At 45.3% G+C, this 53,599-nt stretch overlaps 5 non-coding genes across 5 annotated transcripts; 2 read left to right on the top strand and 3 right to left on the bottom strand.

Annotated features, from left to right (window-relative positions):
• The first annotated feature begins 24,747 nt into the window (after nt 1-24,747).
• On the top strand, nt 24,748-24,821 carry trnan-guu (transfer RNA asparagine (anticodon GUU)). The gene has a single exon. It is a non-coding gene; the product is annotated as a tRNA-Asn (tRNA).
• Nucleotides 24,822-27,527: 2,706 nt separating this feature from the next.
• Nucleotides 27,528-27,600, bottom strand: trnak-cuu (transfer RNA lysine (anticodon CUU)). The gene has a single exon. It is a non-coding gene; the product is annotated as a tRNA-Lys (tRNA).
• A 1,920-nt stretch (nt 27,601-29,520) lies between these two features.
• Nucleotides 29,521-29,593, bottom strand: trnaw-cca (transfer RNA tryptophan (anticodon CCA)). Its single transcript has one exon. It is a non-coding gene; the product is annotated as a tRNA-Trp (tRNA).
• Nucleotides 29,594-34,428: 4,835 nt separating this feature from the next.
• trnal-cag (transfer RNA leucine (anticodon CAG)) lies at nt 34,429-34,511 on the bottom strand. The gene has a single exon. It is a non-coding gene; the product is annotated as a tRNA-Leu (tRNA).
• Nucleotides 34,512-34,775: 264 nt separating this feature from the next.
• On the top strand, nt 34,776-34,847 carry trnae-uuc (transfer RNA glutamic acid (anticodon UUC)). The gene has a single exon. It is a non-coding gene; the product is annotated as a tRNA-Glu (tRNA).
• Nucleotides 34,848-53,599: the final 18,752 nt, after the last annotated feature.

Raw genomic sequence — 53,599 nt, 5'->3', positions numbered from 1 at the left:
TTCTTGAATAATGGTATTACATTAGCGGTTCTCCAGTCCTCTGGCACATCCCCTGTGGCCAGAGAGGTTCTGAATATATGTGTCAGAGCCCCCGCAATCTCCTCCTTTGCCTCACACAGTAGCCTGGGATACATTCCGTCCGGGCCTGGGGATTTATCCATTTTTAGGCCTGCTAAAACCGCCAATACCTCCTCCCGCTCGATGTTAATATGTTCGAGTATATCACAGTCCCCCTGCTGTATTTCTATGTCTACATCGTCCTTCTCCATAGTGAAAACAGATGCAAAAAAAACATTTAGAACCCCTCCTACATCTGCCGGCTCCACACACAGATTGCCATTTTCGTCCCTAATGGGCCCTATTTTTTCCCTTGTCATCCTCTTACCCTTAATATACTTATAAAACATCTTAGGATTTTCTTTTATTTTGCTCTCCAGTGTTATTTCATGGCCCCTCCTTGATCTCCTAATTTCTTTTTTAAGTATCCCCCTGCACTTTTTGTACTCCTCTAGGGCTTCCTCCGTCTTTAGCCTTTTGTATCTGCCAAAAGCCCTCCTTTTTTTCCTAATCCATTCTCGTATATCCCCTGACATCCAAGGTTCCCTGGAGTTCTTGGAACCACCCTTGACCTTTACGGGAACATGTTGCCATTGTATGGTCTCAATCTCCCTTCTGAAAGACTCCCATTGCTCCGATGCGGATTTTCCTACAAGCAGCTGATCCCAGTCCATTTTGGCCAGATCCTGCCTTATCTTATTAAAATCGGCCTTCCACCAATTTAGAACCTTTATTTCCGGCCCCTCCCTGTCCTTTTCCATGACCACCTTAAATCTCACCGAATTATGGTCACTGTCACCAAAGTGCTCACCAACGAGCACTTCTTCCACTTGGCCGGCCACATTCCCTAGAATTAGGTCCAGTACCGCCCCCTCTCTTGTAGGACTTTCTACATGCTGGCTCAAAAAGCTCTCCTGGATGCACGTTAAGAATTTTGTACCCTCTAAGCCTTTTACACTCTGAGTATCCCAGTTAATATTGGGGAAGTTGAAATCCCCCACTATTATTACCCTATTATTTGCACAATTTTCTGAGATTTGCCTACATATCTGTTCCTCTATCTCCTCCTGACTGTTTGGGGGCCTATAGTACACTCCCATCAAAGTGCTTGCCCCCTTTTTGTTTTTAAGCTCCACCCATATGGCCTCATTAGAGGAACCTGCTAATATATCATCCCTCCTTATGGCAGTAATTGATTCTTTAATTAATATTGCGACCCCCCCCCTCCTCTTATACCTCCCCCTCTGTCTCGCCTGAAGATTCTGTACCCCGGAATATTGAGCTGCCAGTCTTGCCCCTCCCTCAACCATGTCTCTGTGACAGCAACAATATCATACTCCCATGTGTTTATCAACACCTTCAGTTCATCCACCTTATTCGCAAGACTCCTTGCATTGAAATAGATGCCATCCAGCCTTGCCCTCACATATTTGCCCTGCCTTCCAAGCTGACTTGTTTTTTTCTTGAAGGGAAAAACTTTGCAGGGCTACGGGATCGAGCGGGGGATTGGGACCAACTGGATTGCTCTTACAAAGAGCTGGTACGGGCTCGATTGGCCGAATGGCCTCCTCCTGTGCTGTAACCATTCTATAATTCTCTGATTTTGAAGTGTGGTCACTGTGGTAATGTTGGAAATGCTGCAGCCAATTTATAAACAGCAAGATCCCACATACTGCAATGAGATGAATGACCAGAAAATCGGTTTTAGTGATGTTTGTTGAGGGATTAAATATTGCCCAGGACACCGGGGAGAACTCGCCTGCACTTTTTCGAATAATACCGTGGGATCTTTGACATCCACCTGGGAAGGCAGATGGAGCTTCGGTTTAACGTCTCGTCTGCAAGGCGGCATCCACAACAGTGCAGCACTTCCTCAATACCACCCCTTCGACAGTACAGCCCTTACTCACTACTGACCCTCCGACAGTGCAGAACTTCCTCGATACTGCCCCTTCGACAGCACAGCGCTCCCTCAGTACTGACCATCTGACAGTGCTGCGTTGCCTCAGTACTGCCCCTCCGACAGTGCAGCGCAATCTCCGTACTGATCCTCCGACAGAACAGTACTCCATCAGTACTGACCCTCTGACAGTGTAGCGTTGCCTAAGTCCTGCCCCTCCGGCAATGCAGCACTCCCTCACTACTTATCGTATGACAATGTAGCACTCCTGCAGTACTGACTCTCTGACAGTGCAGCACTCCGTCCATACAGGCCCTCCGACAATGCAGCCATCCCTTAGTACTGACCCTGGGACAGTGCAACACTCACTCAGTACTGACCCTCCGACAGTACTGCGCTCCCTCATTTCTGATCTTCCATCATTACTGTGTTCCCTCAGTCCAGCACTCCATCAGAACTGCCCCTTCGACAGTGCAGCACTCCCTCATTACTGACCCACCGAGAGTGCTGCACTCCCTCAGTACTGTCCGTCCGACAGTACAGTGCTCCCTCAGAATGGCACCGTGGTGTCTGCCCGGATTATCTGTTCAAGACTCTGGAGTTGGACTTGAATTCACAACCTTCTAACTCAGAGGCGAGACTGCTACCACTGAGCCACGTCTGACACCTGAAAAGGGGAGAGAGAGATGGACGGGCTCAGGTTGGGCTTTCTGGAACGTGGATATGGCTGGAGGCACGGCTGTCAAGGGTATGGCAAATGGACTGCGGATGCACAAGTGACCGCAGGTGGAGGAGAAGAGTGTTTGGGAAGGGGTGTCGGACTGGAGGAGGTTACAGAGATAGGGAGGGGTGAGGCCCTGATGGATTTAAATGTAAGAATGAATAAAAATAAACGACAGGACTGGGAGACTGGAATCCAATGCAGGTCAGTAAGGGCTTTGGTGGTTGGTGAGCCGCTCACCAATCAAAAAGCCTGGGGTAGGGATGGAATCTGTGGCTAGGATGTGGAGATTTTGGGGCCAAAGACCATGACTTCCCAATTTTTACCTGGAGGAAATTGTGGCTCATCTAAATCAGAAAGTGGGTCTGACAACACAAATACATTGGAAGGGTCAAGGGAGGCGGTGGTTTTGTTAGCGTCCATTTGAAAGCTGCTCCATGTCTGTGGACTATTTCACCAAAGGGCAGCATGTAGATGAGGAAGAGGAGGGAGTCAAGGATTGAACCTTTAGAAACATCAGAGATAACGGTGATAGGGTGGGAAGAGAAGCTTCTTCTGGCTCTGATCAGATAGGTGAGTGGAACCAAGTGAGGGGAGTCCCAGCAAAAGAGACCAGTGTCCGATGAATGAGATGGTGACGGGTGGGTTGTCTGTAGGTATGGAAATGGGGAGGGTTTTAAACCAAGGATGACAATTTTAAATTTAAGGAATATGTAACGGGTACCCAGTGAGGGTCAGTGAGGCCGAGCAGGACCTGATGCTGGTTGGACACGGACAACAGAGTTTTGGACGCGCTCACGTTTATGGAAGGTGGAGGTTGGGTGGCCGACCATGAGTGCATTGGAGGAATGGAGTTGAGAGGGGACAGAGGCATTGATGAAGGTTTCAGTGGCAATGGGCTGAGGAAGGAATGGAGGCGGGTGAGGGAATCACAGGGCCTTTGTCATGGAGGTCAAAACGGTTCATTATGGATATAATGCAGCCATTTCTAGGCTCCAATCCTCAACCTGCCCTTTAACTGTCCTCGTATCAGAGACTCAAAATTCATATTTTCACTGGGAAACTGCAGGAACAGAGTGAAACGGGTCTGCTCCTGTTCCTGGATTCAGTCTACACTGCGGAGAAATCTGTCTAAATTATAAATGAAGCACCAGGAGTGAACATGGTCAATATAATTATATAAAAACTGTAAATGAACCCGTTTATTATTGTTGGATCAGTCCTGTATGAGAACAGATTTAAACTTTATTCCTGGGAGAGGTCTGATTAAGTAATATCGTGGACTTTGAGATGTTTGTGTTTTATTCACCACATTATTTACAGCGGAGTCAAAGCTGCAGATGTAATGTGTTTGTTAAACTGACTGTAACTGATAGTAATGGTCAGGAGTATAACCGTGTCAGTGGAGACGTATCCCCTGTATAAATCAGTGCTTGTTGGAATGGATGAGCTCAGAGTGCCTGCCGGAGTTGTGGTTTCCAGGCCAACAGAAGTCACTGCTTCTCACAGAAATGGGATATCCAGTAATAATTCATGTACAACGGATGTATTATCCTGTTCTTGCAGCCGTTGGAGTTCCAGGTAAGCCATTATCCCAGCTGTCAATGGTTTAAATCAGTGTTAAGTCTAATGCTGTACTTGGCAAATTACTTTTTCTCCCTGCACATATTACACAGTCACCTGTTCTGTTCTATCGGTTGAATGATGGAATGTCTCTGCTCTTTCGGTCTTGTACGAGGTGCATTATATCCGGAATGAGCTTTGTATATCCAACCCTGGCATTGTTACTGGATTATTCCCTGTATTAATATATTGTTGAATAATGCTATCACCTTAACTTCTGAACGCTCGAACTTGTAGGAGTTATATTATATCTGTAGTGACCTTTGTATATCCAAACCTGGCATTATTACTGGATTGGTCCCTGTACTGAATGTATTGGAATCAGACGCTGTCAGGAATAAGAGCTGGTATCAGACCACCAGGAGCTGTTAATATTTCCATCGTGTGGAACTAACCTATTCTGGAATATGTTTTCATCAATGTGTTTTCAGTGATTGATAATGAGACAGCTCACGGTCTCAGTGTTACAAGGAGGCAGTGCAGTATCCTCCCTCCCCAATAGCATGCTTCAGTTTAACTGGGATTTCAATGTATTTATTGGTGATCACTGTTATGAAATATTATTTCATTATGTGTGCATCTGACGCCGCTTCAGATGTCTGGCTACTGAACTGAGTTTGCTGATGACTCTTTCACATCTCCTCCTCTGCTTCACTGTGGATGAATTCACTGACTTTCACTGGACTTCACTGTAAAATGAAATGTTTTGATGTTTTGTTGTCTCAATGTGCACCGCATCGATTGGAAGCAGGAGCCCTTCTATTTATCTGCAGATTATAAGTGTGATTCTGGCGTTTTGTTAATTGAACAATCCCGCCATCTGTCACTACTTTATAATTACAGGAGAAGGAATCCCAATTATTGTGAAATCTGTCTGGGAGAGGCATTCGATTCTGTTCATTCCATGATTTGTCGATGAAATGAACAGTGTAGGTGAATAGGTGGAGAATCGGATGATCTGTAGAAACATTGAACTATTCCACTGAGGCTTCACTATTTAAACAAACTGACACTGAGAATAGGATCGGTGGAACACGGGGCTGGTGAACAGAATGCAGACACAGGATGAAAGTATTTAATCGGACATGAAAATGGACTTGAGAAAGAGAGTAGAGTGAGTGATAGAGAGGGCGACTGAGAGGGAAAGCGAGAGGCTGTGGTGTGAATAATTCATCAGAATGAACTGCTGAAACGTTCAGTACAATTAAAGATAGAAAATGTGACTTATGATATGGTCAGATTGGGTGAGTTTTTATTGTGGGACTCGCTCCACATGTTTATATCCCTGTCAGGTCCTCAGTCTGTTTTTGTGAATGTTCTTTGTTTTCCAACGTAACACGAAACTTAATGAAAATTTACTTCAAGAATAGAATCAGTAATTTCTTGATCGAAAGGAATTATTCAGATACTGTACTTTTAAAGCTAGGCTGAATTCAATAAACAACGAGGTTTATTTAATTAATACAGAACAATTTAATTTTAATTGAATGTACAAAGTAAATTTAATGAACATATTTTAAACGCAACACAGGTTCCCTGAAATCAATAACCACAGAAATGAACTGTTGAATGTATTAGTTGGATTGTGTTCGTGGGACCGATAGATTTGATTTCCTCAAACACTCTGCTGCATTCTCTCCCTGTGAATCCCAGCCTCTCCTCTCACTGCATTGAATCCTCTGTCTCCTCATCCGTTCCTTCAGTTTGTCCACTTTCCAAAATCTTCTGCTCCTGACTCCCCTCCAGCTCCGACATATTCTTTTCCTTGTCTCCCTCCCAATCTCACTCAATGGCTCGGACTCCAGCTGCCTTTCCCGTTCAGTGCCAGCCCCTGTCGGCTCTCTTAACCCAGAGCAACAAAGAGGCTGCACGTCCCCCTGTCCCCTCACCTTCCCGACACTTCCCTGTCTTTCCCATCAGTCTGGAACCCAAATCCTGCTTTAATCCGCTGGATTCCCATTGTGTGAAACGTCTTCTCATTTCCGCACCGGCACTGCGCCCTCACTCACCCCTCCCAGTGGATCCGGTGCTCACTTTATTCACTTTCTGTATCCATCTCCAAATTCATTATTGATCGTTGTGTTTAAAAACATCTCTCTGCCCGAAAGCGCTGCCCGGGTCAATCAATCACTTCCCACCCATCGATGCTGCAACAAAGCTGGAAATTTCACCCCAGATCCTCTCAAACTGCTGCTTTGTCTCCAGGCCTGATCAGTAATTTCTCTGCTTCCTTTTCTCTCTCTTACAGTTAACTTGGTGGCGATTGTGATCCTGTCCCGAGGAAAGTGCGGTCTCTCCAAATGTATCAGTCGCTACCTGGTGGGAATGGCAATGGCCGATCTCATGGTCGTTATCGCGGATCCGATATTGAGAGAGATTCCTAGGATGTATCGCCCATTTTCATTCCTGGACATTACTCCCGTGTGTAGTTTTATTACCTTCTTGGGTTCTGCAGCCACGAATGTTTCTGTCTGGTTCACAGTCGCTTTCACCTTTGATCGATTTGTGGCCATTTGTTGTGAGAAGCTGAAAACTAAATATTGCACCGAGAAAACAGCGATAGTGGTTCTGGGGACAGTGAGTGTGCTGGGCTGTTTGGTGAATGTCCCCTGGTACTTTACAAATGAACCTGGCTTTATAATTGACAATGTTCCCTGGTTTTGTGAGACTAAATTGATCTTCCGTACTTCCCCCGCATGGGCCGCATTTGAGATGTTTCACCTCATTTTAACCCCATGTGTCCCGTTCTGTCTGATTTTGCTGTTCAATGTTCTGACGGTCAGGCGTATTTTAGTGTCCAGTCGAGTCCGCAGGGGACTCCGGGGCCGCAGCAATGGAGAGAATCAGAGTGATCCAGAGATGGAGAACCGAAAGAAATCCATCATTTTACTCTTCAGTATATCGGGCAGTTTTATACTGTTGTGGCTGACACAGGTTGAATTTTACATTTATGTGCGAATTGCAGACATTCGGTCTTATTACTCCTTCACTGACCCTGTTTATCTCACAGAACACGCAGCAAAGATGCTGCAGCTTCTCAGTTCCTGCACAAACACGTGTATTTATGTCCTGACCCAGACTAAATTCAGAGAGGAGCTTAAGAACGCAGCGAAATATCCATTCAATCTAATTGTTAAATTAGTGAAATCATAGAAAGAGCTGAAGGGCTTCAAGCACTAGAATTAAATCGCATTTCATTCTCCATCCCGTACACTTCCCAGGGCATGGAAAGTACATTTTATATTAGCAGCACAGAGTCCTGAAATGATCTGAAATCTGATTCTGATATATTTTATTGACAATCTTTCCTATTGAGGCAGGGCTTACTCTGCAGACGACACATGAATTGTTGCTCGAAATGGCGGCTCTGAAGAGCTCAGCTGGACTTCAACCAATTGGCCACCGGGCAAATTTTGAAAAGCTGGTAATAAAAGTAGCTGCTGTGGGCCTGATCAGAATGGATGCAGTCCACATCAATGGAAAAGGACAGAGCGAGGGAGAGAGAGGGAGAGAGAGAGAAAAAAAATGACAGAGAGTTAGAGAAAGAGGGAGAAAGAGACAGAGATAGGGGGAGAGGAAGAGAGGGAGAGGGAGAGCGAGACAGGGGAGGGAGAGAGAGACACACAAACAGCGGGAGAGAGAAACAGAGAGAAGGGGAAAAAGAGAGAGATTTAGACAGATGGGGAGAGAATACAGGGACAAAAGAAATATAATGATTAAAAAAGCGCAGAAAAATTTCAGACAGATTCACATAAAAGCGAGGGTGTGTGTGTGTGTGAGAGAGAGTGAGACACAGAGAGAGAGAGAAACAAAGAGGGAGAAAGACACAGCTACTCGGAAGAGGAGAGATATAAATACAGTTTGTAAGAAAGGAGAGAAAAATAAAGAGAGAAAGAAAGAGTGAAAGAAATCATCGATATAATGAAAGAGAGCAAGCAGGCATGGATGGAACGACAGAGAGAGACTGACAAAAAGTTACAAAGTGATGGAAGTAGAAGTGGAAATAATAAGATAGAAAAACAGGCAGAAAATAAAAAGAGACAAACGATATAAACAGAGAACAGACACAATGAAAGACGGACAAACATATATAGTGACAGGAGGGTAGAGACAGGAGTGAGAATAGAACACAGAAAGCATTAAATAACCAAACAAACTGTGTAATCAGCCTGGAGTGTGTCAGAGTGCTGACCAGCAGAACAACAGTAGATGAAGCAGGACAGACAGTTCATGTTTGTTCTGGGGTAACACTCTTGTGGATTAAATTTTGACATTTCTAAAGGTGATGCCTGTAGGCTGCACAATAAAGTCACTCAGTCTCGTGTACCTGACCCTGACCATCACTTACTGCAGGAGTTTCCCAGCTGCTCTGTGCAGTGAAAGATCATCGGATAAACGAAAGCCTGAGAATAAATCAGCTTCAGCATGTCTGAAGGAAAAGGATTGTTAAAAGGTGGAAGGACTGTTAGAAGGACTGTTAATGACACATTATGAAAGATCACACAGCAGAGGATAGATCACTATAGCAACAAGAACGATTCCAGGAGGGCTAGAGGTGGTTTGAAAATGTACGGAATTAAATTGCTTACGTTGTGGACACTGAGAGAAAACAAGTGAAGTTTCAATCAATCATGGGTTTTATTTGTAGGAACCTTTTGTTGATAAGCCATCGTCCCAGAGATGTGATTCTCTGTTGAAAAGGTCTTTAAAAGCTGGGCAGAAGTTGAGTGGGGAGAGACACAGATCCACCACTCGGGCTCCAACCTCACCTTTCGCTTCCTGTCAGCACCACCTCACCTCGAATTTTCCTGACTGCTCGCTACCTCCCAGGTTGAATCCTCGATGCAGGTTTACCGATTGCCTGTGAAGCAAATGACCTGGATACAAGAGAAAGCCACGCTACACGACAACATTATCCATCAAAATACCTGGAAACTTGCCCCAAGTTTGAGCCAACCACGAGGATATAAATTTCGTTACGGACTTAGCCTAAGATCGACATTGGATTTCCAAACGGTTACGTGTTTTTGGAATTCAGAATGTGTTGTTTTATTGGTGTTAAAGCAATTTTAATTCGGGCATAAACCCAAGATGATGTTTAAATTCTAATCTCAATTTTTCTAGTTCATTAATATTAATATATTATTGTTTTCTTCATAAAACCATAGTTTGTGCCTGAAGTTTCTTTAGGATAAAGAGCCCGTTATTTAAATATGAAACTAAACCTTGTGGAGATAAACAGTCATTGCCGCAAATTAAAGTGTAAAATCACTTTGCACCTTTTTGCTCCTCCATCTGTACCATGTGTAACTTTCCCAGTGAGCTGCTGGATTCTGTAATAAATCACAATGTACGCTTACCCCTTCTGCTGTGTTACTAAAGTGCTCTGTTACTGTTACAAATACTGTTCTTGTTTCAGATTAAAGAAAAATATGAATAATGGAGAAATTAACCAAATCCCAGATCAGAACGACATTCAGATTGAGTCCAATTTTACTCTGATTTATTTAGTAGAAGCTACAATTGCAAACTCTATTCAAAATGGCTCATTTGACCTTTCCTCTGAATGTCTGGTCTCTCCTTCTCTGTAAGAATTAAGTCCAAATAACGAAATGTTAATCCATTTTTTTGCAGAAGTTCACATTTTGGTCTTTATTTCCCTCACTGCACCGCTGTCTTTGTGTTAAACACCAGCTAGTGCCAGTTTCACTCAGTTTGTATCTTTAACTATAGTGCAACAATGATTTAACAGGAACACCAAATGAACCCTCTCCGTGTCTCTCATCGTAACAAGCTGCTCCTCAGTGAGATGGATGCCTTATTAACGGCCATTATGTTTCAAGATCAGGACAGCCATTTTGTTTAAGCTTCATTGCGGTCAATTTGTTCATGATCACCATATTGCCCCCATTAAGTTCGCCACCTTGCGCCTCAGTTAAATGGCAGCCTTGCCCCTCAGTAAGATGTCCAGCTTGCCCCTCAGTAAGATGGCTGCCTCACTGGTGTCCATTTTGTTTCAGTTTCATGGCATTGAAGTTGTTGTTCATTGATTCATGGTTTCAGGGTGACTATGGCAGAAGAGGAGGCCATTCGGCCCACTGTGCGTGTGCCGACTCTTCAAAAGGGCTGTCGAATTTGTCCAATTTCCCCCTCTGCTCTTTCCCCACATGCTTTATGGAGGCTTTATCATAGTAGTTGTATAATCGAAATACATGTGTATGTATAGATGCAAATTGATGTTGTAATAGTTGCTGTAATATAGAAATAAAAGTTGTTGTTGTCGATAAAGATTGTCTCTCAATCTTTTACTCTTTAGATTCTTCTCCTTTATAAACTGGGCTTTGTTTCTGTGTCAATGAATGTTGCTGAGAGATTGTCCCTGTAACTGAGTGAGGGATCATGCTGTTTATTAGGTTTCTAAAAAAACTTTTTTGCTTTCGCTGTTTTAAACGTCATGAATTTGTTGGAACTCTTTGGCTAATTGGAAAAATCAACGAACTGTAAGTTGCCCACAAACTGCAGGCTTTTTGTCCACTGCTAATTAAAGTAAGAGAAAAGAGCAAAGGCAAAGTTCGTTCACCTTTGCAAACTACAACAAAACGGGTGAAGCAGCAAAAAATGCCCGGGCTTTTTTCGGCTGCTCCAGGAACAGAAGATCAAATGAGCACAGGGGTAATTTGGACCCTGCAGCAAACACTAACCAGGACAGACAGACAGACCAGCACCTTTCAGGGGACGGTTGGGGGATGGTGAGTGAGTGAGTGAGGGAATGAGTGGTAAAGCAGGAGAGAACACGCAGCAAACTTGTATTAGAGAGAGAGAGAAGCAACTTGTGCTCTTCACTCTGCCCTGAGTGTCTTTCTCTCTCTCTCTCTCTCTCTCCCAGCTTTTCTCTCTTTTCTTTAGAATCTCTGCTTTGTAACTGGGGATTTTGTTTGTCAGTGGTGTTTGCTGAGAGATTGCCTGCCTGTGTAATGGGATGAGTGAATGACTGAGTGTGAATATGTGTGAGTGAGTGAGTGTGGGGGAGCTCTGGGCTCTTGCTGTGCCTTTTTAATCACTTGCTTTGTTTACAATCAATAACTTTTCACAATCTCTCTCTCCAGAGGAATTTGTTTGTGGAAATGCTGTAACATAAAGATGTGGAATGAGAATGTTTTGGAGGAGGAGTATTCCTTGTACAAGAACCCTATCACCGTTATCGCTGATGTTTCTAAAGGTTCAATCCTTGGCTCCCTCCTCTTCCTCATCCACATGCTGCCCCTTGGTGACACAGTCCGCAGACATGGACCAGCTTTCAGATGGGCGCTGACCAAACCACCGCCTCGCTTGACCCTTCCAATCTCTTTGTGTTGTCAGACCCACATTCTGTTTTAGATGAGCCACAATTCCCTCCAGTTAAAAATTGTGCAGTCATGACCTTTGCCCCCACAATCTCCACATCCTGGCCACAGAATCCATCCCCACCGCTGTTTTTTTATTGGTGAGTTGCTCACCAATCACCAAAGCCCTTTCTGACCTGCACTTGATTCCAGTACCCTAAGCCTGTAGTTTATTTTTGTTCTTTCTTACACTTCAATCAATCAGGGCCTCACCCCTCCCTATCTCTGTAACCTCCTCCATTCTGACACCCCCTCCCAAACACTTTGCTCCTCCACCTGTGGTCGCTTGTGTATCCGTAGTCCATTTGCCCTACTTTTGACAGCCGTGTCTTCAGCCATATCCACGTTCCAGAAAGCACAACCTGAGCCCCTCCATCTCCCTCTCCCACTTTGAGGTTTCAGACGTGGCTCAATGATAGCAGTCTCGCCTCTGAGTGAGAAGGTTGTGAATTCAAGTCTAACTCCAGAGACTGAACACATAATCCGGGCAGATAACACAGTGCAATTCTGAGGGAGCTCTGTACTGTCGGAGGGTCAGTTCTGAGGGAGTGCTGCACTGTCGGAGGGGCAGTACTGATGGAGTGCTGGACTGAGGGAACACAGTACCGATGGAGGATCAGTACTGAGGGAGCGCAGTGCTGTCGGAGGCTCAGTACTGAGTGAGTGTTGCACTGTTGCAGGGTGAGTACAAAGGGAGGGCTGCATTGTCGGAGGGGCTGTATGGACGGAGTGCTGCACTGTCAGAGTGGCAGTACTGCAGGAGTGCGACACTGTCATAGGGTGAGTAGTGAGGGAGTGCTGCACTGCCGCAGGGGCAGTACTTAGGCAACGCTGCACTGTCAGAGGGTCAGTGCTGAGGGAGCACTGCACTGTCCGAGGATCAGTACGCAAGGATCGCTGTACTGTCGAAGGGGCAGGATTGAGGGTGTGCTGCACTGTCGGACGGACAGTACTGAGGGAGTGCTGCACTGTCGGTGGGGCAGTACTGAGGCAAAGCAGCACTGTCAGATGGTCAGTACTGAGGGAGCGCTGCACTGTCGAAGGGACAGTATCGAGGAAGTGCTTCACTGTCGGAGGATCAGTAGTGAAGGAACGCTGTACTGTCGAAGGGGTAACATTGAGGAAGTGCTGCACTGTTGGAGGGTCAGTCGTGAAGGAGCGCTGCACTGTCGAAGGGGTAACATTGAGGAAGTGCTGCACTGTTGTGGATGCCGCCTTGCAGACGAGACGTTAAACCGAAGCCCCATCTGCCTTCCCAGGTAGATGTAAAAGATCCCACGGCATTATTCGAGAAAGTGCAAGCGAGTTCTCCCCGGTGTCCTGGGCAATATTTATCCCTCAACGAACATCACTAAGACCGACTTTCTGGTCATTCATCTCATTGCAGTATGTGGGGCCTTGCTGTGTACAAATTGGCTGCAGCATTTACTACATTACCACAGTGACTACACTTCAAAATCAGAGAATCATAGAATGGTTACAGCACAGGAGGAGGCCATTCGGCCTATCGAGCAAGTGCTGGCTTTATGTAAGAGCAATCCAGTTAGTCCCAATCCACCGCTCTACCCCGTAGCCCTGCAAAATTTTTCACTTCAAGTATTTCTCCAATTCCTTTTTGAAGGCCATGATTGAATCTGCTTCCACCAACCTTTCAGGCAGCGCATTCCAGATTATAAAAAATTGCTGCGTAAAAAAAATTTTTCCTCATGTCGCCGTTTGTTATTTTGCCAATCACTGAAATGATTTTGAACGCTTTTATCAAATCACCTCTTAACCTTCTCTGCTCTAAGGAGAACAATCTCAGCTACTCCAGACTCTCCACGCAACTGAAGCCCCTCATCCCTGGTACCATTGTAGTAAATCTTTTCTACACCCTCTCTATCTACTTCACATCCTTCCTAAAGTGTGGTGCCCAGAATTGGACACAATACTCCAGTTGTGGTCGAACCAGTGATTTATAAAGGTTCCACATAACTTCCTTGCTTTTGTACTCCATGTCTGTATTTGTAAAGCCCTTGACGCCACATGCTTTTTTAACCGATTTCTCAAACTATCCTGCCACCTTCAAAGATTGGTGCACATATACCCCCAGGTCTCAGTGTTCCTGCATCCCCTTTAGAATTGTACCATTTAGTTTGTATTGCTTTTCCTCTTTCTTCCTACCACAATCGATCACTTCACACTTCTCTGCGTTAAATTTCATCTGCCACGTGTCCGCCCATTCCACCAGCCTGTCGATGTCTTCTTGAAATCTATCACTGTCCTCATCACTGTTCACTACATTTCCTATTTTTGAGCCATCTGCAAATTTTGAAATTGTGCACTGTACACCAATTCTAATTCATTAATCTATACCAAGAAAAACAGTGGTCCCAGCACCGACCCCCGGGGAACACTTCCTCCAGTCAGAAAAACAGCCGCTCACTACTACTCTCTGTTTACTGTCACTTAGCCAATTTTAAATCGATGCTCCCACTGCACCTTTAATTCCATGGGCTTCAATTCTGCTGACAAGCCGATTATGTGGAACATTATAAAGCAACTTCTAAAAGTATATATACACATCAACTGCATTGCCCTCATCAACCCTCTGTTATCTCATCAAAAAACTCAATCTAGTTAGTTAAACACGATTTGCCTTTACAAATTCATGCTGGCTTTCCTTCATTAATCAACACTTGTCCAAGTGTCTGTTAATGTTTTCCCGGATTATCGTTTCTAAAAGCTTCCCCAACACCGAGGTTAAACTGACTGGCCTGTGGTTGCCGGGTTTATCCTTACACCCTTTTTTAGAATAAGAGTGTAACATTTGCAATTCTCCGGACCTCGGGCACTACCCCCATATCTAAGGATGATTGGAAGATTATGGCCAGAACCTCTGAAATTTCCACCCTTACTTCCCTCAGCAATCTTGGATGCATCCCAGCCGGACCGGGTGACTTATTTATTTAAATACAGCCAGCCTTTCCAGTAGTTCCTCTATCAATTTTTAACCTATCCAGTATCTCAACTACCTCCATTTTTCTGTGACTTGGCAGCATCTTCTTCCTTGGTAGCGACAGATGCAAGGAACTCATTTAATACCTCAGCTAGGATGCGGGGACATAGCCTAACAATGAGAGCCAGGACTTGCAGGATTGAAGTTAAGAAATGCTTCTACGCACAAATGGTGGGTTAAGTTTGGAACGCTCTTCTGCAAATGGCAGTTGATGTTAGCTCAATCGAGAATTCTAAATCTGAGATTGATGGATTTCTGTGAACCAAGGGTATTACGGGATATGGGGCTAAGGCGGATATATGGAGTTAGGTCACAGGTCCACCCTGATCTGATCGAATGGTGGAAAAGGCTCGAGGGGCAAAATGCCACCGCCACTTGCTGCCTCCTGATATGTTCCAGCTTCTCCTGCAAGAAAGCGCCATGTTTGTCTGGGTGATGTTCCTATCATGTTTGAATAGCTGCCAGTGTGTGTGGCCTGTGAGTTGTGGGTGGGCGGCTTGCAACGGTGGTAGTGGGTAAGGGTGAGAAGGTTGAGTACTGATGGAAATAGTTTGTTGGTATGTGGGTGATGGGGTGTGTCGTGCGTGGAGCAATGGGTGCAGCTATATGTTTAGTTGGTAGGAGACGCCACTTGACAGTTGACCTCACTCATCTTGACCACTCATGTCAAAGCATTTAACTTCTTCCTGTACTGCATCCATGCTCATGATGCTGTGCGCCTGACATTGACCTCATCCCCTACTGCCTCCCACTACCTTTTGGATGTATGTCTGGAGGATATCTTGCCCTCCGCTGATATAGGATGTCCCTCCTTCAGTCCACCTCTTGCACCAAGGCCTCTGGTGAATCAGCAGAGAACCTTGGTGCACGGACTCTCAGACCGGCGGATTGGTGAGGTCTGGCCTGCAGATTTGGAGGATGTGGGATTTAGTGGTGCACAACCTTTATTCAACATTTTAAATTAACTCATCAGTATGTAAAAATAGGGATGGGACCTGCATCTGTGCTTTACATGTGCGATGTCTGATCTCTGTTCAGACTCTGTGCAGATATATTTGGCATAAGCTGCACAGAGAGACCTCTGGTGATCAGCAGCCTGAAGGAGGAAGAGGTCTCGGTGCTGTCTTCACAGACCGACATACTGAGGATCAGCAAGTCCTTTCATGCTGGGCTGTATGACGCGAAGCCCAGAGACAACACGGCCTCCCAATCCTTCCTGTCCTCTCTCTCTTGGAGGAGAGCGAGCGGGAGAGCCTAGATTGGTCACTTACCTTGGACGAGCTGACAAAGGCCGTCTGGTCCTTCGAGAAGATTAGATCTCCCAGGAGCGATTGTTTACCGGTTGACTTGTACTCGGCTCTGTGGAACTGGATAGACTCACACCTACTGGAAGTGTACGGGGGTATACTTCTGGCAGGCAGAATGTCAGAATCCACGAGGAAAGGCATCATCACCCTCATCTACAAGCGGAAGGGGGAGAGGAAATAAATCAGAAATTGGCGACCCATTTCCTTGCTAAATGCTGACTACAAGATTCTGTCGAAGGCCATCGCCAACAGACTCGAATCTGTTCTGGAGCGGGTGATCCACCCGGATCAGACCTGTAACTGTACCCGGCAGGAAGATCTCTGATAGCCTTGCGCTGCCCAGGATTACGATCGCCTACGTGCAGGACAGAGGGGTGAACACCTGCCTCTTCACCCTGGACCAGGAGAAGGCCTTCGACAGAATATCCCACGCATACATGATTGACGTGCTATCCAAAATGTCGTTTGGTTCAGCGATTGGATCCGGCTGCTCGACATGGACATCCATTGCACAGTCCTAATCAATGGGCGGGAGTCGGAGAGTTTTCCGATCAGATCTGGAGTCAGACTGGGTTGTCCTCTCTCTCCGGTCTTGTTTATGTGTTGTGTCGAGCTATTTGCTGCGTCCATCAGAAAGGACACAGTAATTAGGTAGGGTGAAGATCCCGGGCAACGGAGGCTCTCAGGTTCAGGCCTCCCTGTAAATGGATGACGTCACAGTCTTTTGCTCCGATCAGCAGTCGATCCACAGACTGATGGACATCTGCCATCGTTTCAAGCTGGCCTCGGGGTCCAGAGTGAACTGCAATAAGAGTGAGGACATGTTCTATGGCAGGTGGGAAACCCGATCCTTTGATCCCTTCACCGTCAGGTCCGACGACCTGATGGTGTTGGGGATCGGGTTCGGGGGCCCCAGGACTCCACCAATAAATGGGAAGAGCGCATCGCCATGGCTAAACAGAAGCTTGGTATGGTGGGGAGACGATCCCTCTCCGTAACCAACAGGAACCAGGTGATAAAGTGTGAGGTACTCGGGGTCTTGTTGTCGGTGGCCCAGTTCTGGCCCATTCCCCACAGCTCCGTCACCACAGTCACCCGAGCTTTCTTCCACTTTTTCTGGAGGTGGTAAGCAGAATGCGTCCACAGGGACACCATGTACAATACACTGAGAAAACTGGGTCCAGACAACCGAGCAGACGCAGGAGGTCCCGTTCAGCTGGACTGTCCCCCACCACCTGTCCCAGGTGTATAAATTCCTGAGTTGGAACCACTTCGACCACAAGGCCGTCAGACAGTGGAACGTTCAGGGGGCTCTGCATGAAAAGGAGAGGGTGGATCCGATCGACCAGATCCCCGACCAGATGGTTGATACCATTTGGCAGAACGTCTTGTCACCAGAACTGACCAACAGGCACCAGAATGTGGCCTGGATGGTGGTGAGAAGGGCCCTCCCAGTGCGGTCCTTCCAACACGCATGGAATCTCAGCATCACCTCGAGCTGCCTTCAAGGCTGCGGGAATGGGACCGTCGTCCGTCTCCTGGTGGACTGGACCTTCATGCAGAATGTGTGTGGAGAGATGCGTTGGCAGCTGTCCCAGTTCATCCCCAACACCTCGGTAACACAGGACGCTGTGCTCTACGGACTGATCCCCGGGAGGCACACCGAGACAGATATCAGCTGCTGCTGGAAGACCATCAACTCGGTGAAGGAGGCCCTTTGGTCCGCCCGAAACCTGCTGGTCTTCCAGCTGAAGGAGCTGTCCACGACCGAGTGTTGCCGATTGGCACACTCCAAGGTCCAGCAGAACGTGCTGCGGGACGCACTGAGGTGCGTTGCGGCCTATGAAAGGGCTCTATGGGGAAAGAGCACCGTGTAAAGCCATCCCACCTTTTATTATACAAAATGTATCATAAGACATGTACTGTGTATTGTATTGAAATAATGGGATCATAGTGTGTGCGATATGTTTTGTATTGTTTTGAATTGAAATTGCAAACTTTAACCCTGAACTGTATGTATCATTAAATTTTATGAAATAAAGTATATTTTGAAAATTAAAAAAAATTGCTGCTCAACGGCGCTCGTTTGAGCAGCGAGAGACCTGTCCGAAAAATTGACAGAAGTCTTTTTTACCTGAAAGTGAGTGCGGTTTGACGTGTTGTTGCTCAAAGGCACTCCCTGCTGGTGAGCAGAGGCAAATGCTCGAACAAAACAGCTTCAAGGTTTGAGAAAGGAAAAGCTCCAACATTTTAAGCAAGAAGCAGTCTGTAAAGTGAAGAAAGCGGCCTTGAGCTCAATACCGCTTACTCCGAAAGCACGTTCGTTATTTTGAGCTAGAATTAAACCAACGATTTAAGAGTGATTTTGCTTTCAAGTTTTAACCTCGACAAGTTTTCCACACTACCAGCTGAGCTATTGATTGTTCACCGTGCGCCTTTTGACACTCCCCGACTCGTGGAGTCGCGTGGGCATGACCGAGACTGACTCGGTACCTGCTCATACCGCGGCGCTGTGAGCGTATGAGCTCCGACTTACTCTCCACACCCTGGGACAGTGGAGCAATGGAGAACGTGTCTGACCAGAATTCAGAAGTTTGTTGGTTCGATTTCCACCTGGATGGAGAGTTTTTGCAAACAGCCGATTACTTTATGATTTTATACCTTGAAAACTGGCCTATTTGGTAGTGCTGCCTGGAAAGTTATGCATCAAGTGCCTTCTTAGCGCAGCAGGCAGCGCGTCAGTCTCATAATCTGAAGGTCCTGAATTTAATCCTCAGAGAAGGTATCATTGTGCTTTTTATTTCCATCTTTGCTCAAGACCAAAATCAAGAATTTTTGCTTCCTGCAGCACATAAAAAGATTTGCTGCTCCTTGACCTTTCTGTACCGTAGCACGCAGTGAAGCTTAAGAAGTACTGGAACATGGGCTCGCTGAAAACTGACACCACTTCTGTTTCTGGACAATTGACCCAAGTCAAAAGGTGAGTGGAGAATGCAACAATCGATCCTGCTATCTCTCACATGCTCAGCGAGCACTCGACTTGAATCGTTGAAAGATTACAGCATGGAAGGAGGCCATTCGGCCCATCAAGACCATACCAGCTCTCTGCAAGAGCAAGCTGAGCTATCAAAAGGAAGCAGCGTCTTTCTCTCTCTTTGGTGATTGTTCACCGTGCACCATTTGACTCGCCCGGACTCGTGGAATCGCGTGGGCATGAACGAGACTGACTCGGTAACTGTTCATTCTCCAGCACTGTGGGACTGTGAGTTACTGTATGCTTTTTGAAAACTGGGCCAGTGGAGCAATGGATCACGAGTGGAGGTTCGATTCCCTTTTGATTCGAAAGTTTCTGCGAATTTGTTTTATTACAAAACATACATTACTGCATAAAATTTAAGAATACACAGAGTTAAAATTAAATTTCACAATTTCGAAGCAATAAAGTACAATACAGATCGTATCTCACGGTATGAACCGTCCAGTTAAAGGGGCCTCATGCTGTGATCTCACGGTGTGAACCGTACTGTTCAGGGAGCCTCATCCTGTGATCTCATGCTGTGAACCGTCCAGTTAAAAGGGCCTCACCTTGTGATCTCACGTTGCGATCCATCCAGTTAAAGGGGCCTCAAAGATTATCTTTCGCTCCAGAGTCCGCTCCGTGGAGCAGGACGAGAAGTGCTCGCGTTTCTTCTTCCAGAAGCTGCTCAGGGAGACTTCTGTGATCAGCAGCCTGAAGGAGGAAGAGGGCTCGGTGACGTCTTCACAGACCAACATACTGAGTCCACTCCACCTTGTAATTTGCTAATTTACCTCATGCTCATGCTTTAATATTGCATTTTTTTGAGAAAGATTAGAAAGTTATTTGATAAAATTGAGTAACGAAGGAGGAGAGTCAGAAAGCGATATAGAAAAAAACAACAGAGGAATAAACAGGTGGAGGGAGAAACAGATATATAGAGATCGGGAGATAAAGGTAAATAGATAGATAGTTATATAGATAGGTAGATGGATAGATAGAGATAGATCGATCGGTAGATAGATATATAGAGAGATGGATCGAGAGATATATAGATAGATCAATGGATGGATAGAGAGATAGATGGTGAGATAGATAGATGGATAGATAGATGGATAGAGAGATATATAGATAGATAGATAGTTAAACAGATGGATGGATAGATAGATGGATAGAGAGATATATAGATAGAAAGATGGATAGAGAGATATATGGATAGAGAGATAGATAGATAGTGAGATAGAGGAATAGATAGATAGATGGAGAGATAGATGGATAGAAAGATAGATAGATAGATAGATAGATAGATAGATAGATAGATAGATAGATACATTTAAAGCAGTGGAGAGACAACGATACATACGAATCGGTCGAAGCAGATTTATACTGATTTTTAAACGGTGAAAATAACAATGGATATAGTTGAAAGAGATAAAGAAACATAAAATTAGTAGAAAGAGAGCACGATAGGTAGAATTATAATTGGAGACAGAGTGAGAGATTGGCAGAAATAGCGATGGAGAAGTGGAGTCAGTTGGAACATTGGTGGTGGGGGGGATGGGGAGTGGATGCAGGAATTGTCCGTCTTTTTGTGATAGTTTAATTGAAATGTATTGAGTCAATTGAAGATCAATTAGCAATGGGCAGCGACAAATTGCAGGGTCAAACTCATTACCCCTCGCCCCAATAAAGCTATGCTGGTAAAGAAACAACTCTATTTAAACCCAAACTGAACTGCAACAAATCAGCAAAGGTTACTTGAAAGGCATCTGGTGATGAGCTTGAGACTAAATGGACTGGGGATGTTGTACTGAATTAGGCCGACCATGGAAGGCCCTGCGCTGATATTACGTACCACGTGTTTCTCTGCTCTCATGATGAGAAAAGACTCGAAATTAATTGAATACAACTGCAGTTCCTGAACGGGACTTTCTCCTGCACCTTAATATCCTCTTAACAGATCCGCCGCCTGTCAAGGTCAACCTGCTTGTCCTGTTCGGACGTTGACATTTCAGTTAATGATTAGTTTTGGGGTACTGGATTAGTTTGAGGTGATGGATTAGTTTGAGGAACACTATTCGTTTGAGGTGCTGTATTTGTTTGAGGTACTTTATTAATTCGAGGTACGGTATCAGCTTGAGGTACTGTATTAGTTTGAGGTACTGTCTTTTTTGAGGTACCGTATTAGTTTGAGGTGCTGTATTTATTTGAGGTGTTGCGTTAGTTGGAGGTGCTGGATTAGTTTAAGATGCTGTACTAATTTGAGGTATTATATTAGTTTGAGGTGCTGTATCAGTTTGAGGTGCTGTATTAGTTTGAGGTGTTGTATTAGCTTGAGGTGCTCTATTAGTTTGAGGTGCTCTATTAGTTTGTGGTGCTGTATTAGTTTGAAGTACTTTATTAGTTTGAGATACTGTATTAGATTGAGATGCTGTATTAGTTTGAGGTATTATATTAGTTTCAGGTTCTGTATCGGTTTGAGGTACTGCATTCGTTCAAGGTGTTGTATTTGTTTGAGGCACTGTATTAGTTTGAGGTACTGTATTAGTTTGAGGTACTTTATTAGTTTCAGATGATGTATTAGCTTGAGGTATGATAGTAGTTTCAGATTATCTATCCGTTTGAGGTACTGTATTAGTTTGAGATACTGTTTTAGTTTGAGAAGCTCTATCAGTTTCAGGTGTTATATTAGTTTGGTGTATCTGTATTATAAGGAAAGAGTTAGTTTTTATTGTGAAGTAATGTTAACCTTTAGCGTTTACCTCTTAAGTAAGGAAGTATAAATCTCTGTTGGAGAATGAAACTACAACCATAAGACAGATTTGCTTCATTTTATATGCATGCAAATGTTTAATATAGAGACTAATAGATTCTGAAGTCCAGAAACTCTTGGATTGTAGCAGATATCATTATACTCATAAGTTTATTGATCCTTTTGATATAAACAATTCTCTGACAATCCTAACAAGGCCTTTAAATCATTCCGAGCTGGTGTGTATGTGTGACAGACGGCATTGTGTGCTATTCGTCTTACCAGCTTCAAAGGGAAGCAGGAGAGGTGTGAGATCTCTATGATTGCAACGTATCATTCCAAGCTGACGCAGCGGGAAAGGGCTGTACTGGGGAGAGATAAACACCATTCTGCTTTCTGGTCAATGGGCAAGGCCATATGTTTTAACTCACAAGTTCAAAAGTTATGGTTATAATTAATGCCTAAAGCAGAACACCTGGCTGTGCGGAAGGAGCCTGTTTGCACCACAAGGCGACATCTAGTGGAGGAGTGTAGTTAGGTGATGAGGGAAGTGATACTCTGATAACATGGACAATGCTGGAAACCCTCAGCAGGTCAGGCAGCATCTGTGGAGAGAGAAACAGAGTGAATGTTTCAGGTCAATGACCTTTCATCAGAACCAAGTTGGGCAGTTGTGTTCGGTAATTTTCGCTGAAATGGAGAATTTCTCCGCCACCTTTTTCTTGATATCACAATTGCTGGCGTGCGAGAGAAAACGGCCCTCCTCTTCACTGTGAGTGCAAGAGAAAAGTCTGCAGGTGCCGCATGGCGTCCATTGAATGTCAAAAGTTTAAAAGAAGAGTTAGCGATTCAGGTACACAAACCTCGCTGGTGAGCAAGAGATTTTTTTGTCAGAGGTTCCAGCCTTGCCTTCATCTCTTGCCCTTTGCGAGGCACTTGTTCCGGTTTACATTTACAAACTGGGTGAGTTGGTGATCGGGGGGACTGCAGGAGACTCAGCGGCCCCGGGTGAGACACAGAAAAATCCGCCCAAGCCCTGTCCCAATGTAAGTTTGTGGAAGTAAACAAGGGAGGGGACCGGGTGACGCTCCAGTCAAACCCCATGTCCGGGAACGCCTCGACTTTAAAATTCTCATTCTTGCTTTCAAATCCCAGCATGGCCCTCGCCCCCTCCCTATGTCTGTAACCTCCTCCAGCCCTACAACCATCCCAGATCATGTGGCTACAAGAGCAGGTCAAAGGCTGGGTATTCCGCGGCGAGTGACTCACCTCCTGACTCCCCAAAGCCTTTCCACCATCTGCAAGGCACAAGTCAGGAATGTGATTGAACACTCTGTGCTTGCCTTGTTGAGTGCAGCTCCAACAACACTCAAGAAGCTCGACACCATCCAGGACAAAGCAGCCCGCTTGATTGGCAGCCCATCCACCACCCTGAACATTCATTCCCTTCACCACCGGCGCACTGTGGCTGCAGTGTGTACCATCCACAGGATGCACTGCAGCTGCAGCAACTCGCCAAGGCTTCTTCGACAGCACCTCCCAAACCCCCGACCTCCAGCTCCTAGAAGGACAAGGGCAGCAGGCACATGAGAACAACACCACCTGCACGATTCCGTCAAAGACACACACCATCCCGACTTGGAAATATATCGCCGTTCCTTCATCGTCGCTGGGTCAAAATTCTGGAAATCCCTTCGTAACGGCACTGTGGGAGAAGCTTCAACACACGGACTGCAGCGGTTCAAGAAGGCGGCTCACCACCACCTTCTCAAAGTCAATTTGGGATGGGCAATAAATGCCGGCCTCGCCAGCGACACCGACATCCCGTGAACGAAAAAAAAATCTCTGCGCTCCTCCAATTCTAGCCTCTTGCGCATCCCCGATTTTAATTGCTCCACCATTGGCGGCTGTGCCTTCAGCTGCCTAGGCCCGAAGCTCTGGAATTCTCCCCCGAAACCTCTCCGCCTCTCTCTCCTTTAACACATACCTTAAAACCTACCTCTTCGACTAAGCTTTTGGTCACCTGTCCCAATATCTCCTTATGTGGCTTCGTGTCAAGTTTTGTATAATAAAGCTCCTGTGAAGCACCTTGTGACGTTTTACTACCTTAAAGGCGCAAGACAAATGCATGTTGTGTCCTCTGGTTATCGACCCTCCTGCCAATCGAAACAGCTTCTCCCCATCCATTCTATCTAAATCCGCTCATAATTTTGAACACCTCCATTAAATCTCCTCACAACATTTTTTTGCTCGAAGGAGAACAATCCCAGCTTCTCCAGTCTCTCCACATAACCCATCCCTGGACACGATGCAAGGTGGAGGTTTGCAACCAGATTTGCAAATTATTGCCAGTCGGGAGCTGGACAAATCGAACGGAACCGAAATGACAAACAGCTTTGTGAATCTGTAGAAACGCTTTGGGAAACGGAATTGGAGGCGATTAAAGGACTGACCAGACAGGCGGCCAAGACGCAGTTGAGTCGGCATGTCCCCCTGGAACAGTTACTCTGATGTTGTGGGTGAAATTAAGAGTTCGGAGCCATTTAAAGCGCTCCCAGTTACTGCAGATCAGGGATCAAAACCTGATATCAGCGTCAGGACGCTCAGAATACTTTTTTTATTCGTTCATGGGATGTGGGCGTCTCTGGTGAGGCCAGCATTTATTGCCCATCCCGAATTGCCCTTGAGATGGTAGTGGTGAGCCGCCTTCTTGAATCGCTTCAGTCCGTGTGGCGAAGGTTCTCCCACAGTGTGACTGAGTGACAGACAAAGCACCGGTGGGCGCGCAGGTTGCAGGAGAGCTGGTTGGCGGTGATAGTGATGCTGTGAGCGAGACCAGACCGTTTCCATGTTTCCACAAACAATGTCCCATCCTTTATTAATGGAAAAGTAAAACTGATCGTGGACAATTGCATTTCTGTGGCTGCAACATATAACTTTGTGTAGGTGACACGCTGCTTTAGTGCATCTTGCAAGAAAAAAAAACAGATGGTCTCTGTGGCGCAATCGGTTAGCGCGTTCGGCTGTTAACCGAAAGGTTGGTGGTTCGAGACCACCCAGGGACGAAAATTGCACTTTTTTCTTCCCACTTTCGGATTCATTGCCTCATTCTGATAGCCCTGAAGCCGGTGCCAGGTTTTAATTCCTGATCTGCAGTAACTGGGAGCACTTGAAATGGCTCCGATCTCTTCATCTCATTTCAAGTTTTCCAATGTGTGATTTGGCTGCAAGAAAACACTCTGTGAACAATGTCATCTGAGCATGCCTGATTCGCCATAATTTACACTGCGGTCGGATATCAGGCACATGAAAAAAACAGTGAAATGTTTGTGTGGGCGCGATGCTCTGGGATTCCCTGCCTGACCATCACCACCGATCCTTCTCTGCAGCCTTCCGAAATACAGCGCAGTAAATGTAACCCTGTGAAATCAGCTCCTGGACAGTAATACGGAAATTAGTTTGGCTGAGGGATTATATCCCTAACACGAGGTTACAGATGTCAGGTTTTCGTAGTGTAGTGGTTATCATGTTCGCCCAACACGCGAAAAGTCCCCGCTTCGAAACCGGGTGGAAATATTTTGTAACCTTGTCCCCATTAAAAATGATTAAATATTTAACGATTCACATTGCTAATTAAATGTGAACAAAGTCCATATCTCCCAGCCCTGTTAATGCAGTCCGCTGAGAGCAGGCGATGAATGCCAGCGTGATATTGGGGGTGAAGGCTGCTTCCAATGCTGTCTCATTACCGATGGGATCTGGCGGAGATTTGACAAGACTCATCCATTCAACCAAGATATGAAACGGTGTTTAAGAAACATTCAAAAATATAATAACATCCAGGATCCTGTCTTCAGAGTGCGTGGCGCAAAGGTCTGACTCCGGATTAAAAGGCTGGTTCACTTGCTTCTGCTTTCTGAAATGTACTTGCCCATCCTTCAGAGGTCATCGGAAATATGTTTTATGCCTTTCAAAAAAAGGCGCGAAAGTTAGTTACATGTTCTGTTTTCAACACGGCTGGTGAAATGGCCGGACTATCATAAATTCGGATTCGCCTTTGAAACATTTAAAGGCGACTACCTGAAAATCACTTTGTGCAAATTTAAAATCACGGTTCCTATTTATTTCGGTCTGAAAGAAATAACGATAAACGTGTCAGTCAGTGCCCGCGGTGAGACGGTGATGAACTTGTTTGCTGCGAAGTTCACCGCTGGGCAAAAGTTGACGCCGTTTCAAGGACGCGAACCCACTCAATGCAAAGGATGAGCTCATAACCAACAGGTCCCGTCAACGTCAAACACCTCCTTTCTTGTTCAATGGAGGGAGCAGAGGCGTGTCCATCATCAGACGCCAGCAACTTTAAGAAATGGAACAGATAAAGGCACAGATGCAAGTTCCAAATCCTTTCAATGCAAAGTTATTTCACTTTATTTAAAGTGCCGTGAGGCTAAAAACGGGTCCCAGATGATTTGCGTTCACTCGTGACTTGTTTTCCAGTGTTTGTCCGTCAGGTTTGCAATTCAATTTGTATTGGATATTGAAGATATTTCAGGATGATTGCACAACATACCATGTGTAAAGCAACCATCTTGATAACTTCAATCATCACACACTCTACATCGACGCTGCAGAGACCCCAGCACCCCTTTCAATATTGTTTTTCTTAACTCACAGTTTTCAAAAGGGAATTGGATAAACGCTCGGATGGAAACATTTTCAGGGTTATGGGGAAACAGCAGGCGAGTGGGACTAACTGGACAGCACTTTCAGAGAGCTGGCACAGGCACGATGGGCCGAATGGCGCTATCTTATTCTATGATTCTATTAATAGATCAATTTCCGCCTTTCACTGAGCCTCCCTAAATGGAGCGCAGTAATCGTGTCCCTGTGAAATGAGCTCCTGAACAGTAATACGGAAATTAGCGTGGCTGAGCGGTTTGAAACTCTGGTTAGGCTTCTAACTGGAAATTTCCTCTCTAAGATTGATTAGTTTATCAATTATCTCCCCCTTTCGATCTTAAATGTCTTCACATATCTTTTTGATCTCTTCTTCTACTGTCACGCCCACAATACCAGTCTCCCTGGTCAATACTGAAGCAAAGTGATTATTTAATATTTCTGCCATTTCGCTGTCATTGTCTGTGAGTTTGTCGTGTGTATCCCTGAGTGGCCCTATTCCTATCCGAAACTTTCTTTGGCTGTTGATGTGTCTCGAATAGTTTGTTTTTTTTTATATTCCTTTTTGCCTTTCTAATAGTTCTTTAGACTTCTTTCCCAGTCTTTTCACATTCCCCTCTCTCCTTTATTGTCCAGTGTGGGCCTTTTTCTTTAGTTTCAATTTTGCCCTTGTTTCTTTATTCATCCCTGGTGTTTCATTTCTGGCTGGTTTGTTCTTGCTTTTTAGTGGGATATATTTCTCCTGGACTCTATTGATCACCGTTTTTATTGTTTCCCACTGCTGTTCTATTTCTTTGTCCAGGTCATTAATTTGTCAAACATTTCACCGTTTGAAACTTCTCAAGTCACATTTCCATCACAAAGCCAGTTGCTTTTGTGGGAGGAGCAAATCAACTTGGTCGAAAAATCAGCTGCAGCCCAATCCACAAATAAAATATTTTCAGGTCATCGCAAAAATAAGCAATGTCAGAAGTGCGACCTGAACGCAGCGCCTTAGACCGCTCGGCCATCCTGACTACAAAGCTGACATTTCATTCTGCATCAATTCTGCACCGTTGGCCAGTGAACGCAACATAAAAGTTTAAAATGGTACTCGCCCAACGTGGGGCTCGAACCCACGACCCTGAGATTAAGAGTCTCATGCTCTACCGACTGAGCTAGCCGGGCTTGCGTACTCAGAACCATCTTATCTGTTATTGCAGCAAGCAGGAGAAAGACTCCATTTCAAATTATTGGAATCAATTCTGAGGTACAGGATGAACTGTCACTTCGAAAGGCACGGACGAATCAAGGACAGTCAGCATGGATTTGTTGTGGGGAGGTCGTGTCTGACTAACCTGATTGAATTTTTCGAGGAGGTGATAAGAAGGATGGATGAGGGTAGCGCAATTGATGTGGTCTACATGGATTTTAGCAAGGCATTTGAAAAGTTCCTCCATGGCAGATTGGTCAAAAAAGGAAAGGACCATGGGATCCAAGGGAATGTGGCTTGTTGGATCCAAAATTAGCTCAGTGGCAGGAAGGAAAGTGTAATGGTCGACGGGTGTTTTTGTGGCTGGAAGGCTGTTTCCAGTGGGGTGCCGCAGGGCTCGGTACTTGGTCCTTTGCTTTTTATGCTCTACATTAACGATTTGGACCGAAACTTCGGGGGCATGATTAAGAAATTTGCGGGTGACACAAAAATAGGCCGTGTGGTTGACAGCGAGGAGGAAAGCTGTCGACTGTGGGGGTTGAGGCAATTTTCTGATAACAAGGCACTCAATCCATCTCTGAACGAATTTTGAACGAATACGTTTGTTTGACCCGGCACAGGCACGATGGGCCGAATGATCTCCTCTTGTGGACCAACATAATACGATGATACTAATTGTTGTCAGACGGAAAAGCAACATTCCAAATAAGAGCAGAGAGAGGAAACTCGTCTAACAGCATAACAGCACGGTGAGATATTGTATTTGAGAAGGATGAGGAGGGATAGTTTATCATGGTGGTAGTCACATGGAGTATCATTTGTGACTTTGATAAGGACCATTTCATGCTGCGACAGGGGAGGAAAGCTGATTGGAGAGATTCAGCCCGGGCGCGGCCCCATCATGCACGGTGAGAAGGAGGGGGGCGGAGGGAAGTGTCAGAGCGCGGGCTCACCGGTGGAAGCAGCATAAAAGTTTCAAACGGTACTCGCCCAACGTGGGGCTCAAACCCACCACCCTGAGAGTTTTTAATGAAAAGGGGGAGCAGCCACTGTCTGCATCTCTTGCTGTTCTTGAAACAACACATTCCAAGTACAAGCAGAGAGAGGACACCATTCAGTTGCCCATTGTGTTAATAAAGTGCCATCTGTTTCCGTAGTATAGCTGTTATCACGTTCGATTTATACGCGAAAGGTTCCTGGTTCGATCGGTTCCCAGGTAGAAACATTATGTTGGAACTTGGTCTCCATAAACATCCACATCGATTTTCTTCTCCTGCCAAAAAGGGAGACAGTGTCTGCTCCCTTATTCTTTGTCAGCTGCATCTTTTACTTCATTGCACAGATAACTTTGAGTGAGAGAAAACTGATCCACAGTGACGCTCATTTCAAGTTTTATTCCCTTTTAATTTGGAAGGATGTATTTGCTTTGGACAGAGTGGCTTTTGAAAGGAGTTCGGAGAGTGGGATCAACAAAACTTTTCCGCTGGTGGGGACAAGGGAGCGGAACCAACCATCTACCAAGTTCTCCTGAATTCTCCGGTTCAATGCGAAACCGACCAACAAAAGCCCTTTCATTGACCGTGGAGGTTCAGACAATTTTCTGATAACAAAGCGCTCAATCTATTTCTCTTGTCTATTTCCCGATGTTTCCGGATACTGTCTGAATCTATGCGCTGTGTTTATTTCACTATGTGTCCACCTGCAGGGTAGTTTTTGAACGAAGACGTGTGTTTGTCTTCTGTTTGTTACAATAAATAAATGAGGTCATCAGGTGCTTCCCTCCCTGACACTGGGGAACCAGAGGCAGACTTTCGAGCAGGGTTCTGTTCATTGTGAAGACGCAAAGAAAACATTAATTGCAGAATTATGCAAACCAACTCGAAAGGAAAAAACTGTGACCCCCGACGTGATTTGAACACGCAACCTTCTGATCTGGAATCAGACGCGCTACTGTTGCGCTACGAGGCCTGGGTGCAGTAGTGGATGTTTGTTTACATCAATGTTTGTCAAGCACCGCTTTATTTCTCCGATATTGGTGGAATAGGTTGGCTTTCAACTCCCCACCCACTCCCACCGGATGTCAGGCAACATCAGAAGTATCCTTCACCTGTCAGCGGCAGCATGGCGCTCGCTTCCATCGCCTGCTGTCAGCGGACTGCAGCAAATCCAATTACACTCATTCTGCACCCAGAATTATCACATCACAGGAAAAGGATGTGGGAAACTGCTCAAGATACATAACAGGAGGGGAAACTCCTGAAAAACACTTAGACTTTCGGTGTTTAGACTGCCATTGGAGCTGCAGAATAGAACGTGTGAAAATATAAACTATGAGTGCGATGTTGATTTATGCAGGAAACTGCTCAAAATACATAACAGGACGGGAAACTTCTGAAAAACACATGGACCTTCGATGTTTGGACTTTGGTTAGAACTGCAAAAAAGAACGTGTGAAAATATAAACTATGGGTGTGATGTTTTTCTCTAAATTGAATGTTTTTAGCGGATTTCTCCCGTTACTTTCGCAACTATGGGTTGTTAAACCATCAACAATAACTTCTGCTTGATTTGAGCCCGAGCGGTTACAAAATAGCAAGTTCAATAGATTGACTTACAACAGATTTGCACTGCAGCTGTCTTCAACATTACATTCAACAGTATTATTATTATAACACAACTGTCGACAGATTACATTAATGACAAGCAATCAACACAACCCGACCTGTCTGCGAATCCAGGTATATCAGACCTGACCTTTGCGGACTGCCTGTGGCAATGGACTTCTGACTGTCTCCAATTGAGAGCTCCAACATTTGAGAAGGGAGCATGCCCTATCTTTATAGGATTCGGCTACATTGTTCTGTACGTAAGCACCACTGATCTCAACTCATTGTCATGAAACAACCCACTTTGCTGACTCTCAGAAACCACCAAAGATTATTTAATGTCTTAGTGTTTATTTAGCCTTTCTCTGTCATCAGGTTTTAGATGCTTATACTAAGTTAGCACAACCTGGATTTCAGGTGTCCAGGACACCCTAGTTTCTCTGGACATCAACATCTAATAGTTTCTAACCATTTCAAAAATATTCTGTTTTTCTGTTCTCCCTTCCAAAGTGAATAACCTCACATTTCCCCACATTATACTCCATCTGCCACCGTCTTGCCCACACACTTAACCTGTCTACATCCCTTTGCAGACACTTTGTGTCCTCCTCACAGCTTACTTTCCCATCCAGCTTTGAATCATCAGCAAACTTGGATACATTACACTCGATCCCTTCATCAATCATTAAAATTCTTCTCTTGGCATATAAATAGTAAACGGGTAGTAAGCGGAGCGGTAAGATCGATTAGGGACCAAAAAGGAGATCTATGCATGAAGGCATAGGGCATGGCTGAGGTACGAAATGAGTATTTTGCATCTGTCTTTACCGAGGAAGAAAATGCTGCCGCAATCACAGTAAAAGGGGAGGTAGTTGAGATACTGGATGGGGTGAAAATTGATAAAGAGGAGATACTCGAACGGCTGGCTGTGCTTAAAGTTGATAAGTCACCTGGTCCGAATGAGATGCATCCGAGGTTGCTGAGGAAAGTAAGGGTGTAAATTGCAGAGGTCCTGGCCATAATCTTTCAATCCTCCTCAGATACAGGGTTTGGTGCCAGAGAACTGGAGAATTGCAGATGTTACACCCTTGTTCAAAAAAGGGTGCAAGGATAAACCCAACAACCACAGGCCAGTCAGTTTAACCACGGTGGTGGGAAGCTTTTAGAAATGATAATCTGGGACAAAATTAACAGTCATTTGGACAAGTGTGGATTGATAATAGAAAGCCACTGTGGATTTGTTAAAGGCAAATCGTGATTGAGTTTTGTGATGAGTTAACAGAGAGGTTTGATGAGGACAATGTGGTTGATGTTGTCTATATGGCCGTTCAAAAGGCGTTTGATAAAGTGCCACAAAATAGGCTTGTCAAAAGGGGCGACAGTGGCTGCTCCCTTATTCTTTAAAAGCCCACAGATAACTTTGAGTGAGCGAAAACTGATCCACAGTGACGCTTACTTGAAGTTTATACCCTTTAATCTGAAAGGATATATTGGCCTTGGAAGGAGTGCAGCACAGATTCACCAGATTGTTACCAGGGGGCAATACGTTAAATTATGAGAAGATGTTATATAAACTAGGCTTAAAATCACACAAGTCACACTGCAAGAAGTTTTCATTTTTGATACATACATTAATGACCTGGACTTTGGTACACAGGGAATAATTTCAAAGTTTGCAGATGACACGAAACTCGGGAATGTAGAAAACAATGTGGTGGATAGTATCAGACTTCAGGAGAATATAGACAGCCTGGTGAAATGGACTTTATTAATAGAGGCAGAGAGTACAAAAGCAATAAAGTTATGCTCAACGTTTATCAAACACTGGTTCGGCTGCAGCTGGAGCATTGTGTTCAATTCTGGGCAGCTCACTTTAGGAAAGATGCCAAGGCCTTGGAGAGGGCGCAGAGGAGATTTACTAGAATGGTAACAGAGATGAGGGACTTCAGTTTTGTGGCGAGAATGGAGAAGCTGGGGTTATCCCCTGAGAGCAGAGAAGGTTAAGGGAAGATTTGATAGACGTGTTCAAAATTATGAAAGGTTTTGATAGAGCAAATAAGGAGAAACTGTTTCAAGTCTCTGAGATGATTCTTTTAATTACCATTAATAAACCCACAACTTTCTGTTTCGCAATGAACGAAATGCTAACAAGTTTGCCGAGTGACTGTCGAAACTAGGCTAACTTTTCTGACTTCCATCCCTTCTCATTTTACGCACTTTATTTTCGGAGTCTGCTTAGAAGTGTTCAGAGGTTATGAGACCAGGAATCTGGTGCAGTCGTTGTTGAATTTGAAAGGATTGCAGCCCAATTTACACGAGAGAAAGCTCGCGCCTGGAAGTTTGTGAGGAGCAAGTTCCAGCAAATTGTTTCTGACCCGGGATTAAACCGGGAGTTTTTCGCCTGTGAGGCCAACATGATAACCATTACACCACGAAAACATCTATTTAGTCAAGCCAAGGTTAGATGATAGTGTTAAGTGAGAAAGTGAACTGCTGACTCCCACTTCTGGGGGATATCCCAAAGCGCTTCATCGAGGTGTCATCAAAAACATAGAATCATAGAATCACAGGAGGCCATTCGGCCCATCGAGTCTGTGCCAGCTCTTTAAACTAAATGGTGCAATTTTAAAGGGGGTGCAGGAACAGAGAGACCTGGGGGTATACATACACAAATCTTTGAAGGTGGCAGGACAAGTTGAATAGATTGCAAAAAAAAAAGTGTTCGGAATCTTTGACTTTATTAATAGAGGCATCGAGTACAAAAGCAATGAACTTATGCTAAACCTTTATAAATTACTGGTTAGGCCCCAGCTGGCCACCACACAATTCTGCCCACCACACTTTAGGAAGGATGTCAAGGCCTTGGAGAGGGTGCAGAGGTGATTTACTAGAATGGTGCCAGGGATGAGGGACTTCAGTGAGGTGGAGAGACTGGAGAAGCTGGGGTTGTTCTCCTTTGAGCAGAGACGGTTGAGGGGAGATTTAACAGAGGTGTTTAAAATCATGAACGGTTTTGATAGAATAAATCAGGAGAAACTATTTCCAGTGCCAGAAAGGATGGTAACCAGAGGACACAGATTTAAGGTAATTGGCAACAGAGGTGAGATGAGGAGATTTTTTTTTTACGCAGCGAGTTGACATGATCTGGAATGCGCTGCCTGAAACGGTGGTGGAAACAGATTCAATAATAACATTCAAAGGGGAACTGGATAATACTTGAAGGGGAAAATTTTGCAGGGCTATGGGGAAAGGGAAGGGGAGTAGGTCCAATTGGATAGCTCTTTCAAAGAGTTGGCACAGGCACGATGGGCCGAATGGCCTCCTTCTGTGATGTTTCTATGCTGTGATTCTATGTTATGGAGGATTTTCTGATGCAGTGGATATTCGGGGCAGAGGACCAAGTGGGGATTGAGCTCGACGGCAAGTGTATACAGTTCGTTCAAAGGACTGAAGCCGATGGTTTCATTCTTCCCGTCGTTTAGCAGCAGGAAATTAGTCGGCCATGCAGGCGACTTTTTTTTTGTCTTCAATCATGGGATGTGGGTGTCAATGGCAAGGTCAGCATTTATTGCCGATAACCTAATTGCTCTTGAGAAGGTGCTGGTGAGCCGCCTTTGTGAACTGCACCTTTCGTTGACTGTGTCATTGACATTTTCTGGATAGAGAGAAACTATTTCCGGTGGTTGGGGATTCTAGGACTTGGGGGCACAGTCTAAAAGTTAGAGCCAGATCTTTCAGGAGTGAGATTAGAAAACACTTCGACACACAAAGGGTGGAAGAAGTTTGGAACTTTTTTCCCCTAACGGCAATTGATGTTTGCTTAATTGCAATTTTTAAATCTGAGATCGATAGCTTTTTGCCAACCGAAGGTATTAAGGGATATGGGCCAAAGGCAGGTACATGGAGTGAGATCACAGGTCAACTACGATCTTATCAAATGGCGGAGCGGACTCGAGGGGCTGAATGGCCGACTCCTGTTCCTATGGTACATTTCCCCGAGTGTCTGTTCTCTCCATAGTTGTTGCCTTGTGTTTAAAGCATATTTTCGTTTAAAGCTCGTTTTGGGGATGAGCCGGTGGGCGGCAAAACGTGCCGTGGATCGAGACCTTGTTGCTTTTTGCGGGAAGAGCAAATCAACTGGGCGGAAAAATCAACCGCAGCTGCAGCAACAAATAAAATAGGAGTCAAAATAACTGATGTTAGAAGTGGGATTCGAACCCACGCCTCCAAAGGAGACTGCGACCTGAACGCAGCGCCTTAGACCGCTCGGCCATCCTGACTTAGAAATGGCTTCTTCACTCGCCACCCTTTCCACATTGAGACCCCCCCGGAGAAAGTTTCACTCACTCCAGTGCTTGGTAAGATAAATGCTGCTGGAAAGGCTCGGTGAGCGGGATGCCACCTCCCCGGGTTTTCCTGAGCCTATTGTACTTTATTCCTATTTAATCACGGGAATATCCGCAATCAGGAGCTAAAAATAATTAAAAGCTGAATCACAGAGAAAGGGAAATCCATATTACATCTGATAAACCAACCAACAGCGCTCCCTGGTGGTCTAGTGGTTAGGATTCGGCGATTTCACCGTCGCGGCCCGGGTTCGATTCCCGGTCAGGGAAGCAACTTTTGAACACTTGTTGTATTCATCGCATGAACTGACTCAAAGTCTGTGGGAAGAAAAAAAAACAATCATTGTTTTCATCACCATTAATTAACCGATAACGTTATTTTGCAGAATGAAAGGCGACTGAGGGAAGTTGGAAAACTTTAATAATTTCTTTTGTGCGATGAACTTTTTATCCCTTCTCATTTTACACACTGTATTTTTAAGGGCTCGGTTGAAAATGTTCAATGCTCGTGAGACCACGAATTTGTGTGAAATTTAACAGACCAGCGATTTCACAGAGAAAAAATTAATTTGCCCCAACATAATGTTTCTGCTCGGGATTGAACCAGGGACTTTCCACGTATAAAGCAAACGTGATAACTGCTACACTGCAGAAACCTCTGTTGGGGTTATCAGCCAGAAGTTCGAATGACTGCATTGATTCTCTTTCATAACTATTCAATTGATCGAAGTTGCACAAGTCACAAAAGAGAAATGTTCATTTCAACGTTATTAAACTCCCAAATGTGGCCTGCCTTTTTTGGACAGGGGTTGACCCTGACGTCACAGCCTTAAGAAAGCATATTCTCAACATTTCCATTGGGAACAGGAGGAGGCCATTCAGCCCCTTGAACCTGTTCCGCCCTTTAATTAGATCAGAGATGATCTGCAACTGAAATCCATTAACCTGCCTTTGCTCCCTGTCCCTCGATACCCTGACCCAACAAAACTCTATCGATCTCAGTCTTGAAAGCTTCAATTGACCCCCAGCATCCACAGCCTTTTGGGGGACAGAGTTCCAGACTTCCACTGCCCTTTGTGTAAAAAAGTGCTTCCTGTTTTCGAACCTGAATTGCATGGTTCGAATTTTTTAAGGTTATGTCCACCTCGTTCTTGATTCCCCAGAGGAAATTGATTCTCTCTCTCTATTCTATCGAATCATTTGAACATGTTAAACACCTCGCTCAGACCGCCCTTCAATCTTCTATACTCGATGGAATACGAGCTCAGTCTATGCAGCCTGTCCTCATAATTTAACCTTTTTAGCCCCGGTAACATTCTGGTGAATCTGCTCTGCACCCCCTCCAAGGCCAATCTATCCTTCCTGAGGTGCAGTGTCCAAAACTGAACGCAGTTACTCCAGACGCAGTCTAACCAGAGCTTTATATAACTGGAACATAACTTCCACTTCTTTATATTCCAGCCCCCTCAGATAAAGGCTAACATTCCGTTCGCCTTTTAAATTATTTTTGGACCCGTCCGTTAGCTTTCACTGATTTATGTGAATGAACCGTTAATTCTCTCTGCTTCTCCACAGTTCCGAGCTTCTTACCATTTGGAAAATAGCCTGACCATCGGTCCAAAGTGGATTACCCCACATTAAACTCCATCTGCCATAGTTTTGCCCACTCACTTAATCTATCAATGTCCCTTTGCAACTTTCCAATCGCATTCCACACTACTTACTGCACCACCTAACTTAGTGTCATCAGCAAACTTGGATATACGACTCCCTGTTCCTTCATCTAAGTCATTGATAAATATGGTGAGAAGCTGAGACCCCAGTTACAGATCCCTGGGGGACACCACTAGTCGCATCCTGCCAATTGGAGTATGTATACATTATCCCTACTCTCTGTCTCCCATCTCCGAACCAATTCTCTCCCCATGTCAATACATTGCCTCAAGTTCCATACGCTTTCATTTTTGCCAACAGTCTCTTGTGTGGAACCTGATCAAATGCCTGTCGGAATTCCATATAAATAATATCATAGGAACAGGAGTAGGCCATTCAGCCCCTCGTTGCTGCTCCGCGATTTGATAAGATCATGGCTGATCTGTGATCTAACTCCATGTACCCGCCTTTGGCCCATATCCCTTAACACCTTTGGTTGCCAAAAGCGATCTGTCTCAGATCTAAATTTAGCAATTGAGCTAGCATTAATTGACGTTTGCAGAAGGGAATTCAAAACTTCTACCACCCTTTGTGTGCAGAAATGATTTCTAATCTTGCTCCTGGAAGGTCCGGCTCTAATTTTTAGACAAAATGGTGGCAAGTTCGCCGGACATCTTGGACAAAATGGCTGTAAGTACGGTGGCCATCTTGGACAAAATGGCAGCAAGTCTTTCACGGCTGTTCGACAGGAACAGAAGGAGGCCATTAAGCTCTTCAAGCCTTTTATATGGGTACTGAAGGTCATTCAGCCTCTGAAGGATGTTACACAGGAAAATGAGGAGGCCATTCAGCCCCTCAAGCCCGTTACATCGTTACTGGAGGCCGATCATCCCCTCAAGCCTGTTATATAGAATCAGGAGGAGGTCATTCAGCCCTTCGAGCCTGTTATACAGCAACTTGAGGCCAATCAACCCCTCAAGCCTGTCAAATAGCAAAAGGAGGAGGCCATTCAGCCCCTCGAGCCTGTTATTTGGGTACTGAAGGCCATTCAGCCGTTCGAGCCTGTTATACAGGAACTAGACGCCAATCAACCCTTCAAGCCTGTCAGATAGCAAATGGAGGAGGCCATTCAGCCCCTCGAGCCCCTTACACCAGATCTGGTGACAAATCAGCCCCTCAAGCTTGTTACATAGGAACAGGAGGAGGCCACTCCGCCCCTCGATCGTGTTATACGGGAACTGAAGGCCATTCAGCCCCTCGAGCCCATTACACCGGAACTGGAGGCCAGTCAGACCCTCAAGCCTGTTACATAGGAACAGGAGGAGGCCATTCAGCCCTTCGAGCCTTTTGTACAGGAACTTGACGTCAATCAACCCTTCAAGCCTGTCAGATAGCAACAGGAGGAGGCCATTCAGCCCCAAGCCCGTTACAACAGACCTGGAGGCCAATCAGCCCCTCAAGCCTGTTACATAGGAATAGCAGCAGGCCCTTCAGCCCCTCGAGCGTGTTATACGGGAACTGAAGTCCATTCAGCAGCGCGAGCCTATAACACTGTAATAGGATTCGGCCATTAAGCCCCTCGAGCTTGTTGCACTGGAACAGGTGGGGGCCATTCAGCCCTTCGAGACTGTTATACAGGATCGGGACGCCATTCAGCCCTTCGCACATGTTACAAAGGAACAAGATGAGTCCATTCAGCCCCTCGAGCATGTTACATAGGAACAAGAGAAGTCCATTCAGCCACACGAGCCTGTTACATAGGAACAGGAGGAGACAATTCAGCTCCTCAACTGTTCCGCCATTCAATTAGATCATGGCTGATCTGTATCTTAACTCCATCTACCCGCCTTGGTTCCAGAATCCTTCATACCCTTGCCGAACAAAAGTCTATCAAACTCCGTTTTGAAATTTCGTATTGAGCCCCAGCCTCAACAGACTTTTGTGGGATAGAGTTCCAGATTTCCACGGCCCTTTTGTGAAGAAGTGCTTCCTGACATCACCCCTGGACGGCCTAGCTCTAATTTTAAGGTTATGCCCCTTTGTTCCAGACTCCCCCAACAGAGGAAGTAGTTTCTCTCGATCTGCCCTATCAAATCCTTTCATCATCTGAAACACCTCAATGCAGTCACGTCTTAATCTTCTATATTCAGGGGAATACAAGCCTCGTCTATCCAACCTGTCCTCATAATTTAAACCTATTAGCCCCGATATCATTCTGGTAAATCTGCGCTGCAGCCCTTCCAAGGCCAATATATCATTCCTGAGGGTCAGTGCCCAGAACTGAATGCAGTCCTCCAGATGGGCTCTAACCAGAGCTCTGTACAGCCGGAACATAACTTCCACCCCTTTATATTCCAGCCCTCTTGAATTAAAGGCCGACATTCTATTAGCCTTTTTAATTATTTTTGTAACTGTCCACTAGCTTTTAATGATTTCTGTACTTGGACCCCTAAATCTCTCTGCTCCTCCACAGTTCCGAGCTCCTCACCATTTAGAAAACTCTCTGATCTATCTTTCTTAGATCCGAAGTGGATGACCTCACATTTCCCGACATTGAACTCCATTTGCCACAGTTTTGCCCACTCACATAATCTCCCAATGTCCTGGGAATGCTTGGTGCTTTTGTTTGGTTGGAGAATGCTTTATATCAGATCGTTATTTTAAAAAAGATTACAACTGATTTTCATTTTGTACTTTTTGAATAAGATCATTATACCCCGAACAGTAAAATGTCTGTGTTTTTCATATAGTGGCGACAGTTCAGAGATAGTTGTTTTTTTGCCAAATTGAATGAAGTGAAATTTTGCTGATTTAAAATTAGCTGTACTTCAAAGCTTGAAAAAGCAGCTCCTCTGTTAGGTGAGGCTCCACTCCCAATGTCTCAGTGTTTCTACTTGTCCTGATATCAATGTAACATTTGAAAGGCTCCAGGTAATGAACAGTGAAACCCCTTCAGATTATCTCAGCCCACTCGGTCTCTCCAGTGCCTAATGGTGCCTGCTGTTCAAAGGGTGACAGATTCACACTACACTCGATCTTGTTTTAGACTTTAACTGCCAAACAAATTGATGAAACAGTCAGAGAACAAACAAAATAATAGCAGTAAGACAACAGTTTTACAGTAAAGATCATCCAGATCCTTCTTGGAACAGAAAATAATAAATAATTCACAAATACTATACGAAACTGTGACCGAACTTTCCAACATCCTGGTTCATTGTTGTCTTTTTCTCACAAACTATGGAAGCTGTCGACTTGATTAACATTCTCAGAGATTCGAAACAGACTCACCTGTTTGAAAAAGACAGGCTGAAAAACGGCTTCAAAAAAGTGACTGGGAGCCAGTCATTTTCAGGAATGGTCTGTTTTATTCAAAAGAAGCTGCCAATCAAAACTGTAGGAGAAGAAATGGCCCCGGAGGTTTGTATCTGAATCAAATGTTTGACTTTGTGAGGTGCGGTCTGTCTTTAAGAGGTGCAGCCTGCCTTTAAGAGGTACAGCCTGCCTTTCAGAGGTACATCCTGACTTTGAGAGATGGAGGCTGCATTTAACAGGTGCAACCTGCCTTAAAGAGGTGCTGACCACTCACGAAATATCGGGGCCCCCCTGCTGGTGAGAAGCCGCTCAACAGCACAGCCAGGCCTGACTGCTCACAGGAATCAGGTCAATCACCAGGCAGCACCAATCTCACGGACTGTCTGCATCTCAATGACCGGGTGCAGGTTAATCACGTGGGGGTTAATCGACCCCCGCGCCCGGATTCGGGGGCTATCGAATTTAACCCCGTACATATCTTTATATATATTTTACATAGAATACAGCACGGCACAGAAACAAGCCATTCAGCCCATCTGGGAAAAGAAGTTCCCCTGAATTTCTTACTTTACAACAACAACTTCTGGAGTCGAAAATATAATACAATATATAATCTAATAATATACCTATATATATAACATCGAATGTACAGTACAGCACAGTTCAGAGGCCATTCGGCCCAACTGGTATTTCTATTTTACAACAACTACTTCATGTATGTATAATACAATATAATATATATTTCTATAAATATTAGATAGAATTCAGGACGTCACAGAAACAGACCATTCGGCCCATCTGGGTAAAGAATTTCAACTGAATTCCTAATTTGACAACAATAACAAATTCTTGAATATGTAGTATAATATAATATGTTAAATCATTTTATAGTTATATATATATATCACATTGAATGTACAGTACAGTACAGTATAGCACAGAGGCCATTCGGCCCATCTGGGTAAAGAAGCCTCTTCGGGATTCCCTGTTTTACCAGAACAACAACAACATTGTATATTTGTATACAGTTAGAATTACATCGAATGCACAGCTGAGAAACAGGGGCCATTCGGCCCAACTGGTTAAATAAATATCCCACAGTGTTCCCACGGTGACCAAGTGATCGCACAGGGCACCGAGCGATCGTGATCCATTGATCCACAGTGTCCCAGTGATATCACAGTGATCGCAGAGTGACCCAGTGATCCCACAGTGCACCCAGTGATAGTGCCCCATTGATCCATAGTTTCCCAGTGATCCCACAGTGAACCCAGTGATTTCCGTGTCCACACTGCACCTGTGTAAAAGATTGAGAGACAGTCTTGAAATATAACAACAACTTATGCATCTAAAATAAGTTTTATATATATGTATATATTATATATTTTTAAATTACATAGAATGGCTGAAGAAGTTTCTCCCGTAACACCATGAACCTGAAAAAAAACGGCAGCCAGTAAGGCGGCCACCTTATACAAAATTGCCACTGTGCCCACTGATTCCACCGTGTCCCACTGATCCCACAAAGTTCCAGTGAACCCACCGTGTCCCAGTGATCCCACAGTGTTGTTAAATTTCATCTGCCACGTGACCTCCCATGCCACCAGCCTGTCTATTTCCTCTTGAAGTCTATCACTATCCTCTTCACTGCTTATGACCTTTCCAAGTTTTGTGTCATCTGCAAATTTTGAAATTGTGCCCTGTACACCCAAGTCCAAGTCATAAATATATATCAAGAAACGCAGTGGCCACAACTCCGACTCCTGGGGAACCCCACTGTACACCTCCCTCCAATCCGAAAAACAACCGTTCACCACTACTCACTGTTTGCTGTCCGTTAGCCAATTCTGTATCTATGCTGCTATTGCCCCCTTTATTCCATGGGACGTAATCTTGATGATAAGCCTACCTTGCGGCACCTTTTCAGACACCTTTTGAAATTCCATATGCACCACATCAACTGCATTGCCCTCATCCACCCTATCGGTTACCTCATCGAAAAACTCTATCATGTCAGTCAAACACGATTTGCCTTTCACAAATCCGTGCTGGCTTTCCCTAATTAATCCACACTCGTCCAAGCGACTGTTAATTCTGTCCTGGACTGTTGTTTCTATAAATTAGCCCACCATTGAGGTTAAACTGACTGCCCTATAGTTGCTGGGTTTATCCTTACACTCGTTTTTGAATAAGGGTGGAACATTTGCAATTCTCCAGTCCTTTGGCACCACCCCCGTATCTATGGATGTTTGGAAGATTATGCCCAGTACCTCGGCAATTTCCACCCTTACTTCCCTCAGCAACGTAGGATGCATCCCATCTGGACCGGGTGACTTATCTATTTTAAGTACTGCTGGCCTTTCAAGTACCTCTTCCTTGTTAATTTTTAGCCCATCCAGTATTTCAACTATACCTTCCTTTACTGAAACTCTGGCAGCATCTTTTTCATTGGTACAGACAGATGCAAAGTACTAATTTCGCACCTCGGCCATCGCCTCTGCATCCATGAGTAGATCTCCTCTAAGGTCCCTAATCGGTCCCACCCCTCCTCTTTGTACCCGTTTACTGTTTACATGCCTGTAGAAGACTTTTGGATTCCCTTTTATGTTGGCTGCTAGTCCATTCTCCCACTCTCTCTTTGCCCCTCTTATTTCCTTTTTCACTTCCCCTCTGAACTTTCAATATTCTGCCTGGTTCTCACTTGTGTTATCAAGCTGACATCTGTCATACGCCCCCTTTTACCATTTCATCTTACTCTCTTTCTCTTTTGTCATCCAGGGAGCTCTGGCTTTAGTTGCCCTACCTTTCTGCTTCGTTGGAATGTACCTAGACTGTAGCCGAACCATTGCCTCGTTAAAGGCCACTCATTGTTCAATTACTGTTTTGCCTGCCAATCTTTGATTGCAATTTACCCTGGCAGAGTTGTTCTGATCCCATTGAAATTGGCCCTCCTCCAATTGAGGACTTTTACTTTAGAGTGATCCGTGTCCTTTTCCATAGCTATTCTAAACCTTATGATACTCTGATCGCTGCTCCCTAAATGCTCCCCCACTGACATTTGCGCCACTTGGCCCAACTCTTTCCCGAGAACCAAGTCCAGCAATGCCTCCTACCTCGTTGGGCTGGAAATGTACTGGTTTCGAAAGTTAACCTGAACACATTACAAAAATGTCTTCCCCTCTGTGCCCCTTGTATTATTATTGTTTTCCCAGTCTATATTCGGATAGTTGAAATCCCCCGTTGTCGCTGCTCTATGGCTTTTGCACCTCGCTGTAATTTCCCTGCAAATTTGCTACTCTTTATCCTTCCCACCAGTTGGTGGCTTATAGAAAATATCCAGTTGTGTAATGGCACCTCTTTTATTTCTTAACTCTAACTGAATAGATTCTGTCCTTGACTCCTCCAGGAGATCCTCTCCCTCCAGCACTGCAATATTCTCCTTAATCAATACTGCTAACCCACCCACCTCCTAACTTTCCCTCCCTATCTTTCCTGAACACCTTGCATCCTGGATCACTTTCTCCACCTCTGCCCCTTAGGCCTGGGTGAAGATCTCCTCCTCTCCTCTTCAGACCCGGATGACATTCAAGAAAAACTAGTGGACAGGTACAAAAAATAATTTAAAAGGCTGAAGGAATGTTTGCCTTTCTCTCGAGAGGGCTGGAATATTAAGGGGTAGAAGTTATGTTACATCTGCACAGAGCTCAGGTTAAACACCATCTGGAGCATTGTGTTCTATTCTGGGCACCGCACCTCAGGAACGATATACTGGTCTTGGAGGGGGTGCAGCACAGATTTATCGAAATGATACCGGACTAAATGGTTTAAATTTTCAGGACAGGTTGCATAGACCAATCTAGTATTCCAGTGAATATGGAAGATTAAGGGGAGAACTAATTGAGGTGTTTAAGATAATTAAAGGACATAATTATAGTAGATGGAGAGCCCAGAACAAGCAGTCATGATCGTAAAATTAGTGATAAGGCGTTCAGGGGTGATGTCAGGAAGCACTTCTTCACACAAAGGGTAGTGGGAATCTGGAACTCTCTCGCACTAAAAAGCTGTTGAGGCTGGGGGTCAATTGATAATTTCAACACTGAGACTGATAGATTTTTGTTAGGCAAGGGTATTAAAGGGTCTGGAACCAAGGCAGGTAGATAGAGTTAAGATACAGATCAACCATGATCAATAATAACCACAACTTGCATTTATATAGGGCATTTAACGTAGTAAAACGTCCCAAGGTGCTCCATAGGAGCGATTATCAAACAATATTTAACACCGAGCCACATAAGGAGATATCAGGACAGGTGACCAAAAACTGTTCAAAGAGGTAGATTCTAAGGAGCGTCTTAAAGGAGGAAAGAGAGAGAAAGAGGCCGGGAAATTTAGGGAGGGAATTCCAGAGCTTGGGGTCTAGGCAGCTGAACGCACACCCTCCAATGGTGGAGTGATTAAAATCGGGGATGCAAAAGAGGCCAGAACTGGAGGAGCACGGAGATCAGGAGGGCCTTAGGGCTGGAGGAGGTTACAGAGCGAGGGAGGGGCGAGGACATGGAAGGATTTGAAAACAAGAATGAGATTTTTAAAATCGAGGCGTTCCCCCGACCGGGAGCCAATGTAGGTCAGCGAGCACAGGGGTGCTGGGTGAACGGGACTTGTTGCGAGTTAGGATACGGCAGCAGGATTTTGGATGAGGTCCAGGATATGGAGGGTGGAAGATGGGAGACCGGCCGGGAGAGCATTGGAACAGTCAAATCTAGAGGTAACAAGGTCATGGATGAGTGTTTAAGCAGCTGATGAGCTGAGGCAAGAGCGGAGATGGGCGATATAACGGAGGTGGAAACAGGCGGTCTTGGTGATGGAGCAGAAATGTGGTCAGAAACTCATCTCAGGTCGCCAAGGTTGTGAACGGTCTGGTTCATCCTCAGAAAGCCGCCAGGGAGAGGGATGGACTCGATGGCTCGGGAACCGAGTTTGCAGCGAGGACCAAAGTCAATGGCTTCAGTCTTCCCAATATTGAGTTCGAGGAAACTATTGCTCATCCATTACTGGATGTCGGACAAGCAATGAGACAAATGAGAGACAGTGGAGGGGCCGAGGGAGGTGGTTGTGAGGTAGAGCTGGGTGTCGTCAGTGTATATGTGGAATCTGACGTTGTGTTTTCGGATGATTTCGCCGAGGGACAGCATGTAGGTGAGAAATAGGAGGGGGGGTGCAAGGATAGATCCTTGGGGGACTCCAGAGGTAACAGTGCCAGAGTGGGAAGAGAAGCCATTGCAGGTGATTCTCTGGCTATGACTGGATAGATATGATTGGAACCAGGCGAACGCAGTCCCAACCAGCTGGGTGACAGAGGAGAGGCGTGAGAGGAGGATGGTGTGGTCAACCTTGTCAAAGGCTGGAGACACGTCGAGAAGGATGACGAGGGATATTTTACCATCGTCACCGTCACATAGGATGTAATTTGTGACTTTAATAAAGGCCGTTTCAGTACTGTGGCAGGGGCGGAAACCTGATGGGAGGGGTTCACACATGGAGTTGAGAGAAAGATGAGCACGGATTTGAGAGGCTACAACACGTTCAAGGACTTTGGAGAGGAATGAGAGGTTGGAGATGAGGCGGTAGTTTATAAGGAGAGAGCGTCAAGGTTGTCTTTTTTGAGGACGGTTTGATGATGGCAGCTTTGAAGGGGAGGTGGACAGTACCCGAGGAGAGGGAACTGTTATCAATATCAGCTAACATGGGGCCCAGGAAGGGAAGTTGGGTGGTCAGCAGTTTACTGGGAATAGGTTGGGAGGGAGCAGGAGGTGGGTCTCATGGTCGAGTTGAACTCGGAGAGGGTATGAAGGGAGACAGAAGAGATACAAGACAAAGATGTGAATTCAGGGCTCCGGTAGGGGAGGAGCCGTAGGAGAAGTTTGGCTTGGTGGGCTAGGGGAAGGGAGGCAGCTGAACGGATGGTTCCAATCTTACTGACAAAGAATTCCAAGAGCTCCTCGCACTTTTCGTTGGAGGTGAGGGTGGAGGGTGCAGGAGAGAGGGGTTTAAGAAGATGGTTTGTAGTGGAGAAGAGAAGCCGGGGGTTATCTTTACATTCCAGGATGATCCTGGAATATTGAGCAGTTTTGGAAGAGGAGAGTTGGACTCGATAGTGCCCGAAAGAAGGCCCAAAATAAAGATATATTAAGACGGATAACAAAAGCTTGAAGCAAGAGATGGGTTTCATGGAAGGTCTGAAAGAAGGAAAGAACTTGCCTTTATATAGCGCCTTTCAAGACCTCAGGACGTCCCAAAACAGTCAATGAAGTACATTGTGAAGTGCAGTCACCGTGGTAATGTAGGAAACGCGACAGCCAATTTGAACACAGCAAGATCCCACACAACTCACTGAGATAAATGACCAGAAAATCAGTTTTAGTAATGCTGGTTGAGGGATAATTATTGGCCAGGACAGCGGGGAGAACTCCCCTACACTATTTTGAATATTGCCAGGGAATGTTTTTCACCCACCTGAGAGGGCAGATGGGCCCTCGCTTTAATGTGTCCTACAAAAGTCGGCACCTTCGACATTGTTGTGCTGCATCAGTACTGACCCTCCGACAGTACTGCGCTCCCTCAATACTGACCCTCCGACAGTACTGTGCTCCTTCAGTACTGACCCTCCGACAGTACTGTGCTCCTTCAGTACTGACCCTCCGACAGTACTGCGCTCCTTCAGTACTGACCCTCCGACAGTACTGCGCTCCCTGAATACTGACCCTCTGACAGTACTGTGCTCCCTCGGTACTGACCCTCTGACAGTACTGCGCTCCCTCAATACTGACCCTCTGACAGTACTGTGCTCCCTCGGTACTGACCCTCTGACAGTACTGCACTCCCTCAATACTGACCCTCCGACAGCACTGTGCTCCCTCGGTACTGACCATCTGACAGCACTGTGCTCCCTCAGTAGTGAACCTCCGACAGCACTGTGCTCCCTCAGTACTGACCCTCCGACAGCACAGTGCTCCCTCAGTACTGACCCTCTGACAATATTGCACTCCCTCAGTAGTGGGCCTCCGACATTGCAGCTCTCCCTCAGTACTGACCCTCCGACAGTACTGCGCTCCTTCACTACAGCCATTCCGACAGCTCTGTGCTCCCTCAGTACTGACCATCCGATAGCACTGTGCTCCCTCAGTACTGACCATCCGACAGCTCTGTGCTCCCTCAGTACTGACCACCGACAACACTGCGCTCCCTCAGGACTGACCATCCGATAGCACTGTGCTCCCTCAGTACTGACCTCCGACAGCACTGTGCTCCCTCAGTAATGACCCTCCGACAGCACTGCGCTCCGTCAGTAATGACACTCCGACAGCACTGTGCTCCCTCAGTAGTGACCCTCCGACAGTGCTGTGCTCCCTCAGTAGTGACCCTTCGACAGTACTGTGCTCCCTCAGTACTGACCAATGTATCCAAGTTTGCTGATGATGCAAAGCTAGGTTGGAAATTAAGCTCAGAGGAGGATATAAAGAGTGTGCAAAGGGATATAGACAGGTTAGGTGAGTGGGCAAGAAAGTGGCAGAAGGAGTATAATGTGGGGAAATGCGAGGTTATTCACTTTGGTAGAAAGAATAGAAAAACGGAATATGTTTTAAATGGTGAGAAACTATAAAATGTTGGCCTTCAGAGAGATTTGGGGGAACCTCTGCCACAGACCAGGAAGTTAACATGCAGGTACAGAAAGCAATTGAGAAGGCAAAGGGTATGTCGGCATTTATTGTAAGTGGGTTGGAGTACAAGAGTAAGGAAGTTTTACTACAATTGTACAGGGATTTGGTGAGACCACACCTGGAGTACTGTGTACAGTTTTGGTCTCCTTATCTAAGGAAGGATATATTTCCCTTAGAGGCAATGCAACGAATGTTAACCAGATTAATTCCTGCCATGAGAGGTTTGTCATATGAGGAGAGATTGAAAAGAATAGGTCCATATTCTCGAGTATAGAAGAATGAGAGGTGATCTAATGGCATCTTATAATATCCTTAGAGGGCTTGACAGGATAGATGCAGAGAGGCTGTTTCCCCTGGCTGGAGACTCCAGAACTAGGGGGCATAGTATCAGGATAAGTGGTGGGCGATTTAGGACTGAGATGAGGTGGAATGTCTTCACTCAGGTGGTTGTGAATCTTTGGAATTCTCCACTCCAGACGACTGTAGATGCTGAGTCGTTGAATATATTCAAGGCTGAGGTCTATGAACATTTGGACTCTAAAGAAATCAAGGGATATGTGGATAGGTCGGGAAAGATGATTTGAGGTCGAAGATCAGACATGATCTGATTGAATGGCGGAACAGGCTCGAGGGGCCCTATGGCCTACTCCTGCTCCTTATTCCTCACGTTCTTATGACCATCCGAGAGCACAGTGTTCCCTCAGTACTGACCATCCAACAGCACAGTGCTCCTTCAGCACTGACCATCCGACAGAACAGTGCTCCCTCAGTACTGACCATCTGAAAGCACTGTGCTACCTCAGTACTGACCATCCGAGAGAACAGTGCTCCCTCAGTACTGACCATCCGACAGCACAGTGCTCCCTCAGTACTGACCATCCGACAGCACAGTGCTCCCTCAGTGCTGACCATCCGACAACACTGTGCTCCCTCAGTAATGATCATCTGACAGCACAGTGCGCCCTCAGCACTGACCATCCGACAGCAAGTGGTCCCTCAGTACTGACCATCCGACAGCACAGGGCTCCTTCCGTACTGGCCATCCGACAGCACCGTGCACTACAGTTTCTGCCTGGATTATGTGTTCAGGTCTCTGGAGTGGGATTTGAACTCACACCCATCTGACTCAAATGTGAGAGTGCTACTACTGAGCCACGGCTGGCACCTGAAATGGGGAGAGGGAGATGGAGGGGCTTGTGAAGGGCACACTGGAGCGTTGATAGGGCTGAAGGCACGGCTGTCAAAAGTCGGACAAATGAACTTTGGATGCACAAGTTGCCAGAAGTGGGGGTCCGGAGTGGTGAGCGACTCACTAATCAAAAAGCCAGGGGTGGTATGGAATCCGTCGCTAGGCCTTCATAATTTTTAACTGGAGGAAATTGTGTCTCATCTAAAACAGAATGTGCGTCTGACAAACGCAAAGACATTGGAGTCATAGAATCATAGAGAGGTTACTGCACAGAAGGAGGCCATTCGGTGCATCGAGTCAGTGCCGGCTCTCTGCAAGAGCAATCCAGCTCGTCCCACTCCGCCGCCCTATTCCCGTTGTTCTGCATTTTTTTTCCTTTCAAGTACTTATCCAGTTCTCTTTTGAAGGCCATGATTGAATCTGCCTCCACCACCCCCTCGGGCAGTGCATTCCAGATCCTAACCACTCGCTGTGTAAAAACGTTTTTCCTCATGACATCTTTGGTTCTTTTGCCAATCTCCTGAAATTGATGTCCTCTGATTCTTGACCCTTCCGCCAATGGGAACAGTTCCTCTCTATCTACTCTAACTAGACCCTTCATGATTTTGACTACCTCTATCAAATCTCCTCTCAACCTTCCCTGTTCCAAGGAGAATAACCTCAGCTACTCGAGTCTATCCACGGAACTGAAGTACCTCATCCCGGGAATCATTCTAGTAAATCTATTTTGCACATTCTCTAAGGCCTTCACATTTTTCCTAAAGTGCGGGGCCCAGAAATAGACACAATACTCCAATTGTGGCCGAACCAGTGTTTTATAAAGGTTCATCGTGACTCCCTAGCTTTTGTACTCGATGCCTCGATTTAGAAAGCCCAGGATCCTCTATGCTTTTTTAACTTATTTCTCAACTTGCCCTGCCACCTTCAACAATTTGTGAATATATAACCCCAGATCTCTCTGTTCCTGCACGAAGGGTCAAGAGAGGCGGTGGTTTTGTCCGCGTCTATCTGAAAGCTGGTCCGTGTCTGCGGACTGTGTCACCAAAGGGCATCATGCAGATGAGGAAGAGGAGGGAGTCAAGGATTGAACCCTTCGAGACATCAGAGATAACGGTGATTGGGTGGGAAGAGAAGTTTCTACTGGCTATAATCAGATAGGTGAGTGGAACCAAGCGAGGGTCGTCCCACCAAAATAGGCCAGTGTCCGGTGAATGAGGAGTTGACGGATGAGATTGATGTCGGTATGAAGATGGGGAGGGGTGGGCCATTGAGGCTTTTAAACCCAAGGATGAGAACTTTAATTTTAAGGGATATGGAACTGGGAGCCAGTGAGTGTGAGTGAGGCCGATCAGGACCTTGTGTTGGTTGGACACGGACGACAGAGTCTTGGACGAGCTCACTTTTATGGAAGGTGGAGGTTGGGTGGCCGGCCAGGAGTGCAATAGAGGAATGGAGTCTGGAAGGGACAGAGGCATTGGTGAGGGTTTCAATGGCAAGGGGCTGAGGAAGGAATGGAGACGGGTGACGGTTTCACAGGTTCCTGGTGATCGAGGTCAAATCGGTTCATGAGCTCAGCTCGGTGTTACGCGGGACCAATTTTACTGGAGCCGTTAACCAATGTGGAATAAACGGGTAAACATCTGCAGTAAAATAGCGGAGAGAGAAATGTCAATGGGACACGTTCAGTGTCCGTCCCCTAATATCACCCACAGTCATTTCTAGGCTGCAATCCTCAACCTGCCCTTTAACTGTCCTCGTCTCAGAGACTCACAATTCATATTTTAACTGGGAAACTGCAGGAACAGAGTGAAACGGGTCTGCTTGTGTCCCTGGATTCAGTGCACACTGCGGAGACATCTGTCTAAATTATAAATGAAACACCAGGAATGAATATGGTCAATAGAGTTATATAAAAGCTGTAAATGAAGCCGTTTATTATTGTTGGATCAGTCCTGTATGAGAACAGATTTAAACTTTATTCCTGAGAGAGGTCTGATTAAGTAATAAGCTGGACTTTGAGATGTTTGTGTTTTATTAACCACATTATTTACAGCGGAGTCAAAGCTGCAGATGTAATATGTTTGTTAAACTGACTGTAATTAACAGGAATGGTCAGGGGTATAACCGTGTCAGTGGAGAATTATCCCCTGTATAAATCAGGGCTTGTTGGAATGGATCAGCTCAGAGTGCCTGCTGGAGCTGTGGTTTCCAGGGTAACACAAGTCTGTGCTTCTCCACAGAAATGGAATATCCAGTAATCCATCAGATAATACGTATTTATTATCCTGTTCTTGCAGCATTTGGAGTTCCGGGTAAGCCGTTATCCCATCTGTTAATGGTGTAAATCGGTGTTAACTCTGCTGCTGTACTTGGCAAATTGTTTTTTGTCCCTACATATTTCACACAGTCACTTGTTCTGTTCTATTGGTTGAATGATGGAACGTGTTAAGTCTCTGCTCTTTCGGTATTGAGGCGCTGCATTATATCTGTCATGAATTTGTCGATCCAACCCTGGCAATGTTACTGGATTATTCTCTGTACTGAATGTATTGGAATCAGGTGTCTGGGCTACGAGTTGGTATCAGACCATCAGGAGCTGATAACAGTTTCATTTTGTGGAACTAACCTGTCCTGAAATATGTTTTCATCGATGAGTTTTCAGTGATTGATAATGAGACAGCTCACAGTCTCAGTGTTACAAGGAGGCAGTGCAGTGTCCTCCCTCCCCAATAACATGCTTCAATTCAACTGAGATTTCAATGTATTCATTGGTGATCACTTTTATGAAATATTATTTCATTATGTGTGTATCTGACGTCCCTTCAGATGTCTGGATACTGAACTGAGTTTGTTGCTGACTCTTTCACATCTCCTTCTCTGCTTCACTGTGGATGAATTCACTGACTTTCACTTGGCTTCACTGTAAAATGCAAAGTTTGGTTGTTTCATATCTCAATTTGCACCGTATCTGTTGCAATCAGGAGCCCATCTGTGTATCTGTAGATTATAAGTGTGATTTTGGCGTTTTGTTAATTGAACAATCCCGCCATCTATCCCTTTACTTCATAATTATAGGAAAAGGAATCTCAATTATTGTGAGGTCTCCCTGGGAGAGGCATTCGATTCTGTTTATTCCATGATTTGTTGATGAAGTGAACAGTGTACGTGAACATGTGGAGACTTGAATGATCTGTAGAAACATTAAACTATTCCACAGAGGCTTCACTATTTAACAAACTAACACTGAGAATAGGATCGGTGGAACACGGGGCTGGTGAACAGAATGCAGGCACAGGATGATAGGATTTAATCGGATATCAAAATGGACGTGAGAAAGAGAGTAGAGTGAGTGATAGAGAGGGCGACTGAGAGGGAAAGCGAAGAGCTGTGGTGTGAATAATTCATCAGAATGAACTGCTGAAACTTCCAGTATAATTAAACATAGAAAATGTGATTTGAAGGTGTTATTATGATGTGGTCAGATTGGGTGAGTTTTTATTGTGGGACTCGCTCCTCATGTTTATATCCCTGTCAGGTCCTCAGTCTGTTTTTGTGAATGTTCCTTGTTTTCCAACTTAACACTAAATATAATTGAAATTTACTTCAAGAGTAGAATTAGCAATTTATTTATCGTGATGAATTATGAAGATGCTGTGTTTTCAAAGCTCGGCTGAATTCAATAAACAACAAGTTTGATATAATTAATACCCAACAAAGGTTGCCTGACACCAATAACCACAGAAATGAACTGTTGAATGCATTAGTTGGATTGTGTTATTGGAACCTATAGATTAGATTTCCTCTAACACTCTGCTGCAGTCTCTCCCTGTAAATCACAGCCTCTCCTCTCACTGCATTGAATCCTCTGTCTCCTCATCCCTTTCTTCAGTTCGTGCAAGTTCCCAAATTATCTGCTCCTGACTCCCCTGCAGCTCCGACATGTCCTTTTCCTTGTCAACCTCCCAATCTCACTCACTGGGACGGTCCTCAGCCGCCTTTCCCGTTTCGTGCCAGACCCTGTCAGCTCTCTTAAACCAGAGCAACAAACTAGATGTACCTCTCTTTGTCCCCTCACCTTCCTGACCCTTCCCTCTCTTTCCCGTCAGTCTGGAGCCCAAATCCGGCTTTAATCCGCTAGATTTGCGGTGTGTAAAACCCCTTCTCCTTTCCCCACCAGCACTGCGCCCTCACTCAGCGCTTCCAGTGGATCCGGTGCTCACTTTATTCACTTTCTGTATCCATCTCCCAATTCATTATTGATCATTGTGTTTAAAAACATCTCTCTGCTCGAAAGTGCTGCCCAGGTCAATCAATCACTTTCCACCCTTCGACGCAGCAACAACGCTGGAAATTTCACCCCAGATCCTCTCAAACTGCTGCTTTTGCTCCAGGTCTGATCAGTAATTTCTCTGCATCCTTTTCTCTCTCTTGCAGTTAACTCGGTGGCGATTGTGATCCTGTCCAGAGGAAAGTGCGGTCTCTCCAAATGTATCAGTGTCTACCTGGTGGGAATGGCAGTGGCCGATCTCCTCGTCGTTATTATTCGTGTGATATTGGTGTGGATTAATGCGATGTATTTCCCTGTGTCATTCCTGCTCATTACTCCTGTGTGTAGTTTTATTATCTTCTTGAGTATTGCAGCCATGGGGGTTTCTGTCTGGTTCACAGTCGCTTTCACTTTTGATCGATTTGTGGCCATTTGTTGTGAGAAGCTGAAAACTAAATATTGCACCGAGAGAACGGCGGCTGTGGTTCTGGGAACAGTGAGTGTGCTGGGCTGTTTAGTGAGTGTCCCCTGGTATTTTACATTTGAACCTTTATATATAATTGATAATGTTCCCTGGGTTTGTGAGACTAAACCGAGTTTCCGTACTTCCCCCGCATGGGCCGCATTTGAGATGTTTCACCTCATTTTAACCCCTTGTGTCCCGTTCTGTCTGATTTTGCTGCTCAATGTTCTGACGGTCAGGCGTATTTTAATGTCCAGTCGAGTCCGCAGGGGACTCCGGGGCCGAAGCAATGGAGAGAATCAGAGTGATCCAGAGATGGAGAACCGAAAGAAATCCATCATTTTACTCTTCAGTATATCGGGCAGTTTTATACTGTTGTGGCTGACACAAGTTGTATTTTACATTTATCTGCGAATT

This window comes from Heptranchias perlo, unplaced genomic scaffold, assembly GCF_035084215.1.
Source record: "Heptranchias perlo isolate sHepPer1 unplaced genomic scaffold, sHepPer1.hap1 HAP1_SCAFFOLD_52, whole genome shotgun sequence".
NCBI lineage: Eukaryota > Metazoa > Chordata > Chondrichthyes > Hexanchiformes > Hexanchidae > Heptranchias > Heptranchias perlo.
Note: the sequence above shows the minus strand (reverse complement) of the source record. Positions and strands in the feature narration are given on the sequence as shown.